Here is a 72,089-nt window from a genome sequence, read left to right on the forward strand (position 1 = left end):
ACTGTACACCAGGAGAACTATTTATTCAAAGAATCTTTTGAGACTACCTGGTTTCCCATTCCTTTTCTTACTTCAAAAACTACTGCTTATGCCAGACTTATAGTCCTACCCAGGGCATTTCTTCTTTTTTACTTGGCATATAAAACCAATAAGTTATTCATTCATTTCACAAATATTTATTAAGTACTTACTATGTGCTGGACTCTATACTAAATATTAGGTTATGGGCTCAGAGTATTTTATTTCTTTTCCAGTTTTATTGAGAAACAATTGATGTATATCACCACATACTTTAAGGCACACAGCATAATGGTTTCATTTACATATATTGTTAAATTATTATCACAATAGGTTCTGCTAACATTCATCATCTTATGTAGATACAATAAAAAGACAAAAAAGAAAAAAATTCTAGTGGTGAGAACTCTAGGATTTACTCCCTTAATGTTCCTTATACAATACAGCAGTTTTAACTATAGTCATCATGTTGTGCATTACACACCTGGTACTTATTTATGTTATAACTGGAGTTTATGCCTTCCTTCATGCTCTGCCTCTGGTAACCACAAGTATGATTTTTTTTTTCTATAAGTTTGTGTGTTATTTTAGATTCCCTGTATAAGTGAGATCATATAGTATTTGTCTTTCTCTGTCTGACTTATTTCACTTATATGCCCTCAAAGTCCACCCATTTGTCACAAATGGGAGGATTTCCTTGTTCTTTTTTATGGCTGAATAATATTCCATAATATTTATTATTCCATAAATACAGACAGTCCTTGGGTTATGTCAGAGTTGACATACATTGTTTCATGGTTATGTCGCCATCTCCCATTTATTTATATAAAAAAATGTTTGTCATTTCGATGTATGTACATATGTGCTTTATGTTTTTTATTATTTATTTACCACAAGTAAAGGTCAGGAATTGTTCTTTCTTTTATTTTTTTTTTTTTTACTGTTTCACTTCATTACTCCTGTGTATGTGCTCCATGTGAGTGACCTAGGTGCTTATGTAGGTGGGTTCAGACTTACGGTGAAAATCACGTTATGTTGCGCCATAGGAACGGATCTCTGAGGTAACCCGAGGACCTACTATAATTTCTTTATCCATTCATCCATTGATGAACACTTAGATTGTGTCAGTGCCTTGGCTATTATAAATCATGCTGCTGCCCTGGCCGTGTGGTTCAGTTGGTCAGAGCATTGTCCTGTACACAAAAGGTTTTGGATTAGATCCTTGTTTGGGGCACATGTGGGAGGCAACCGATCCATGTTTCTCTGTCTTTCTCTAAATGCAATAAAAACATCCTTGGGTGAAGATTTAAAAAATGCTGTTACCTTGGCTGGTGTGGTTCTGTTACATGAATGTTGTCCCATGCACCTGAAGGTCGCTGGTTCGATTCCCAGTCAGGGCATATGCTCAGGTTGCAGGTTCGGTCCCTGGTCAGAAGTGCATATGGGGGGTAACTGACCAATGTTTCTCTCCCTCTCCCTTCCTCTCTCTCTCAAATCAATTAAAACCTATTTTATTTTTTTAAAATGCTGCTATGAATACAGGGGTGCAGATATCCTTTCAGGGTAGTGTTTTTGTTTCCTTTGAATATATTCACAGAAATTAAATTGCTATATCCTATGGAAGTTCTATTTTTAATATTTTGAGGATATTTCATATTGTTTTTCACAGTGGCTGAACCAATTTGCAATCCCTGGAATAGTGCATAAGTCTTCTCTTTTCTTAACATCCATGCCAGCATTTGTTATCTCTTGTCTTTTTTATAATGGTCATTCTAGCAAATGTGAGGTGATATCTCATTGTGGTTTTAATTTGCTTTTTCCTAACATCTAATAATGTTGAGAATCTTTTCATGTACCTGTTGGCCTTTTAAAAATAACTTATTTGGATAAATGTCTGTTCAGATATTTTGCCCATTTTTAATTGGGTTATTTGTTTCTATGCTACCGATTTGTATAAAAATATTTGTGTACATTTCCCAGATTCATTGAGATATAATTGACATATTTTATTGTGTAAGTTTAAGGTGTATAATACATTGATTTGATAAGCTTATATGCACATGTTGACTTGCTATACTTACATATTGCATAATAATTACCACTGTGGTGTTAGCTAATACCTCTATCATGTTACATAATTACCATTTCTTTTTTTGTGTGGTGAGAATATTTAAGATTTACTCACTTAGCAAATTTCAAGTATATAATACAGCATTAGCTAATGTTCCATATCTTTATACAATGTTTTCCCAACAAGAAGGAACACCTTCTTCTTCTTCACATGTCAAATACCTTAGCCCTAGGGTTCTACTTGGTCAGTATGTTTTCCTAAAATGCCTCTTACCTACTCATTTTGACTTAAAAGTCCTTTGTTTATGCCTCCCATAGGCCACACTTCCCCAGTACTGATCTGCTATCTTTTTTAAAAAAAAAATTGTGCTTAAGAACATTTAACATGAGATTTACCCTCTTAACAAAATTTTCAGTGCAAAATACAGTATTGTTAACTACAGGCAAAATGTTGTACAGCAGATCTCCAGCTCATTCATCTAGCATAAGTGAAGTCTATAACTACTGAATAGGTCTGCCCCTGTCTCATCTCCAATACATGAGATCATTGTGGACAGGGATTGTGTTTTACTCACCATTGTGCTTTCAGTGCTCTGAAGAGTTTGGTACTAGGTAATTGCTATCTGTCAGGATTCAACCAGAGAAGCAGAAGCAATAGTAAGCTGTGTGTGTGTGTGTGTGTGTGTGTGTGTGTGTGTGTGTGTGTGTGTTGTATTAACTATATTATATACACTATTATTTACATTATACTTATGTCATATTTATGTAATTGCAAGGAATTGGCTTATACTATTGTGGGGGATGATTAGGCAAGTCCAGAGTCTGTAGAGCAGGCAGTCAGGAAGAGAAGATCACAAGCAAGTTATAACCATACAGACACTGGCTGAAGTTTGTTATTCACAGGTAGTAATCAGGGGAGAGGATCATGGGCTGACTGAAACTCTGTGAACAGGAACTGTTTGGTGGAATCTCTGCCTTAGGAAAGGCCCAACTCCTTCTTTAAGGAGCTTGTCTGATTAGGTCAGCCCACCTAAAATAAACTCACTGATTAAAGAATTTATTTTTATTTTATTTTTTTTATTGCTTAAAGTATTACAAAGGGTATTACATATGTGTCCTTTTTTTCCCCCCACCCTTGACAATCCCCTGGTCTCCCCTACCCCCCAGTGTCTTATGTCCATTGGTTATGCTTATATGCATGCATACAAGTCCTTCGGTTGATTAAAGAATTTAATTGCATCTGTAAAATTTCCTTTATTCTAGCATCTGTGTTAGTGTTTGATTGAATAATGGGGACTACAGTTGAGCCCAATCCAATAAAAAAAACTTGTCAGAGTGTTCAATAGATTATTACGGAAGGAAAAGAAGACAGGCTAACAGAGATAAATCCAGGTTATTGTAGACTGAGATCAGACTGAGTATGTAGAGTATTGAATTCAGGCAGGACAGGAAAACAGGAAGGCTTTGGAGTCATTGAAGCCAACAGAAGAAAATAAAAACATATGGATTCATTTTTAAGAAGCCCCATGGCTGCCTATAGCTTTGCACTAGGAACTGTCTTGGAAACACACCCACACCCACACTCACACCCACCCTCCCTCTGAGATTCAACAGCCTGTTCCATGCTTCTAGTTCTTAGCTTTGCACTAGATCAGGTTTCTTAATATGATCTTCCTAGTTTCATTTCATCAACTGGTATTTGAGTTGCATCTCCCATAACCAGGCCAGACTCTGGAGCTTTCTGAACTAGTCCCACATCCTCCCATCCTCCTGCCTATGCTACTTCGCTTCTGTCTGATGTTCTTCTTTTTGCCTCCTGTCTTTGCCAAGCCACATGTTCCTTTTCAGTTTTTCAAGCACTTATTTTTTGTTGTTGTTGTTGTGTGTGTGTGTGTGTGTGTGTTTTGCTTTTTTTTTTTTTTTAGGAGTATATAGACTTCTTTCTGATTGGATGAGGCTGCTGTCCTCAAGAGAACCCTGTCCTACAACATTAGTCCTGTAGCTATGTCAGCCCACAAGCACATTCTGTCTCTTGTTTATTCGTGGCTTGTCTTCTTATCATATTAGACGGTGAGCTCTGGGAAGGTGGGTACAGTGCCCTCTTCTCTGCATTTCCCTCAGCAGGCCTATACAGAGCAGCTACTTGACAAATCCTGAAAATTTTGAGTTAAAACAGAGTTTCAAATAAGTCATTTTTATTTCTTTCTTTTTTTTTTGTCTCCCCCCCCCCGCCCTTGACTATCCCCTGGCCTCCCCCACCCCCCAGCATCCCATGTCCATTGGTTATGCATATATGCATGCATATAAGTCCTTCGGTTGCTCTCTTATAACCCTCCCTCCTGCCCCCCAACCTTCCCAGGCCTTCCCGCTGCATTTTGACAATCTGTTCGAGGCAACTCTGCCTCTGTATCTATTACTGTTCAAAAGTTTATAATGGTCTCTATTATCCATGAATGAGTGAGATCATGTGCTATTTTTCCTTCATTGACTTGCTTATTTCACTTAGCATAATGCTCTCCGGTTCCATCCATGCCATTGCAAATGGTAAGAGTTCCTTCTTTTTTATAGCAGCATAGTATTCCATCCTGTAGATGTACCACAGTTTTCTAATCCATTCATCTACCGATGGGCACTTAGGCTGTTTCCAGATCTTAGCTATGGTGAATTGTGCTGCTATGAACATAGGGGTGCATATATCCTTTCTGATTGGTGTTTCTGGTTTCCTGCGATATATTCCTAGAAGTGGGATCACTGGGTCAAATGGGAGTTCCATTTTTAGTTTTTTGAGGAAACGCCATACTGTCTTCCATAGTGGCTGCACCAGTCTGCATTCCCACCAGCAGTGCACAAGTGTTCCTTTTTCTCCACATCCTCTCCAGCACTTGTTGTTTGTTGATTTGTTGATGATAGCCATTCTGACAGGTGTGAGATGGTACCTCATTGTTGTTTTGATTTGCATCTCTCGGATGATTAGTGACTTTGAGCATGTTTTCATATGTCTCTTGGCTTTCTGAATGTCCTCTTTTGAAAAGTGTCTATTTAGGTCCTTTGCCCATTTTATGATTGGATTGTTTATCTTCCTTTTGTTAAGTTGTATGAGTTCCCTATAAATTTTGGAGATTAGGCCCTTATCAGATATGACATTGGCAAATATGTTTTCCCACACAGTGGGTTTTCTTGTTGTTTTGTTGATGGTTTCTTTTGCTGTGCAGAAGCTTTTTATTTTGAAGTAGTCCCATTTGTTCATTTTCTCTTTAGTTTCAAGTGCCCTAGGAGAGGTATCAGTGAAGAAATTGCTTCGGCATATGTCTGAGATTTTGTTGCCTTTGGATTCTTCTAGAATTTTTATGGTTTCCTGTCGTACATTTAAGTCCTTTATCCATTTTGAATTTATTTTTGTGTATGGTGTAAGTTGGTGGTCTAGTTTCATTTTCTTGCATATATCTGTCCAATTTTCCCAACACCATTTATTGAAGAGACTATCCTGGTTCCATTTTATGTTCTTGCCTCCTTTGTCAAATATTAATTGAGCATATTGGTTCGGGCTGATTTCTGGGCTCTCTATTCTATTCCATTGATCTATATGTCTGTTCTTGTGCCAGTACCAGGCAGTTTTGAGAACAGTGGCTTTGTAATACAGCTTGATATCTGGTATTGAGATCCCACCTACTTTGTTCTTTCTCAGGATTGCTGCAGCTATTCGAGGTCTTTTTTTATTCCGGATGAATTTTTGGAGAGTTCGTTCTAGATCTGTGAAGTATGCCCTTGGTGTTTTAATGGTAAGTGCGTTGAATTTATAGATTGCTTTGGGTAGTATGGACATTTTAATGATGTTGATCCTACCTATCCATGAACACGGTATGTTCTTCCATCTGTTTATGTCTTCCTCTATCTCTTTTTTCAACGTCCTGTAGTTTTCTGAGTAGAGGTCTTTTACCTCTTTAGTTAAATTTATTCCTAGGTAGCTTAATTTTTTTGGTGTGATGGTAAATGGGATTGTTTTTGTAATCTCTCTTTCTGAAAGTTCACTATTGGTGTATGGAAATGCCTCAGATTTCTTGGGGTCAATTTTGTATCCTGTTACATTGCCAAATTCATGTATTAAGTCTAGTAGTTTTTTGATGGAGTCTCTAGGGTTTTGTATGTATAATATCATGTCGTCTGCAAATAAGGACAGTTTTACTTCCTCTTTTCCAATTTGGATGCCTTTTATTTCTTCTTCTTGCCTAATTGCAATGGCTAATACTTCCAGTACTATGTTGAACAGGCGTGGTGAGAGCGGGCATCCCTGTCTTGTTCCTGTTCTTAGGGGAAATGGTGTAATTTTTTGTCCATTGAGTATGATGTTGGCTGTGGGCCTGTCATATATGGCTTTTATTATGTTGAAGTATGATCCTTCTACTCCCACCTTGCTGAGAGTTTTTATCAAAAATGGGTGTTGGATTTTGTCAAATGCTTTTTCTGCATCAATTGATATGACCATGTGGTTTTTTTCTTTTAATTTGTTTATGTGATGTATCACATTTATTGATTTGCGGATATTGTACCATCCTTGCATCCCTGGGATAAATCCTACTTGGTCATGGTGTATGATCTTTCTGATGTACTGCTGGATCCGATTTGCTAAGATTTTGTTGAGGATTTTGGCATCTATGTTCATGAGGGATATTGGCCTGTAATTCTCTTTCATTGTGATGTCTTTACCTGGTTTTGGTATTAGGGTGATGCTGGCTTCATAGAATGAGCTTGGAAGTGTTCCTTCCTCCTGAATTTTTTGTAGTAGTCTGAGGAGGATAGGTTTTAGTTCTTCCTTGAATGTTTGGTAAAACTCCCCTGTGAAGCCGTCTGGTCCTGGGCTTTTGTTTGCTGGAAGCTTTTTGATGACTGCTTCAATTTCTTCCATAGTTATTGGCCTATTGAGATTTTTAGATTCTTCCTGATTGAGTTTTGGAATGTTGTATTTTTCTAGGAATATGTCCATTTCCTCCAGGTTGTCTAGTTTGTTGGAGTAGAGCTGTCCATAGTATTTTTTAACAATCATTTGTATTTCTGTGGGATCTGTTGTTATTTCGCCCCTATCATTTCTCATTTTGTTGATTTGGGTCCTCTCTCTTTGCTTCTTGGTGAGCCTGGCTAGAGGTTTGTTAATCTTGTTTATCCTTTCAAAGAACCAGCTCTTGGTTTCATTGATTTTCTGTATTGGTTTTTTGGTCTCTATGTCATTTATTTCTGCTCCAATCTTTATTATCTCCTTCCTTCTGCTCACTCTGGGCTTTTCTTGTTGCTGTCTTTCTAATTCTTTGAGTTGTAGAGTTAGATGATTTACTACCATTTTTTCTTGTTTTTTGAGATAGGCCTGTAGAGCTATAAACTTCCCTCTCAGGACTGCTTTCATTGCGTCCCATAGGTTTTGGATCGTTGTGTTTTCATTGTCATTAGTTTCCAGGATGTTTTTAATTTCTTCTTTGATCTCATTGTTAACCAAATCAATATTTAATAACATGCTATTCAGCTTCCAAGTGTTTGAGTATTTTGGGTTGTTTTTATTGTAGTTTATTTCTAATATTATGCCATCGTGGTCTGAGAAGATGCTTGGTATGATTTCAATCTTCTTGAATTTGGGAAGACTTTGTGACCCAATATGTGGTCTATTTTTGAATCTGTCCTATGATCACTTGAGTAGAATGTATATTCCATGGCTGTGGGGTGAAGTGTTCTGAAGATGTCAATTAAGTCCATCTGATCTAGTGTGTCATTTAGGATTGCTGTTTCTTTGCTGATTGTTTGTCTAGGGGATTTATCCAGTGCTGTCAGTGGTGTATTAAAGTCCCCTACTATGATTGTATTGTTGTCGATCTCTCCTTTGATATCTTCCAGGAGTTTTTTATGTATTTGGGTGCTCCTGCATTGGGTGCATATATGTTCATCAGGGTTGTATCTTCTTGTTGTATTGATCCCTTTAGTATTATGAAGTGGCCTTCCTTATCTCTTGTTATGGCCTTCACTTTGAGGTCTATTTTGTCTGATATAAGTATTGCTACCCCAGCTTTCTTTTCCTTTCCATTTGCCTGAAAGATATTTTTCCATCCCTTTACTTGCAGTATGTGTGAGTCCCTTCTAATGAGGTGGGTCTCTTGTAGACAGCAAATGTATGGGTCATGATTTTTTATCCATTCAGCCACTCGATGTCTTTTGGTTGGAGCATTTAGCCCGTTTACATTTAAAGTTATTATTGAAAGGTACTTGTTTGTAGCCATTTCTTTATTTGTGTGGCTGTTTTCTTCCTGAGCTTTTTATTTCTTCTTTTTACACCAGTCCCTTTAGCATTTCTTGCATTGCTGGCTTGGTGGTGATAAACTCCCTTAGCCTTTTTTTGTCTGTGAAGCTTCTTATTTCCCCTTCAAGTTTGAATGATAGCCTTGCTGGATAGAGTATTCTTGGATTCAGTCCTTTGCTTTGCATCACTTTGTAAATTTCTGTCCATTCTTTTCTGGCCTGATGTGTTTCTGTTGAGAAATCATTTGATAATCTAATGGGAGATTCCTTGTATGTAACTTTCCGTCTCTCTCATGCAGCCTGTAAGATTCTCTCTTTGTCCTGAACATTTGCCATGGTAATTATGATGTGTCTTGGTGTGGGTCTTTTCGGGTTCACCATGCTTGGGACTCTGTGGGCTTGTGTGAAATTTTTCTTCCCCACCTCAGGGAAGTTTTCTGATATTATTTCTTCGAATAGGTTTTCTAATCCTTGTTCCTCTTTCTGTTGTTCTGGCACCCTTATTATTTGTATGTTGTTTCGTTTCATGTTGTCCCAAAGCTCCCTTAGACTTCCTCCTGTCTTTTAATTTTTTTCTCCAATTGAAGTACAGTTTGGGTGTGTTTTGCTTCCTTGTCTTCTAATTCACTAATTCGGTCTTGCGCTTCTCCTATTCTACTCTTGATACTTTCAATGGTGTTTGTTATTGCAGCTTCATTTCTTCTTGCGTCTTATTTAACTTGTTTTTTTCATCTGTTTCTTCTTGCTTCTTGCATAAGTTGTCGATTTTTTCCTCCATCCGGTTTATGTACTCTAGGACCCTTATTCGGAATTCTTTTTCTGTCATGTTGCATGCCTCTGTATCACTTAGCTGCTTTTCTGATGAGTCCTCCTTTTCTTTCCTTTGGCGATTTCTTTGTCTACTCATGTTTGATCTCACTGACATATATAGATATTGAGTCGTTCAGTGGCTGCTCCCTAGGTGGCAGTGGCTCCTCGGACTGTGGTTGCTCCTTGGGCGGTTGTGGTAGCAGCTGCTCCTCTGTTGGTAGCAGGTCCTCTGATGGGCGCTGTTCACAGCTGTTGTGGCTCTTCTGGCTGGTGGAGGGAGGCTTCACACACAGCAGCTGTTCCTCAGACAGAGCGTGTGGTGATCAGGAGGCCACTGTTGCTTGGATATGCTGTGTTGATTTAAAGGCACAAAATACATCACAACAAGGCACAACGTACCAGGCACTGAACACAAATGTATTTACGGTATTAATAACCCCAAATAAAGGTGGCCACCCGAGCTAAGAGAGGTGGGGGATAAGGAAGAAAGAAGAGAAAAAGAGAAGAAAACAGAAAAAAAGAAAAAGGAAAAGAGAGAGAGAGAGAGAGAGAGAGAGAAAAGAGAATGAAGTAGAAGAGGGGAGGAGACTATTCATATGAGGAGAAAACTCCGATAGAACCGCCACTAATCCCAACAAATTCCAGCAACGGATCCCCAGAGTGAATACAAACTACAAACAACCAATAATATCAAGCGAGGCAAGGGAAAACAGAAGCACAAAAATAACCGGGCGGGGGGGTGGGGGGGTTGGGAAACAGAAAAATAAAAATAAAAAGCAGAACAACCTCACAAACAATCCTTAAAAACAAAAACTAAACAACAACAACAACAAAAAAACCAATATACTCAACAATCAAGCAAACAGCAACAAAACAATAGAGAAAAGAAGAGAAAAAAAATTTTGGATAGTGAAGAAAGATAAGGGAGAGGTGTATAAGGATTTAGAGCAGGTGATTGGAAAAGGGATATATAAGTAGGGTGAAATTTAGACGGGGTAAGAATAGGGAAAATCTAAAGCAGGAATAGGGTAAGAGAAACAGGACAGCAAAAGGGGAAAAGTGGGGAAGAGGGTTTTAGCACAGCGGCACAATTGAGGTAGAGGAAAATGATGCTAAAGGAACGATGAAAATAGAATGGCGAACCCTAGTCCCAAAATAAAATAAAGAGAAAATAAAATGACACTTTAAAAAAAATGGTAAAATGGTAGCAGTAATAATACTGGTTAAAAATAAAAATGTAGTAATTAAAAGGGTAAAATCAGGTGATGAAAAAAGAACAAAAAATGGTTTCTTAGTTAAAAGGTGAAACAATAATTAAAAAAAAAATAATTAAAAATGGGCTGTAATGAAGGTGCTTCAGATCTTCTGCTCCTCTTTTTGGCATGCCAGGTATTCATGCCAGGAGAATGTTGAATTTCCCTCTGATACACTGTTCCTCCTTGTTGTAAGCCACAGTCCTGATTTTCAGGCAGGCTGTATTGGTTTCCCAGACAGCCCTTATCTGTATTTACAGAAGAGTCAGTTCGTGGCTCTGCCTCTGGGTGGCAGTGCGTCGGGATTGACCTCTGAGGCTATAAGACCTCTCTGACCAGGTGTTCTCTATTGTACCTGAAGCTGGTTTGGGAAAGTCCTCCGCCCAGAGCTGGTTCCCCAGTAGTCACTCCCCGCTCTGTTTCCCAGGCTCCCCAAAAACAACCTTCCCTTACAAGCTCTGCAACTGACCCCAACTGTGTAATCTCATGCACTGGGTTCAACAATCAAACGCACAGATTTAAGAGCCTGGGAATTTGTGTGAACTCGCAAGGCTCCACCTTCCAGATCTGAGCGGAGTCTCTGCGCGCACTCTGGCTCCTGGCACCGAGTAGCGGGCAAACTGGCATAATCTGAGGCTGCCCGCTTGTGTCCAGTCCGACTGTGGGCTTATTTATAGCGTTCCCTTCTGCCAGCAGCCCTGGGGGAGCCCTTCCACACTCATGGGTCACGCTGGCTCCAAAGGCCGTGGTCTTTGTGGGGCGCAGAGTTCCCCCCACCCTGCGCGCGTTCCACTCTCCAACCTAAATTTCAAACCACACCTTTGGGGGAAGTCTAGCCTTTCTGTGGGGAGAAGCAGGGCTCCTCTGAGATCACGTAGTTGTGCTGCTTGAAAGCCGTTGTTGCTGGGTTAGTAGCTGGTCTCTGGATGCTGGTAACAGCCACTCAAGATGGCACGGTCTCTGCGGCTGAGCCGTGCACCTGGAGAGGTTTCAGCCTCAGCCTCTAACCGTTCCCTTTTTCTAGGAGTTCTCTGTCTTTCCTGGGTGCAGACTGTCTCTCAGCTGAATCTCCTCTGCTTATTCGGGCTGTATGTTACCCGTTTCAGCTGCTCGCCCTTATCTGCTCCAGGACAAGGCACCAACAGGTCCGTCTAAGCCTCCGCCATTTTCTTCCCTCCAGTCATTTTTATTTCTTAAGCTTCTGGATTCTGTATCATATGGTCAAATGGAAGACAGTTTGTCTTCTAATTAGGTTTTAATGAATTTCACTTGAACTTTGAGCTATTTTCAACCTTGAGACCAGGCAGTTAATTTGAAGGCTTGATTTAATAATAAAAAACACTTCCATTAGTCTAGAACTTTACAGTCTTTTCTTCTACCATACAAGTTTATGGGGTAGGTGAAGATCCAAACCACTTCACAGATGAAGAAACTGAGAATCAGAGACGTCAAGGCCTCTGCCCAAGATCACTCTACTTTTAGGAAGAAAACCAAGGACTGCAACCAGGATCTCAACTCCTGATCCAGTGTACTTTTTTCAAAGAGAATGGTGAGCACATCAGTTAGGAAGGCAAAACTGAGCACACATTATTAAAGGCAGTGGGAATTTTGGTTATGGGATTTCCTGTGGTGAGGAAGGGAGCTCCATTTCCCTGCTCTTTGCTCTACCCCCTCAACCTGTTGCTAACCCTGCTGCCCCTACTGTCAGCAGGGCCTCTTTGGAAGCATTTCCAGTGCCCACTGGGATGCTGAAAGACATTCCCCAATATTTTCCCAAACCAATCTACATGTGTTTTCTGACAATAGTGGCTCTAATGTGCCTATGGCAACTTTCCTTCCAGTTCTTGGCTCTTGTCATAAATTATTTGACATATTTTCTTAAAAGTAGTGAAATTGAATGTAGAGTAATTAGAGCAGTAAGAGACAAAAATGATGGCTTTGGTTACCATGTCATGGACAGCACTTCAAGATCCAGTAGCCCTGTTTGATTATTCATTTTATTTTTTTGTGTGACTTTGCTGTATTTCATTTTTAAAATCTTTATTGTTGAATGTATTATATATGTCCTCTTTCCTGCTCCCCCTTGACCTCTTCTAGTGAGTATCTGTTCCCGCCCCAGGCCTTCACTACCCTGTTGTCTATGTCCATAGGTTATGTATATATGCATACACATTCTTTGGTTGTTCTCTTCTAACCTACACACCCACACTCACACCCACCCTCCCTCTGAGATTCAACAGTCTGTTCCATGATTCTATGTCTCTGGATCTATTTTGTTAAACAGTTTATTTTGTTCATTAGAGTCCACAGATGAGTGAGATCATGTGATACTTATCTTTTTTTTTTTACTGGCTTATTTCACTTAGCATAATACTCTCCAGGTCCACCCAAGATGTTACAAATGGTAAGAGTTCTTTCTTTTTTACAGCTGTGTACTATTCCATTGTGTAAATGTACCACAGCTTTTTTATCCACTCATTTGCTGATGGGCACTTTTCCAAATTGTAGCGATTGTAAATTGCACTGCTATGAACATAGAGGTCAGGACAGAAATGGTAATTTGGTCTCTTCACTTGACTCCTCTTTTTTATTGATACTACCTGAGCCTTACATCACACCTTTCACTCAATTATTCTAAATATCACCAGAGAAAAAGGCATTGGTTGGCTGTTTAATAGAGTATAATCCACTTAATATATTGCTTGCATTTCTGCGTAATGCTCAGGTCATAGTTCTGTGAAATGTTTAACATATTTCAGCATTGATTCCTTTTAAATGAAAAAGTGAGCTTTACCAGAGAAGTGACCAAGAGTGACTCAATATTGCCCCTTCTTTTTAAAAATGTGTTTTTATTGATTTTAGAGATAGAGGAAGGGAGAAAGAGGGATAGAAACATCGATGAGTGAGAAACATCAACATTCATCAGCTGCCTCCTGCATGCCCCTTGCTGGGGATCAAACCTGCAATCCACAAACAGGAGCATGTACCCTAACTGGAAATGAAACCCGTGACTTCTTGGTTCATGGGTCGATGTTCAACCACTGAGCAACACCGGCCGTGTGATATTGCCCCTTCTTGAATCTGTTGCCCTGAGAACAATTAAACACAGTCCTTCCAACCAAACTTGTATCCATGCTGGCAGCACAGGAGGATTTACTGGAAGCTATCTAGTCCAATCAATTCATTTTGAGGTGTGTATATTGGATAGGGAGTTGGGTGGGCTACTGGAGGAAGAAAGTTGTGTGGATAATTCATAGAGGCCCCAGAGCCAGACTTAGGTCATCTTGTGTCTCTTGGCCCTTGGTAACACCAAGCAAGAGTGAGTATGGGAAGCAACCAAGGGTACTCAGGGCCAAGGTTTTCCTCGCTGGAAGGTAAGGAATGAATCTGTGTTTTCTTAAGTAATGAATAGTTGTTCCTCTTTCCTCTGCATCACTCCAACTCTTATACCACGCCAGAACATTCAGACATTAGAACTGTGAATAAGTAAATCTTCTGGGAGGAAAATCCCTCTGTAATCCCTCTGTCCAGATGAATTGGCTCTAATGTGACCTGGTCTTATGACGACTCTCACTCTAGAGAATGCCACTTTCTTAGATTTTTGTGGAAAAGCTTTGATGACTGATAGAAGGAAATCAGGAAATTTGGCACAGCAAATATTTGCATCTGCTGCATTTGTCACACACATTATGGGGCCTTTATGTCTAATGGAAGATCAGAACCATGTTTACAGAATGACTGTCAAGGAAAGGGATGATTTAACCAGACAACTGGTTAATTTTATGTTTAGTGTTTTTCTGTAAGATTTGTAGTCATTGGGAATGATCAGCATGCCAAAGCCCAGGAAAGGAAGAGAAAGTCTCCATATCTCCAGAGAATATGAAAAGGATGGCAAAAGGCAGCTGTCATAGGGTGTGCAGGCTCCATCTGGAGTTCATGGGGGTAATGATGATGCTAATCATCACTACCATCATGAGCACTTACTGTATGTTGGGTTCTGTGCTAAGCACTTCACATATATAATCTAATTTAGTCTTCAGCTCAGTGAAGTGGTCATGCCAACTTTCCCTTCTTACAGATAAGGAATCTGAGGTAGAGAGATGTTAAATAATTTTCCCCAGAATACCTAAGTGGTAAGAAACAGAGCTGGGCTTCAAAATCCTAAATATGAAAGTGGTTGGATACATCTGTATTCTTGTTCAGTTTCATTAACCTGACCCTCTTGGCAATGTGGAGTAGTGGGGATCTGAAACTTACTTCTGCTAAATAGAAGCTGTGTGGTGTTGGGCAGGTGGCTTAACTAACCTGTCTGAGTTCCAGGCTCTTCACCTATAAACTGGAAGTAAAAACTTCTGCCTGTCCCCTTTACAGAATGAGTGTAAGTCTATAATGAAGCAAATTAAAGGCATTTGGGATTAGGCATGTACCACCATAAGCATGTCAAGTAGAAGAGTTGATTATAGCCTTAGGGCTCTGTAAAATCCTGAGGAGGAGGTGCAAGACAGGAGTTCAGGAGCCTATGCCCTGTCCTGGGCAGCGTTAATGCATATCATGGTCTGTCAGATGTGGAAGGGATCCTGAGAGACTATGTTGTCTCATCCTTCATTGTACAGATGAGGCCAACAAGGTCCAGGAAGAGGAAGGGCTTTGCTTAAGATCATACAGCAGGAAATCTTTTATTTACTTCTCTCCAATACAAAGTCTTTCATTTCAGCCTGGCATTGTACAGTTCCCATCTCACTGAACTGCATGCTTGCATGATAATCAGTTTGGAAAATTATTACAGTACAAACTGAAAGATAAATGGTCATGGCATTTGTTATTACTGTAAACACCATTTGTTGGCAAATGATAAGCTTTATTGATACCTCTAATGTATGTATTAGTAAGAACAATGCACCACAAAATGTTAACATCTGCCAATGCAGTGCAAACAATTATAAGTAACTTTCATTTAATGCAAAAATTATGCAATAACAAAAGGTATGGCTGCAAATTAATGTGACATGGAAACAGGTTTATGCATTTGCAGACATAAACAATAATTTTATATAGAAAGCAAGCAAAAATTTTTTTAAGCGTCTCTTTGTCAAAAATGACTCTTTGACACCAAATGCAGGGGAAAGTTGGGGAATTGAGATGGTTATTAAATATGACCTTGATCAGATTTTTATTATGTTAGAAAAAAATGGTTCTTAAGAGAGAGAGTTGTCATGGGATTAGAGTCCATATACAGTGGGATGTTTCCATGGCAACAAATCAAACACCATTTCCTCTGACTTCAGTCTCCTGCTTCAGAAGTATGAACTTAGCATCGAATAATTAGAGTGAGACACAGTAATGTTGTGTAAAGGCAAAAAAAACCCAGAAGAATCAATCTGGAGGCAGTGAATTATTTTAAAATTGCAATTAACTCCATCAAAGTGACCGTCTGCAGCTCATACTGGCCTTGACAGGACTCATGTAGGTATTTGGTTTTACAAATTGAAAGCATAATTTTTTTTGTCATACACAACCTTTAAAAAATTGAAAGCCAAACCATAATTCTACCAAAATTAATGAAGTCTGAAAACTATAGATAAGGCTGTAATATAAATTCAGAGCTGTGTCCGAATCTGCAGTAGGTAGTAACATACGATACTCTACCTGAATTCGCCTCATGTTTGAGGAATCTAAAAACATACTTGATACTGATGCATGCTTAGTGTCCCACAACCAATAAGCTATCTAAATTCATAGGCTCCAATGTCACACTCCTAAAATCTTGGTGGAAAGTTAAACTGGTGCACACAAAGCCACTCAGTATTTAAGAAGATACCTAAGCCTTTTAGCTCCTGGCTTGCAGTATGAGATTTAATTGCATTAAGGGCATACTGTTCTTCCTCAGAAAATGTATCTCAGGAGCTAATCTGGTAGATGGCAACTGAGGTTCACTTCAGGGCTGTGTTTTTCTCCAGATGTTTTTCATTTCTTTTGGAAATGTTTCCAACCCACAGAGAGATAAAATTTAAGCTCTGCATTCAAGCTAGGAGAATATGTTATCTAGCCCATGTTCCCCAAGTTTTAATGAGTGAACTCATCAACACAGCAAGTCTATTCCAAATAAGTCTGTTTCTATAAAGGGACTAATGGCTGGGCGTGCTGGATGCTTCTGAAAACACACTTTGATTCGTTCCCCAAACTCTTTCATCCCATTTAGGTCTCATCCAGCTACTTGTCAGGGCTTCCTCCCCTGCAGCACTGCCTCCAACTCCCAAGGTGTTAATCCAGAGAAGGGTATGAGTCACATAGCCAGGATAGCCTGGCAAAGCTTTTTAGGTCTCCATTTGGATGGTGATGCAGATTAATTCTCATAAATTAATATTCCTACCCTACATGTCTCAGTGGATGTAAGTGTTGTGCTGGCTTGTCAATGAAACTAGATATAATTGGTATGGGAGGAAAATTTCACAATTTACATGGCTTAGAAGACTGGCCCCTCATCTACAGCAGAGCTAATGAAAAGAACCTTGGCCAAGTGATTCCTCTGAATGGTCTCTTTAAAGCCACATGGCTACTATTGGTTGATTATTGTACAAATATTAGCACAGATATCAATTCAAATCCTGCCTCTCTCTCACCCACCATGTGACCTGAAGCAAGTTACTTCACTTCCTTGAGCATCAGCTGCCACAGTTGTAAATTATTAATATCTGCTTCACTGGGTTGCCAAGAGCACAGGAGATAAAATATAAGGTGCCCAGTATGAGACCTGCCGTAGAGCTTAATACCTGTTAATAGAATGCCGGTGAATTGGTTGTCAGCTCCATTTCTGGTTAGACCTTAAAATAAAGATGACCCTGAGGTATTTCAGATGATGGATTTAGGAGAGGTATTATTTAAAAGCCCTAGTGTATAGCTCTAGCCAGTTTGGCTCACTGGATAGAGCGTGGGCCTGGGGACTGAAGAGTTCCAGGTTCGATTCCAGTCAAGGGCATGTACCTTGGTTGCAGGCACATCCCCAGTAGGGGCTGTGCAGGAGGCAGCTGATCGATGATTCTCATCGATGTTTCTAACTCTCTATCCCTTTCACTTCCTCTCTGTAAAAAATCAATAAAATATATTAAAAAAATAAAAATAAAAGCCATTGTATAAAATGGGTAGCTTACAAAAATGCATTGTGCAAGTATGACATTTCAGTTCTTTAGTACATTTTGTGGCTTAGAAAGGTAAGACAAACATTATTCCCACCTTCATTTTTCAATTACTTTTATTGCACGAAATCTCTTACATGCAAATTGTTAGATGCTTCAAAAAATGGAATAGCCACTCACTTAGGTGCTTGACCTCATACATTTAAATGGTCTTATGATTTCTTTTATCCCAGGACAACTTAAAAGCCATTTCTCTGTTAATGGTGAAATAGTTACTCTAGGTCTATTCTAATGCTTTTAATAATAGTTGACATTTAGAAAGGTGACAAATGCAAGTGTCCCCAGACAAATTGTGTGTTGCAGGTCTTGCCAAGGAAACATTTACAAAGGTTGCCTTTTAGTCAAATGGTTAACTGACATGCTTTTTGGCACAGGGGTCAGTGACTGCATCAGATAAGAGTACATACTTCTGGAGAACACACTATCCTTTAAGTCTTTTAGTGAGAGCCAAGTGTCTGACTACCCATTCTCCTGATAACAAGCAGTTGCTGTTACTTTGCTGTGCCCTGGCTCTCAGCATCTAAAGGGTTTGGACACTGTCCTGTATGGAACCTTTCTCCCTTACCTTATAGGGTCCCTAACTCAGCTATCCTGTTAAGTATCCAATCAAGAATGAGAAAATATAAACACCCCCTAACCACCCCCCTCCATTCCAGCAGCTGGAGTATTAGCTGGTACACATGGATTTCATTCAGAACTCTCTCCTACAATCTCCACAGTATACTCTTTACTTAATATCTATTTCTTTATCTACCTAGCAGCAGAGAAGAAACAGTCTTGTGATGTGTGGTAACTTGTTTCCAAGGGCAGGCTGCCAAAAAGTAGAAAGTGACAACTTTCAGGGAAGGTATAAAGTTCATACTTCAATACAACACTGGAAATGCCTCCCCATCCATACCACCATGAGTCCCTTTTTTAGAGCAAGGTAGCCCCCCTGTAGATAATACCTAGGGGCCACATAGGCTGAGAAAACCTTCTATTACCTTCCTAGCATGATCAGCAAGCTGACATGCTGGAAGGAAGGAAAAAGAAAGAACATTGAGCTTGGCCATCCCCATGATCAGGGAATTCTTATATGATGCTGGAAACTGAGGATTTAGCTCTGGATTTGTCTCTAACACTCTTTGTGACGTTGGGTAAATCCCTTTTCTCTGGGCCACAGGTTCTCCATGTAGACAATTGCATAAAACGCGCAACCAGATTTTAAAAGCATTCAATTGCTATTATTCTGTGGACAACCACGAACCTATAGAAGGTGAGAACTGCAAGTTCTGCTGGTCTATTGAAGGGAAACTGGACTCCTCTAGTGCAAAGAGTAAAGGCTTTATGAAGTTAATATCTTTGGCGTGGTTTCTAGTTTCATGTTCCTGGCCATGCAGTTGTGTCTGTTGATGGACATTTGGGGGAATGGGGTAGTGGGGCATTAAGAGTGAATGGCATATGCCACCACTGGTGCCTTAATAACTCTAGTCATGTGTTCTTTCCTATGAGGAAAAAAACATTCCCCTCCCCAACAACCCAGAAAGGCAGGGGCAAGGCAACCTTCTCTACCCTCTTTCCAGTATCCCATTCTTCAACCTCACTGCTCATTGTTGCCTTTGAGTATACTTGCTGTTATGGGTTGAATAATGTCCTCCTTAAATTTACATGTTGGAGCCCTAACCCTTTATATCTAAGTAGAGACTTTGCAGATATAGTCACATTTAAATAAGGTCATTAGGGTGGACCCCAACCCAATATGACTGGTGTCCTTATGAAAAGAGGAAATTTGGAAACATGGATAGGCTCACATATAAGAAGAATGCCATGTGAAAATGGAAGTAGAGATTGGAATAATCTCTGCTGACACCTTGATCTTAGACTTTTGGCCTCCAGAACTGAGACAATAAATTTCTGTCGTTTAAGCCCCCTGGTTTATGACACTTCATTACAGCAGCCCCAAGAAACAAATCCCACTTTACTTCTTATTTCTGCCACTCAAGAGGTCATATCTTTTAACAGAGCTCTCAAGGGATGGGTTAGGCTTTTGTCATTGTGCTTTGAAAGTGTGGTTCAGAAAGAACATGTTTTATTCTGGGCTTTGCTATGACCTAGCTGTGAGAGCAATGACCTTTCTTCTCTGAAAGTCAGTTGTTATTGTTTTTTAAAATATTTTTATTGAGAGAAAGAGGAACCCTCTTGCACTGCTGGTGGGAATTCAGACTGGTGCAGCCACTATGGAAGACAATATGGAGTTTCCTCAAAAAGTTAAAAATGGAACTCCCATTTGACCCAGTGATCCCACTTCTAGGAATATATCCCAAGAAACCAGAGACACCAATCAGAAAGGATATATGCACCCATATGTTCATAGCAGCACAATTTACCATAGCTAAGATTTGGAAACAGCCTAAGTGCCCATCAACAGATGAATGGATTAGAAAACTGTGGTACATCTACACAATAGAATACTACGCTGCTGTAAAAAGAAGGAATTCTTACCATTTGCTACAGCATGGATGGAACTGGAGAACATTATGATAAGTGAAATAAGCCAGTCAATGGAAGAAAAATACCACATGATCTCACTCATATATGGATAATAAAGAACATTATAAACTGATGAACAAAAATAGATATAGAGGCAGAGCAGCATCAAACAGACTGTCAAACTACAGCGGGAAGGCCAGGGAGGGTTGCGGGGGAGTGGTAAGAGATCAACCAAAGGACTTGTATGCATGCATATAAGCATAACCAATGGACACAAGACACTGGTGGGTAGGGGAAGCTAGGGGAAGGTCAAGGGGAAAAAAGGAGACATATGCACTACTCTTTGTAATGCTTTAAGAAATAAAACAAAATTATTATTATTTTTTTATTTCAGAGAGGAAGGGAGAGGGAAAGAGAGATAGAAACATCAATGATGAGAGCGAATCATTGATCAGCTGCCTCCTGCACATCCCACACCGGGGATCAAGCCCGCAACCCAGCATGTGCCCTGACCTGGAATCGAACCCTGACCTCCTGGTTCATAAGTCAACTCTCAACCACTGAGCCATGCCAGCTGGCGGTCAGTTATTTTGATTGGTAAAATATTTACCCTTATTATTTTCAGGGGGTGGAATTTTTCTTTTTTTTTCCCAAAGCTAACTTTTTGTGGAATCCTAAATAGATAAGGATCTAGGGCCAGAGATTCCAGTGCCTTATGATCTCAGCCATCCTCTTCCCTCTGGTTCAGCCCACCCCCCACTCTAGAACCTACAATACAGATAAGATGTTCTCCAATGTTTCTTCCATTTGTGAAAATCAGAGTACTCTTTGAGAGCATATGTTACTGCTATCTCCTCTGGAGGCGGGCATGGGGTTATGTTCATTGGTCTAGTGTATTGAATTAATTGACATTCCAGTCACTACCCAGGGTTCTCAGGGGTGGCAGGTGTATCAGCTGTGGTGATGCATAGTGATGTCACTCATACTGGAAGCAGAGGTGAGTCCATAGCCTCTCTGTCATGGAGCTGTCAGGAGATGGGCCTGGAATAAGATCCTCATATCAATGCAGTCACTGGGCTGTCTTGGGTGGTACTTAAGGAAAATCCCAGTCTGCTCTTCTTAGTAACTGGAGCCAGACTCTGCTTCTCTGGCTTGGTCAGAGTTGTGGGCCATACTGCGGGAAAGCTGACCCAGAGTTTTTCACTAGGTTTGGGGAGCAAAACTGAAGCAAATCTCAGAGCGTCACGTCCTTTGAGCAAATCTTCCATAGGCTGGTAAGAGAACAATGACAATGAGACCTGTCTGCAGGCCCAGCCCTCCATTCAGTGCCACTCCCTAAGGAGTCTGAGTCATGCTCCTCAGGAGGAAGGCCTTGGACTTTGGAATTGGACAACCCCAGGTATGTACATTTGTTGACTCAAGGGACTCTTTCCTGAGAGTCTGTACAAGGGCAGACTCTGTGCTGGGCTCTGGGGGTTCCAAGGAATGGAAAGTGATGCCTGATTTAAAAAAGTAGGTCCAGGGTATGGGCCCAATAAAATGCCCCAAGATGTTAGCTGTTCCCTAGTAGAGGTTTGTATATCTGTAAGTAGGGTGGAGGGTGTCATGTGCCAAGTACATAGAGAGATATGAAGTAGAGTGAGCACATTTCCTGGCACGCAAATGTTTAGTCTATGATGGCTGTTAACACCCCCCGCCCCCACTCCACCTGTCTTGAAAACTTTATCTCTTTAGGGAAGGTGTACCGGTTAATAATGCGGATTTTTTTCAATAGATGGAGTTACACGTATGTGGACATATATGTGATTTGATATGTATGCTATTTTGTTGTATTGACAACAAACTTCAAAACTTCATATGTCAAATTTTCTGAAGGTGTTAACATCATAGATATTTTTACACTTACAAATGTTGAATTTCGTGCCAAAAAAAGAGCATTTTTGGGAAGTTTTAATTCATTACTTTGTTTTGAAGAAAAAGTTATTGTATACTTCCGGAAGCTTATGGTGAACATGCTCCATCTCAAGATACTTGTGAATGCTGGTTTAAACGCTTTAAAAGTCATGATTTCTATGTGAAGGACAAAGAATGTCCAGGTCAACTGAAAAAATTTGAAGACCAACAATTACAAGTATTATTGGATGAAGATACATGTCAAACTCAAAAACAACTTGCAGAAAGATTAAACATTGCTCAGCAAACAATTTCCGATCGTTTTCAAGCAATGGGAAAGATTTTAAAAGAAGGAAAATGGGTGCCACGTCAACTGAATGAAAGACAAATGGAAAACCAAAAAGTCATCAGTAAAATGTTGCTTCAATGGCATGAAAGAAAGTCTTTTTTGCATCAAATTGTGACTAGCGATGAAAAGTGGACTTATTTTGAGAATCCCAAACACACAAAATCATGGGTTGATCCAAGTCAACCATGAACATTGACTGCAAGGCCAAATCGCTTTGGAATAAAGACAATGCTCTGCTTTTGGTGGGATCAGGAAGGTGTGGTGTACTATGAGCTTCTAAAATCAGGTGAAACCATTAATATTGATCGCTACCGACAACAAATAATCAACTTGAACCACGCTTTGATTGTAAAACGACCAGAATGGGCCAGACACAGAAAAGTAATTTTGCTTTATGATGATGCACCATCACACACTTCAAAACCAGTTAAAGGCACGTTAAAAGATCTTGCTTGGGAAATATTAACCCACCCGCTGTATTCACCAGACCTTGCTCCTTCAGATTACCACTTGTTTGGATCAATGGCACACGCACTTTCTGAGCAGCACTTCAAAACATATGAAGAAGTGGAAAATTGGATCTCTGAATGGTTTGCCTCCAAACAAGAAAAGTTCTATTGGGACGATATCCACAAATTACCTGAAAGATGGGGGAAATGTGTAGCTAGTGATGGACATTACTTTGAATAAAGCACTTTTGATGTTTCCCTTGAAATTATTGTGTTTTCTTTGATTACAAACTCTACATTATTAACCAACATGGTCCAGATACTGCCTCAGCATCCTTCTCAAAACAACACTCCAGACAGATACTCCCAATTATTCAGAATTGGAAGGTGAGATGAATCTCATTTGCTATTCCTGATATAGTTGAATAACTAGGCTGCCCACTAGCCTAAACAAGTTTTGACTCCTGGTTGGTGTTGTCCTAGGATGTCAGGCCACAGAGCCTCTGGCCCTTGCTAAGCCACCTGAGACCTCCATGGACCCCTTTTCCAACCTGCAGGGTGGGACCTGTGGGACATGTAGCTGATGAACAGGCTTATGAGAGAGTGTGATGTGACAGGCTGCTCCCACTACCCACCCCTCTTTTGAGAAGAGCCAACCAGAAAGATGATCTCATCAAATTAAAGAGAAAAATCCCTATATTATCCTTTAACTGGTGTTTATATAATTTTGGGTAATGAGAGCAATGATGGGTATATTGTTCAAATAATAAAAAAATTGAGGAGTGTTGTGCATTTGAGCTGACCATATGGGAAGCATCAGGCCTGGCAGCAGGGGCACTGAGCAGAGAAATGCTGCATGGCAAAGACTGTTATGGTAGATAAGTCTCCTTTTCTTTGGGGACCACTCTGGTTCTGCCTTTTTTGGGGGGCCCTTGCTACTTCACTATTTCTTCTTAGTGCAAAAAAACCAGGACAGGGGCTGTTGATTACCACATCCTAATGTGCATCTGAATTGGCACAACCCTGGGACTGCCTTCGGAGTCTGTGACACCACCACAGAAGAGAAAGCTAAGGGTACAGGATGCTACAATTACCAGCTGGCCCCATTGTTGGGTTGAGCCTCAAAGAAGACCTATTCTGGTCTGTTCCTTTTCCAATCATAGTGGGCTCCTACCAAAGAAGAGAGCCTACTGATGATGGGAGGTCCTTCTGTACATCCTGTGCTCTGTTAAAACTATATTATTCACAGCGAATTCCATGCTTTCCTGCCTCCAGACCTTTGCTGATACTGTGTTTTCTGATAGGCTCCCCATCCCAACGTCCTTATTGCTTTCTATCGAAATTTAACTTGGCTGCAAGACTCATCGCAAGTGACATTTTTTTCTGAGGAATCCATCCTGACACTATCTCTCTCCACCTCCCAGCCCTGTATAAATTAATCTCTCTCTGTATTTTTGAATTCTCTTTAAGAACCCAGTAATTCTATTTGGACATTCATAACTATGCTGTGGGCCCATTTCCTTTACTAGACTGTAGGCTCCTTGGGGACAAACACTCTACTTGCTTGTCTCTGGAGTTCTCCAGGGGCTGGCCTAGCCTGGTCTGGAGTGGGGCTTAGAAGGTGTGCTGAGTTGTATTTTGAATTCAGTAACCCAATCCCAGGCTTGCTGAAATGGGCTGAGCTGTAGCCCTTGATGGCATTGCACTTTCCACTCCTTTCTGGCACTCCTAGTGAGCATACAGCAAAGCCAAACGCTCTTTAGCTAAAGCAGCCCTCTGTGAGTTGCCTTCCTGCATATGATTACTGATGCTTCACCCTAGTTCCTGGGTTAGCAACAACCTGTCATGTAGTCTGTGCCATCCTCTCTCCTGCATAAATGATGACAGTGTGAGCCCATTCAGATGATCTCGAGTTGGACAGATCCTTCCATCTATTTCCCGATCACTCAGTCAGCCAGCTATAGCCAGGGACGGATGTACACTAAGGGTGGGTATGTCTAGTAAAGGGGCTTAGCAATTGCTGTGTTTCCCATATATAATTTTTAGAAAGAAATTTATCACGATTCATAATTGATTAATGATAATGCCCTTTAAAAATGTGAAGCAAAATTGCTGTAAAAATTCACTAGATTCCACATTTGATTGAATATGTAAATTGTTAAAGCAGTTGCAATCCAGAGATTCCAGAGCAGAATGTCAGAAACCTCTTGGTAGAAATTATCTGTATGATGATTGTCAATGTTGATGATAGTGTGGTAAGACTGACACACTGGAATGTTCTAGGGATTGTGCATATAGAAGCAACTGCATGTCATTCACTGACAATTGGCTCACTCATTAACTTTCATTTATTTATTCATCCACTATGCATTTGTCGAGCTCTGACTCCAGCCAGGCCACTGTATCCTTTCAAGTCTTGCTTCCTTTAAGTCAGGAGTGGGATTTGGTTGCCCCAGTTTTCCCTATATAGTCCCTGGAAAAGACACAGTTCTATAATCAAAAGTGGCCTCTGCAGCATTATTTGTAAAAGTAGTATATGGAAGCTATAAATAAGACTGCTGAAATCAGGGCCCATCGCTGGTATGTGATGTAGCAATTAAAAGATCTGGCTAAAGAGACAATGTGAAAGTTTATAAAATGCTTATGATCAGAAAAAAACAACAGCACACCTGCCTTCTACAAAGCACAATTGCCTAGAACACCATTATATCCATATAAAACTGTGTACAGACGCTAGAAAGGGGTTCCTCAAATGAAAGTAATGGCTTTGTTGTGGGGACATAGTGGTGAGTCCTTCTCCTGCTTTCCCAATTTTATATAATGTTGCTTGATTGATTTTATTCATTAACTTCAAGGGAAACAAAGCCCAATGTCCTCAGTCAAGGCAATGTGATGCAGTTTGGGTCTTCTGCCAGTAGATGGAGATTCCCTGCTTTCTGGCAATCATACTACCAGCTGAAAGCCTTGGTTTCAGCCTAAAGATCCTGCAGATTCTCTGCATTTTGATTTAAATGTATAACCATGACTGCTCTAGCCCTGATGAGCCTTGGAAGTTATTTCTGATCAAGCCACTTGGCTATTAAAGAGAAGATCCAGATTTTATAGGACTTGGAGCTTATACAATTTTGGGAACCTCTTTGAGAAAAATTATTCAAAATTACAAATACTAAATTAACTGCAGAGTCTTGAGAGTGGTTCTCTGAAAATAAGGACTATTTAGCTGAATCTTTATTCGCTTTCCAATAAATCCACCAGAGAATGCTGCTTTTCCATAGCCTGTCTGGCCTGGAGAGTAAGGGTTCTGCCAAGGGAAAACTATGGGCTCCTTGAGGGAGGGCTCATGTCTTCATTCTCACCAGGCATTGGTAAAAGGTCATTGTTTTTCCTGTTTTTATTAGTATGATGTTTAGTGTCTGGTAGATACTCAGTGACTGGGGGTTAAGTGAAAAGGAGGTGAAATAGGGGCTAGGAGGAAGTCTGAAACTCAAACCCATTTTGTGGGGAAGGAGAAGCTTGAAAATGATGCCTCTTTATTCCATTCTTCTGAGGATGTGAGCTGGCTGGTTGGCAATGGCCAGAATGGCTGCTCTTAGTTAAACAGCTAGAAGGCTCCTTCAGTATGAAATAAGTAAGGGACATTTTTCCTTTTAGTTCTTCTATGGGCAAATAGTTATAGCCATGATTCACCTTGATTGCCTGTCTTATTTCCATACCGTTTTTATATATAGGTAGGTTCCAGTCTTCTATAATACAAGGATTCCAAGGGTAGGCTACTTTACTCTTACCTTTCTTCCCATAACAATGATCAGTCCCCCACTTATAGCTATCACACCTCTATCCGGTATCCTATCGCTGCTTATTCTTGTTAATGTTGAGTCAACCGGCATTTGTTCTTAAAACTTTTATAACTTGTCCTTAAGGATAATGACACACTGAATGCGCTTCCAAATTGTCTTGCCTCCATCGCTATATTATTTTGGTTATGCTAGACTGCAGCAATAAATAAACACATCTAATGACTGAATACATAAGTTTATTTCTTGCTTGTGTAACAATCCAGGATGGTCCCAACTTGTCAGGAAGCTCTGTTTTATACAATCATTCAGTGGCCCAGACCTAAGGAGGCTCTTCTTTAGCATATGGCTTTCAGTGTCATGGTGGTTATCTTCAACTTAATCAGGCAAAAGGGGGGAAAGCATAGAAGAGTACATAATGGGGTGTTTTACTGAGTAAGGCTTAGAATTAGCATACCTTGCTTCTGCTTAAAGTCCATTGGCTAAATCTCAATCACATGGTCACATATACATGCAATAGAGGTTGAGAAATGTAGTCTTTTTGTGAATTCATAAAAAGGAGGAAATAGATTCTGGTATACAGCACACCAGACACAAGTGATCTGTCTACATTCTTCTGAGACATTAATTTTAAGATATTGCAGTAAATGTCTTTATTTCTCTCTGAAGCCAAATTATAAAAACAGAAAGCAAATGAGAAAAATAAAAATTTGATTTTTGTTGGAACTACAAAACACCTATAATCATGAACCATAAAAGTAAGATGAGATGTCACTTTCGAACATTGGACTGGAATGATAAGGATTCCAGTAGAGGACAAGTGCCTTTCCAGGTCTTAGAGAGAGCTGGCAGAAAACAAATTTCTACAAAGTAGGTGATCTATTCTGAGGCCAAATCCAACAGTCTTTAATTGGAACAATAAGATGTGGATGCATTTTTGACTGTAGGGGTGTCCTGAACCTCTTAGATACTTTATTATTTATTTATTTTTTATTGTCGAAAGTTTTGCATATGTCTCCTTTTTCCCCAATTGACTCCCTCCCCCATCCCTTCCCAGCCTAGGCAAGCCCCCACTGCCCCAGAGTCTGTGTACATTGGTTACGCTAATATGCATGCATATAAGTCCTTTCGTTGCTCTCTAACCCCCCTCCCCTACCATTTGTCTCTAGATCAATCTATTCTTGTTCATCAAATTATGTTGATCATTATATCCCACATATGAGTGAGATCATGTGATATTTATCTTTCTCTGACTGGCTTATTTCGCTTAGCATAATGCTCTCTAGTTCCATCCATGCTGTTACAAATGGTAAAGTTCCTTCTTTCTTACAGCGGCATAGTATTCCATTGTGTAGATGTACCACAGTTTTTTAATCCGCTCATCTGCTGATGGGCACTTAGGCTGTTTCGAAGTCCTAGCTATTGTAAATTGTGCTGCTATGAACATAGGGGTGCATATGTCCTTTCTGCTTGGCGTTTCTGTTTTCTTGCGATATAGTCCTAGAAGTGGGATCACTGGATCAAAGGGGAGTTCCATTTTTAACTTTTTCAGGAAACTCCATACTGTCTTCCACAGTGGCTGCACCAGTCTGCATTCCCACCAGAAGTTCATGAGGGTTCCTTTTTCTCCACATCCTTGCCAGCACTTGTCATTTGTTGATTTGTTGATGATAGCCATTCTGACAGGTGTGAGATGGTATCTCATTGTTTTGATTTGCACCTCTCAGGTGATTAGTGACTTTGAGCATGTTTTCATATGTCTCTGGGCCTTCTGTATGTCCTCTTTCAAAAAGTGTCTATTTAGATCCTTTGACCATTTTTTGATTGGATCGTTTATCTTCCTTTTGTTAATTTGTATGAGTTCTCTGTAAATTTTGGAAATTAAACCCTTATCGGAAATATCATTGGCAAATATGTTCTCCCATGCAGAGGGCTTTCTTCTTGTTTTGTTGATGATTTCTTTTGCTGTGCAGAAGCTTTTTATTTTGATGTAGTCCCACTTGTTTATTTTCTCCTTACTCTCTATGGCCCCAGGGGCTGTGTCTGCAAAGATATTGCTACGACATATGTCTGCTATTTTGCTACCTATGGAATCTTGTAGGATTTTTATGGTTTCCTGCCTAACATTCAAGTCCTTTAACCATTTTGTGTTTGTTTTTGTGTATGGTGTAAGTTGGTGGTCTAGTTTTATTTTTTTTTTTTTGCATGTATCTGTCCAAATTTCCTAGCACCATTTACTAAAGAGACTGTTTTGACTCCGTTGTAAGTTCTTGCCTCCTTTGTCAAATATTAATTGAGCATAATGGTTTGGGTTGATTTCTGGGTTCTCTGTTCTGTTCCATTGGTGTATATGTCTGTTCTTGTGCCAATACTAGGCAGTTTTGAGAACCGTGGCTTGGTAATATAGCTTTATATCTGGTAATGTGATCCCTCCAACTTTGTTCTTTCTCGGGATTGCTGTGGCTATTTGGGGTCTTTTTTTTTCCAGATGAATTTTTGGAGAGTTTGTTCTAGATCTTTGAAATGTGCAGTTGGTACATTAATGGGGATTGCATTGAATCTATAGATAGCTTTAGGTAGTATGGACATTTTAATGGTGTTGATTCTACCAATCCATGAACATGGTATATTCTTCCATTTGTTTATGTCTTCCTCTATCTCTTTTTTCAGTGTCCTGAAGTTTTCCGAGTACAGGTCTTTTATGTCCTTAGTTAAGTTTATTCCTAGGTTTACTAATGTTTTTGGTGCTATGGTAAATGGGATTTTTTTTTTCATTTCTCTTTCTGTGCATTCATTATTGGTTTATAAAAAGGCCATAGATTTCTGGGTATTAATTTTGTATCCTGCTACATTGTCAAATTCATTTATTAGGTCTAGTAGTTTTTTGATGGAGTCTTTGGGGTTTTCTATGTATAGTAGCATGTCATCTGTGAAAAAGGACAGTTTTACTTCTTCTTTTCCAATTTGGATGCCTTTTATATCTTCTTCTTGTGTGATTGCTACGGCTAGCGCTTCCAGTACTATATGGAACAGGGAGTGGTGAAAGTGGGCATTCTTGTCTTGTTCCTGTTCTTAGGGGAAATGAGTTTAGTTTTTGGCCATTGAGTATGATGTTGGCTGTAGGTTTGTCATATAAGGCTTTTATTATGTTGAGGTATGATCCTTCTATTCCCACTTTGCTAAGAGTTTTTATCAAGAAAGGGTGTTGGATTTTGTCAAATGCTTTTTCTGCATTGATTGATATGATTATGTGATTTTTGTCTCTTAGTTTGTTTATGTGATGTATCACATTAATTGATTTGCAAATATAGTACCATCCTTGCATCCCCGGAATAAATCCCACTTGGTCATGGTGTATGATCTTTCTAATATAATGCTGAATTCGATTTGCTATAATTTTGTTGAGAATTTTAATATCTATGTTCATCAAGGATATTGGCCTGTAGTTCTCTTTTTTTGTGTGGTGTTTTTATCTGGTTTTGGAATGAGGGTAATGCTGTCTTCCTAGAAAGAGCTTGGAAGTGTGCCTTCCTTCTGAATTTTTTGGAATAGTCTGAGGAGGATAGGTTTTATTTCTTCTTTGAACACGAGGTAGAACTCCCCTGTAAAGCTGTTGGGACCATGGCTTTTGTTTGCTGGAAGATTGTTGATTGCTGCTCCAATTTCTTTGGTATTTATTGGCCTATTCAGATTTTTTGATTCTTCTTGATTGAGTTTTGGGAGCTTGTATTTTTCTAAGAATATGTCCATTTCAACTAGGTCAGTGGTCGGCAAACTGTGGCTCACGAGCCACATGCGACTCTTTGGCCCCTTGAGTGTGGCTCTTCCTAAGCCTTAGGAGTACCCTAATTAAGTTAATAACAATGTAACTACCTATATAGCTTAAATTTAAAAAATTTGGTTCTCAAAAGAAATTTCAATCATTGTACTGTTGATATTTGGCTCTGTTGACTAATGAGTTTGCCGACCACTGATCTAGGTTGTCCATTTTGTTGGAATAGAGTTGCTTACACTATTTTTTCATAATCGTTCATATTTCTGTGGGATCGGTTGTTACTTCACCTCTTTCATTTCTGATTTTGTTTATTAGAGTCCTCTCTCTTTGCTTCTTGGTGAGCCTGGCTAGAGGTTCATCAATCTTGTTTATCCTTTCAAAAAACCAGCTCTTGGTTTTGTTGATCTTTTGTATTGTGTGTTATTTTTTTTTTGTCTCTATGTCATTTATTTCCACTCTTATCTTTATTATTTTCTTCCTTCTGCTTACACTGGGCTTTTCTTGGTGCTCTCTAACTCTGAGTTGTAGGGTTAGATAATTCATTACCATTGTTTCTTTTTTTTAAATATATCTTTATTGATTTCAGAGAGGAAGGGAGAGGGAAAGAGAGATAGAAACATCAATGATGAGAGAGAATCTTTGATTGGCTGCCTCCTGCAAATCCCCTATTCGGGATCAAGCCTGCAACCCAGGCATGTGTCCTTGACTGGAATCGAACCTGGGACTCTTCAGTCCACAGGCTGATGCTCTATCCACTGAGCCAAACCAGCAAGGGCTGTTTCTTGTTTTTTGAGATAGGCAGGTAGAGCTATGAACTTCCTTCTCAAGGCTGCTTTCACTATGTCTCATAAATTTTGGATTGTTGTGTTTGCATTGTAGTTTGTTGCCATGATGCTTTTTATTTCTTCTTTGATCTCTCCGTTAACCCAGTCATTGTTTAATAGCATGCTATTTAACCTCCAGTTGTTTGATTTTGTTATTGTTTTTATTGTAGTTGATTTCTAGTTTTATGCCATTGTGACCTGAGAAGATGCTTGATATGATTTCTATCTTCTTGAATTTGAAGAGACTTTGCCTGTCTCCCAATATTTAGTCTATCTTTGAGAATGACCCATGTGCACTTGAGAAGAATGTATATTCCGTGGCTTTGGGGTGAAATGTTCTGAAAATGTCAATTAATTCCATCTGATCTAGTGAGTCACTTAGAATTGCTGATTCTTTGCTGATTTTTTGTTTAGAGGATTTGTCCAGTGGTGTTAGTGGGGTATTAAAGTCCCCTACTATTACTGTATTGCTGTCAATCTCTCCCTTGATATCTCCCAGTAGTTTGCTTTATGTTTTTGGGTGCTCCTGTATTGGGTGCATATATGTTTACCAGAGTTATATCTTCTTGTTGAATTGCTTCCTTTAGTATTATGAAGTGGCCTTCCTTATCTCTTGTTATGCCCTTCACTTTGAGGTCTAATTTGTCAGATATAAGTATTGCTACCCCAGATTTTTTTTTCTTTCCATTCACCTGAAAAACCTTTTTCCATCCCTTCATAATCAGTCTGTGTGAGTCCTTTGTTCTGAGGTGGGTTTCCTGTAGACAACAGGTATATGGGTCATGTTTCCTTATCCATTAAGCTACCCTATGTCTTTTGCTAGGGGCATTTAATCCATTTACATTTAAAGTTGTTATTTATAGTACTTGGTTTTTTTTGCCATTTTTATTCTGTATGCCTGTGTTCCTTCTTCCCTTTCTATGTATTCTATTTACAGCAGACCTTTTATCATTTCTTGCATTGTTGGTTTTGAGGTAATAAACTCCCTTAGTCTGTTTTTATCTGTGAAGTTCCTGATTTCACCTTCAATTTTGATTGATATCCTTGCTGGATACAGTATTCTTGGATTCAGACCCTTCCTTTGCATGCCTTTGTATATTTCATTCCATTCTCTTCTAGCCTGATGTGTTTCTTTTGTGATATCAGTCGCTAGTCTGATGGGGGATCCTCTATAGGTAACTTTCTGTCTCTCTCAGGCATCCTTTAAGATTCTTGCTTTGTCATTGGTGTTTGCTAATTTAATTATAATGTGCCTTGGCATCGGTCTTTTGGGGTTCATCTTTTTTGGGGCTCTGTGAGCTTCTTGGACTTGTGTGAGTTTTTTCTTCCCTATATCAGGGAAGTTTTCTGTCATTTTTTTCTTCAAACAGGTTTTCTATCCTCCTGGAACCCCTATTATGTAGATGTTGTTTCATTTCATGTTGTCCCAAAGTTCCCTTAGGCTCTCCTCCTGTTTTTTAATTTTTTTTTTTTCTAGATGCTGCTCTGCTTGAGTGTTTTTTCCTGCCTTGTCTTCTAGCTCACTGATGTGGTCCTCTACTTCTTCTAGTCTACTGTTGATGCTTTCTATTGAGTTCTTTATTGTAGCCATGTAATTTTGTTAAAAAAAATTCTTCTTGGTTCTCCTTCATTTCCTCTTGGTTCTTACACATTTTATTGAATTTGTCTTCTAACTTTTTCAGCGACCTTATGACCATTTCTCTGAATTCTTTCTCTGACATTTTGCTTGCCTCCATTTCATTTACTTCCTTTTCTGGTGATGACTCCTTTCCTTTTGTATGTGGGCTGTTTCTTTCTCTCCATGATCTTTCCTCTCTGGATGTCTGGTTATGTAGCTCTCTCTCTTCTGCATTGACTCTCCCTAGGAATAGCTGACCTTTCTGTCCACGGATTTACTCACAGTCCATGGATTTCTCACCAGCTATGTTTAATTCACCAATTCTGGTTGAATATTAATTGATTCAGCTGTTCCTTTGCTCTGTGCGAAGGCACAGGGATCGTCCGCGTACTCACACCTCATTGTCTCCTCCTGGATAGACTTTCTAGGTGCCCACGGTCATAGAAGCTGGAGTCTTGGTATTCCTGGGTTTGTAGCTGAGTTAGCTAGTCCCTGGGGGTTGTGGTTGTAAGTTCCCAAGAGGTATCCGAAGGTCTTCCTGGTTGAAGTTAAAAATGGGCTTCAGATCACCACCACTCTCCACTTCAAGATGGCACAGTCTCTGCACAGAGCCGGCTGCTGTGGGAGAGATTTCAGCAGCAGTAGAGGCTGCACGGCCAGGGGAGCCTGGTCCAGCAGTCCCCAACAATTCCTTGGAATATAGCTATCTCTCACAAATAAATACACTCCCCACACATCCACTCACTCTCCTTTTGTTCTCTCACTCATACACTATCTTGCAGTCTGCTGTCATGTCAGCAGCCATCTTAGAATTCCTCTTAGATACTTTAAAATGGCAGGGAAGATAGAAATAAGTGAGAAAACTCACAGACTCTCCATATTTGTAAATGGTCAGCAGGTGGAAAAAAATTTGTGAATGTTAAGCAACTCTGTAGCAATCATTCTTTTTTTAAAAAAATAAATTATCTTTATTGTTGAAAGTGTTACAAATGTCCCTTTTTCTCCCCCCATTGACACCCTCCACCCCATACCTACCCTGCCCCAGGCCTTCACTGCACTATTTCTGTCTCCATGGACTATGCATATATGCATATAAGTTCTTTGGTTAATCTCTTTCCCCACTCCCTTTCCCCTAAATTACTTTCGTTTTTTCCATGTTTCTATGCCTCTTGTTCTATTGTATTTGTCAGTTTATTTTGTTCATTAGATTCTACATGTAAGTGAGATAATCCAATACTTGTCTTTCTCTGATTGACTTATTTCACTTAGTATGGTAATCTCCAGGTCCATACATGCTGTCATAAAGGGTAAGGAATCTTTATTTTTTGCAGCTTCATGATATTCCACTCCTCTGCTGATGGGCACTTGGGCTGTGTCCAGATCACAATTTTAAATAATGCTGCTATGAACATAGGTGTGCATATATTCTTTCTGATTGGTGTTTTAAGATCCTTAGGATGAATTCCTAGAAGTGGGATCATTGGGTCAAATGGAAGTTCAATTTTTAATTTTTTGAGGAAACTCCATACTGTTTTGCATAGTGGTTTTACCAGTTTGCATTCCCACCAGGATTCCTCTTTCTCCACACTGTAGCCAGCACTTGTTGTTTGTTGATTTACTGATGATGGCCATTCTGGCACTTCTCTGATGATTAGTGACATTGAGCACTTTTTCATATGTCTCTTGGCCATTTGTATGTCCTGTTTAGAGAAGTGTCTATTCAGGTCTTCTGCCCATTTTTAAATTGAGTTGTTTGCCTTCCTTTTGTTGAGTTGTATGAGTACTTTATATATTTTGGAAATTAATCCCTTATGAGATGTATCATTGGCAAGTATGTTCTCCCATACAGTGGGTTCCCTTTTCATTTTGATGCTGGTTTCTTTTGTTGTGCAGAAGCTTTTTATTTTGATGTAGTCCCATTTGTTTAATTTTTTCCCTTTGTTTCTCTTGCCCTTAGGCGATATATTCATAAAAATTCTGCTCCATGTGATGTCTTTTTTGTTTGTTTGTTTGTTTGTTAATCCTCACCGGAGGATATTTTCCCATTGATTTTTAGGGGCAGTGGAAGAGAAAGGGGAAGAAAGAGAGAAACATCGATATAAGAGAAACACATCTATTGGTTGCTTTCTACATGAGCCCCAACCAGGGCCTGGGTGAGGAGGAGCCTGAAACTGAGGTATGTGCCCTTGACCAGAATTGAACCCAGGACCCTTCGGTCCACAGGCTGACACTCTATCCACTGAGCCAAATTGGCCAGCATGAGATGTCTGATATTTTGATGCCCAAGTTTTCTTCTAGGATTTTTATGATTTCATGACTTACATTTATGTCTTTTATCTATTTTGAGCTTATTCTTGTGTATGATGTAAGTTGCTTGTCTAGCTTTATTTTTTAATAGTCTAAAGCAGCCGTGGGCAAACTACGGCCCGCGGGCCGGATCCAGCCTGTTTGAAATGAATAAAACTAAAAAAAAAAAAAAAAAAAAAAAAGTCCGTACCCTTTTATGTAATGACGTTTACTTTGAATTTATATTAGTTCACACAAACACTCCATCCATGCTTTTGTTCCGGCCCTCCGGTCCAGTTTAAGAACCCATTGTGGCCCTTGAGTCAAAAAGTTTGCCCACCCCTGGTAAAGTTTTGCATATGTCTCCTTTATCCCCAGTTGACCCCCTCACCCCAGCCATTCCCACCCTGGGCAAGCCCCCACCGCCCCAGTGTCGGTGTCCATTGGTTATGCTAATATGCATGCATACAGTTCCTTTGGTTGCTCTCTACCCCCCCCCCCCCGCCATTTGTTTCTGGATCTATTTTTGTTCATCAAATTATGTTGATCATTATATCTCACATATGAGTGAGATCATGTGATATTTATTTTTCTCCAACTGGCTTATTTCACTTAGCATAATGCTCTCCAGTTCCATTCATGCTATTGCAAATGGTAAAAGTTCCTTCTTTCTTACAGTGCCATAGTATTCCATTGTGTAGCTGTACCACAGTTTTTTAATCCACTCATCTGCTGATGGGCACTTAGGCTGTTTCGAATTCTTAGCTATTGTAAATTGTGCTGCTATGAACATAGAGGTGCATATATCCTTTCTGATTGGTGTTTCTGGTTTCTTGGGATATAGTCCTAGAAGTGAGATTATTGGATCAAATGGGAGTTCCATTTTTAACTTTTTCAGGAAACTCCATACTGTTCTCCACAGTGGCTGCACCAGTCTGCATTCCCACCAGCAGTTCACGAGGGTTCCTTTTTCTCCACATCCTCGCCAGCACTTTTTTGTTGATTTGTTGATGATAGCCATTCTGACAGGTGTGAGATGGTATCTCATTGTTGTTTTGATTTGCATATCTCAGATGATTAGTGACTTTGAGCATATTTTCATATGTCTCTGGGCTTCTGTATGTCCCCTTTCAAAAAGTGTCTATGCTATTTCAGATAAGGGTTTAATCTCTAAAATTTACAGAGAACTCATACAACTTAACAAAAGGAAGATAAATGATCCAATAAAAAAATGGGCAAAGGACATAAATAGACACTTTTGGAAGAGGACATACAGAAGGCTGAGAGACATATGAAAAGATGCTCAAAGTCACTAATCATCCGAAAGATGCAAATCTAACTTCATTTTTATTTATTTATTTATTTTTTATTATTAGTTAAGGTATTACAAATGTGTCCTCATCCCCCCCCACCCTGCACACTCATGCTCCCATCCCCCTGTTGTCCATGTCCATTGGTTTGGCTTATATACATGTATACAAGTCCTTCAGTTGATCTCTTCCCCTTACCCCCGCCCTCCCCTACTTTCCTTCTGGGGATTGATAGCCTGATCGCTGTTTCTCAGTCTTTGGATCTGTCCCTTTTCATCAGTCTATGTTGTTCTCTATAATCCACAAATGAGTGAGATCATGTGGTATTTATCTTTCTCTGACTGGCTTATTTCACTTAGCATAATGCTCTCCAGTTCCATAACTTCATTTTTTACATGTACCTGTCCAATCATCTCAACACCATTTATTGAAGAGACTGTCTTTGCTCCATTGTGTGCTCTTGCACCCAATGTCAAATATTAAATGAGCACAATAGCTTGGGTCAAATTCTGGGTTCTCTATTCTCTTCCACTGATCTGAATGCCTAGTCTTATGCCAGTAACAGGCTGTTTTGATTACAGTGCCTTTGTAGTATAGCTTGACACTCAGTATTGTGATCTTTCCAACTTTATTCTTCCTTCTCAAGATTGCTGAGGCTATTCGGGTTCCATATAAATTTTTGCTTTCATGTACATTTTTGGAAATTTGTTCTAGATCTGTGAAATATAACATTAGTATTTTGATAGGAATTGCATTGAATCTGTAAGTTGCTTTGGATGGTATGGACAGTTTGATGATATTAATTCTACCAATTAATGAACATGATATATTCTTCTACTTGTTTATATCTTCTTCCCTTTTTTTCAACATAGTTGAAACTTTTTTCTGTAGTTATCCGAGTACAGGTCTTTTTCCTCCTTGGTTAAGTTTATTCCTAAGTATCTTAATTTTGTTATAATGGTAAATGGGATTTTTTTAGTTTATCTTTATGAGAGTTCATAACTGGTGTATAAATATGCCATTGATTTCTGGGTATTAATTTTGTATACTGCTACATTGCTGAATTCATTTATTAAATTTGGTAGTTTTTTTGTGGAGTCTTTAAGGTTTTCTGTGTACAATATCATGTGTTCTGTGAATAATGACAGTTTTACATCCTCCTTTCCAATTTGAATGCCTTTTATTTTGTCTTCTTGTCTGATCTCTGTGACTAGGACTCCCAATACTATGTTGAATAAGAGTGGTGAAAGTGTGCAGCCCTGTTTTGTTCCTGTTCTTTGGGGAAATTGTTCCAGTTTTTGCCCATTGAGAATGATTTTGGCTGTAGGTTTGTCATAATTGGCTTTTATTATGTTGAGGTATGACCCCTTTATTACCACTTTGCTGAGAGTTTTTATCAAAAATTTGAGGCTTGCTGCACAAATTCGTGCATGGGTGGTGTCCAGCTGGCCCACCCCAATGGGGGCCGTCAGGCCAGGCCTGCTGGGGGGAGGGGATGTGGGAGTTTGACCTGCTGACCCCACCCCTGATCAGGGCCCAATCAAGGATGGGTTGGCCAGGGGGGCCTCAGGAGGTTGGCTGGCCCACCCCACCCCCATTCAGGGTGGGGTGGCTGGTCAGGGCTGGGGCCATCCAGAGGGAGGAACTATGGGCAGTTGGCTGGCAGCTCAGGCCCTCAATTGGGGTGGGGGGTGGTCAGGGGCTGGGCTGGCCAGGGGGAGGGGCCTTGAGTGGTTGGCTGGCTGGCCCCACTCCAGATTGGGGTGGGTTGGCTGATCAGGGGCCAGACTAGCTGGGGAGAGGGGCCGCGGGCAGTTGGGGGGACGATCAGGACCCCAATTGAGCTGGTTGGCCACCCCAGTGTGAATCATAGTGACCATTTGTTCCAGTAATTCTGGTCATTCTGTCATTCTGGTTGCTTGGCTTTTATATACATAGACTAGAGGCCCAGTGCATGAATTTTGTACACTGGACGGGAGGTGCCCCTCAGTCCAGCCTGCACCCTCTCCAATCTGGGACCCCTCAGGGGATGTCCGACTGTCAGGCCTATACCAGAAGTCAGACATCGTTCTCACAATCCCGGACTGCTGACTCCCAACCACTTGCCTGCCTGCCTGCCTGGTTATGCCTAACCGCTTCTGCCTGCCAGCCTGATCACACCCTATCCACTCCCCTGCCAGCCTGATGGACGCCTAACTGCTCTTCTGCCGGCCTGGTCACCCCCAACTGTCCTCCCCTGCTGCCCTGATCGCCCACAACTGCCCTCCCCTGACAGCCATCTTGTGGCTGTGGGTGCTGCCATCTTTGAGGGTGGGGCAGTCAATTAGCATATTCCCTCTTCATTAGATAGGATGGGTGTTAGATTTTGTAGAATGCTTTTTCTGCATCTATTTATGTGATCATGTGATTTTTGTCATTCAAATAGTTTATGTGATGTATCACATTTATTGATTTGTGAATATTGCAGCAGCTTTGCATCTTTGGAATAAATCACACTTGATTGTGGTGTATGATCTTTTGTATGTATTGCTGGGTCCCATTGCTAATATTTTGTTGAGGATTTTAGCATTTATGTTCATCAGGGATACTGGCCTGTAATTCTATTTATTTGTAGAGTCTTTATGTGGTTTTGGAATTAGGATAATGCTGGCCTCATGGAAAGAGCTTGGAAGTGTTCCTTCCTCTTGGATTTTTTGGAATAATTTGAGGAGTTTAGGTATTAGTTCTTCTTTGAATATTTGGTAATACTATTCTGTGAAGCCATCCAGACCAGGGATTTTGTTTGCTGGGAGTTTTTTATTTATTGATTGATTTTTTTATTATGGCTTCAATTTCATCAGTTGTTACTGGCATTTTCAGGTTTTCTGCTTTTTTCCTGATTCAGTTGTGGAATATTGTATTTTTTCAGGAATTTGTTAATTTCATCCAGCTTGTTCAGCTTGTTGGCATATAGTTGTTCATAGTATTTGCTTACAGTCCTTTGTATTTCTGCGGTGTCAGTTGTTACTTTACTTCTTTCATTTTTTGATTCTATTTATTGGGGTTCTCTCTTATTGTTTCTTGATGAGTCTGGCTAAAGGTTCATCAATCTTGTTTATCTTTTTAAAGAACCGTTTCTTGCTTTCAATGATCTTTTGTATTTCTTTTTTAGTCTGTGTGTCATTTATTCTTGTCTGATCTTAATTATTTCCTTCCTTCTATATACTCTGGACTTTTCTTATTGTTCTCTTTCTAATTATTTCAGTTGTGGTGTTAGATAGTTTATTATTAATTTTTTTTGTTTATGAAATCTTCAGGAAAAGACAACATGACCGAATAAGTTTTACCTAGCTAAACTTTCCTTCAAGCATACCAGCAACAGACAAATATTTCCAAATATACAAGAATATAACTCTCATGAAAATGTTTTGAAGAAGCTACTAGAAGATGAAGTTGAACCAAAACATAAATAAGAAAATCTGTGGCAAAATTAAATGTAAAACTGTGGTTAAAGGTTAAAACAATTATGGGAATTGCGATTAAAATGTTATGGGAATTATGGTATAAACTAGTGGCCCAGTGCACACAATTTGTGCATGGGGGAGGGGGTGTTCCTCAGCCCAGCCTGCACCCTCTCCAATCTGGGACCCCTTGAAGGATGTCCTACTGCTGGTTTACAGGGATCAGACCTAAACCGGCAGTCGGAAATCCCTCTCGCAATCTGGGACTTCTGGCTTTTACCTGCTCACCTGTCTGCCTGCCTGCCTGCCTGATTGCCCCTAGCCACTGCCTGCCAGTCTGCTTGCCCTCAACTGCCCTCGCCCACCTGCTTGCCCCCAAATGCCCCCTGCCAGCCTTATCACCTCCAACTGCCTCCTGTGCCAGTGTGCTTGCCCCCAACTGCCTCCCCTACCAGCCTGCTCACCCTCAACTGCCACCCCTGATGGCCTGCTTGCCCCCACCTTCCCTCCCCACTGGCCTGCTTGCCCCCAACTGCCCCCCTGCTGGTCTGCTTATCCCCAATGTCTCCACCCCCCACCAGCCTGATCACCCACAACTGCCCTCCCCTCTTGGCCCTGCCACCATGGCTTTGTCCAGAAGAATGTCGGGAAAGTATCCTGGAAGGTCTCCCAGTCTAATTAGCATATTACTCTTTTATTAGTATAGATAGAGGCCTGGTGCATGGGTGGGGCTGGCTGGTTTGCCCTGAAGGATGTCCCAGATCATGGTCAGGGTTCCCTTGGGGCATGAGGCAGCCTGGGAGAGGGGCCTGTGGTGGTTTGCAGGCCAGCCACACCCCCATGGGGTGAGGATCCCCACTGGGCGTGTGTGGCCAGCATGGGTGAGGGGCTAAGGGCTGCTTTCAAGCTGGCCACACCCCCTTCAGGGTGGGGGGTCCCCATTGGGGTGCCTGGCCTGCCTGGGTGAGGGACTGATGATTGTTTGCAGGATGGCTAAGCCCCCAGTGGGGACCCTCACCCCATGAGGGTGTGGCCAGCTTGAGTGAGGGGCTGATGGCTGTTTGCAGGCTGGCCACAGCCCCTGGCAACCCAAGCTCCCAGCCCCTCTTTTTTTCTTCTTTTTTCAGTGCCTCCTTAAGCGGAGGGAAGCAGGTATCTGGGATTTATTTATCTTCTATAATTGAAACTTTGTAGCCTTTAGTGGAGGCCAGGGCTGGCCAAGGCAGGAGGGAAGCTTGGCTTTCTCCATCGCTGGTGGCAACCCAAGCCTCCTGCTCACTCTAGCTCCGTGGCTGCCACCATCTTGTTTGGATTAATCTGCATACTTGCTCCTGGTTGGCTGGTGGGCGTGGCTTGTGGGTGTAGTGGATTAGTGTAGATATAGTCAACTCTACACGGATAAATACTAAAATGACCAACAAAAGTTAGGGCATAAAAGGGGAGAGAAAGATTGTGCATGCAATTTGGATCTATTATTTTTCATAGTAAGTAGGGGTTGTGAAAATATATTTTAATGGTGCCAGCTAAAATTTAAAAGGTATAAATACATTTAAATATATAAAGCTAACCACTGAAAGAACTAGAAGAACTAAGACTAACAGCATATTTCACAAAATTAAAAGGAGGAGGGAAGAGGAAGTTAGAAATAGGGTTATATTCATTTAGTTACTTATATTGAAGAGTCAATCAATACTAGCTAAATAGAGGATTTATACAATATATAAAATTATTATTACAAAGACATCTACTAGAATTAAAAAATAAGCCATTCACCTTTTAAAATAACAGAAGGGAACACCATAGAAAGAAATAGCATATCAACATTTTAAACATGTAACACTCATACTAAACAGATCTACTATATTAGTACATGGATAAAAGAGACTCTCATATTAAATCAATAAAGCAAAACTCAAATACTAACTATAAAGTTACTTATTTAGAATTGAATGACTCAGAAAAATTGACAGCAAAAGAATGAGCAAAGACGTATAAGGCAAATGAAAATAAAAAGGAAGCAGATATCTGAATATTATTATTAAAAAAGATTGGATTCAAGAAAAAATGAGCTCTAGTTAGTTTGACTCAGTGGATAGAACAACAGCCAGTGGACTGAAGGGTCCAGGGTTTGATTCTGGTCAAGGGCACATGCCTGGATTGCAGGCTCAATCCCCAGTAGAGGGCATGCAGAAAGCAGCTGATCAATGATTCTCTCTCATTATTGATGTTTCTATCTTTCTCTCCCTCTCCCTTCCTCTCTAAAATAAAAATATATTTTTTAAAAAAAGAAAGAGAAAATGGGCCCTAACCTGTTTGGCTCAATGGATAGAGCGTCGGCCTGAGGACTCAAGGGTCCCAGGTTCGATTCCGGTCAAGGGCATATACCTTGGTTGCGGGCACATACCCAGTAGGGAGTGTGCAGGAGACAGCTGATCGATGTTTCTCTCTCATCGATGTTTCTAACTCTCTATCTCTCTCCCTTCCTCTCTGTAAAAAATCAATAAAATATATTTAAAAAAAAAGAAAGAGAAAATGGGATGAAGAAGGGCAGGGTACAATACATAATGAAAGTCTAAAGCAGTGGTTCTCAACCTTCCTAATGCCGCGACCCTTTAATACAGTTCCTCATGTTGTGGTGACCCCCAACCATAAAATTATTTTCGTTGCTACTTCATAACTGTAATTTTGCTACTGTTATGAATCGTAATGTAAATAGCTGATATGCTATATGTGTTTTCTGATGGTCGCGACCCACAGGTTGAGAACCGCTGGTCTAAAGCAATGAGTATCTGTGCTTTAAGTAACATCATCAAAATTTATAAAACAATATATTAACGACTTAAATATATAAAACAATATTTATAAAAGAATATATTAAAGACACAAAACTATAACAATCTTAAAAGAAATCATAGGCAGTAAAATCTCAGACATTTCTCATAATAATTTTTTTTCTGAGATATCTCCTCGGGCAAGGGAAACAAGAGAAAAAATAAACAAATGGAATTACATCAACAAAAAAGTTTTTGCACAGCAAAGGAAACCATCAACAAAATAAAAATACGACCCACTGAACATATTTGCCAATGATACATCTGATAAGGGGTTAATATACAAAATTTATAAAAAAGTTAGAAAACTCAACACCAAAAACAAAACAAAACAAAAAAACAACAACCCAAACAATCAAATTAAAAAGCAGGCAAAGGATCTGAATAGACACTTCTTCAAATATTTCATACGATGGCCAACAGACAGATGAAACCAAGGTGTTCAACATCACTAATCATCAGAGAAATGCAAATTAAAACCACAATGAGATATTAGCTCACACCTGTCACAATGGCTATCATCAACAAATCAACAAGTGTTCGCACAAATGTGGAGAAAAGGGAACTCTCGTGCACTGTTGGTTGGAATTCATATTGGTGCAGCCACTGTGGGAAAAAAGTATGGAGTTTCCTTAAAAAACTGAAATGGATCTGCCTTATGACTCAGTGATTCCAGTTATGGGAATATATCCGCAGAAACCAGAAATGCTAATTCAAAAGAATATATACACCCCTATATTCATAGCAACGTTATTTAGGGTAGCCAATATTTGGAAGCAGCTCACGTTTTCATCAGTAGATGAGTGGATAAAAAACAGTGGTACATTTATACAATGGAATATTACTCAGCCATGGAAAAGAAGGAAGTCTTACCCTTTGTGCCAGCATGGATGAACCTCCAGAATATTATGCTAAATTAAATAAGCCAGTCAGAGAAAAACAAGTACCATATAATTTCATTTACATGTGGAATCTAATGAACAAAATAAACAAACAGACAAAGTAGAAACAGACTCATAGGTACAGAAAACAGAAAGACAGCTATCAGAGGGGAGGGGTGTTGTACGGCTGGGTGAAAAAAGTGAAGGGATTAAGAAAAAAAATGATCCCCATAAACACAGACAACAATACAGTGATTACAAGAGGGAAAGGGAGGTGGGGGAGGTAGAAGAGGGTAAAAGGGGATAAATGGTGATGGAAGGAAACTTGATCTTGCATGGTGAACACACAATACAATATATGGATGATGTATTATAGAATTGTACACTTGAAAACTATATAATTTTATTAACCAACTAAAGGCCTGGTGCATGAAATTCATGCACTCAGGGGGAGGGGGTGTCCCACAGCTAGCCTGTGCCTTCTCACAGTGCGGGAGCCCCGTGATAGATTGCCCCAAAGAGGTAGGCCCTGCCCACCCATCCGGGGCTCCTTGATGTATTGCCCCAAAGAGGTAGGCTGGAGCTGGGGGTCCTGCCTCTGCACTGTGCAGAGCTGTGGGACCCCCAGGCCTCTCTGTGCAGAGTCACTGGGACCCCCGGGGTTGCCACACAGAGCTGCTGGGACCGCCTGCATGCTGCGCATGCAGTGTCAAGTCCACGCTCACCCACGTGCACCTCACCAGGCACACAGACCTGCCCACCCATGCGTGCCTGCTGCGCATGCAGCCTCCTGGTGATGGATTGTGACAGCGTGAGGGTATGGTACTCATTTTCATATTAGCTCTTTATTATATAGGATGTCACTCCAATAAATTCAATAAAAATTATAAAATAAAATGTAGAATAGAAAGAGAATTGGAAATACAGAGTAGAAATTCTTAATTTAGCACCATTATTCCATGATAAAAAGGTAAGTAAGTAAGTAATTGTAGTGGACTTAAATAAACAAAGTTATTTAATATTTAATAAGGTATGTTATTAAACAATTTTTAAATCTACTTTATTAATACCTAGTCAATAAGTCATATTGGTTCTATATTCTGAAATTAGAGAATACATTTTCTTTTCAAGGGCCTATGGAATAACTAGAAAAACTGATTATATATTCAGAGTGCAAAAGAAACATCAGTGCCAAAGCTTTTAAAAGATGCTAGATTGTCAACTTAGCATCACCCCCAATCACTTAGAGAAAAAAGTGGACTACCTTTCCCAGAATCCTCTACCCTGTAAGTGTTCTGGTTTATAGCTGGCCAAGTGAGAAGATCTCTCATGATTTTTAAGAGGCAGAAGGGAAACAGAAATCATTTGTCTCTAGATGTATTGCAATCAAACATAGCGACAGATGAGAGATTCATGATGGCTTCTTCTTGATAGCCTGAGAACCACTGCTTTGTTGTTGCCGAATGGGAGCATTCTCAGAAGTTCTTCAGAATTTCAGACATTTCCAAATAGGAATTTGAGGACCCCTAATTCCATGCTTCATACTTGAATCTTCAGTAACTGCTTCTTGGCCCTTCCAATTGGCATCTCTCCTGGTATTATGCAGTGATTCTGCTGAGCTGCTCCACCAGCTTTCCCAGCCTGAATTTCTATATTAATTCAAATAGTTTAAATTAATTTTTAGTCAAATGTGTTAGTCTTTTGCATAATGGATAGTTGTTGTTGGCCTATCTAGAATTAATTTTTACTTCATACAGTAACAGGCTGTAATTTTTATTAGGAATCCACCCCTACTCACTTACAGTATTATTGCAGTAATAATTCAAATAATTCAAAATTAAAACAAGCCCATATTTCTATAGTAACACTCCTGGGATACTTAAGTGGTTCTGTTTTTCTGAGTGAACTGAGATTGATAAGCACAAAAGAAAATTAAAGTTAGTTTCTCATGGAAATATAGATATAAACATTTTCAATAAAACATTAGTAATAGAATTATTAATATTTCCAGATGCTGTACCTGGAAAACTAAAGAAAAACACTGCAAAACTATTAAAATAAAAACAGTAAGGTAGCTGATAAAATTAATATACTATTTCCATTATTCAAATAACCAGATTTAAAATATAGAGCAGAATTCAGCAGACTTTCTTATATACATGGCCAGACAGTTAATATTATTGGCTTTGAAAGCCATTTGGTCTCTGATATGACTATTCAATTCTGCCACTGTAGTGCAAAAGCAGCCATAGACAACATACCAATGAATAGGTATGGTCATTTACATTTTATTACAAAAATTTATTTGCAAAAACAGCCAGTTGGCTGGATTTACCCCATAGGCCATAACTTGCCTATCCCTGATGTAGAAGAAGGGAAGAAAAGGCCACATTCAAAATCATCAAGAAAAAGTATATCTAAAAAACAAGAATAAACTTAAGAAATATGTAATATTTATATGAAGAAAACTGATGAAGGACATAGCAGAAGATTAGAATATATGGAAAAACATATCCTGGTCTTGGATAAGATGACTAAACACGACAACAATTACCTTACATTAACATATAGATTCAATGCAATTTTTGATATGTAAAATAAATTTTAAAATACTTTTAATATTTTATAGTGTTTTAGAAGAAAGTAGAGACGACAAAATGTAACATGAAAAAACCCGGTCTCTGGCAAAAAGCAAATAAAATTACAAAGACATTGGGGGGAAAAAAAATCAGGTTGGCTAAACAACTTATCCCAGCAAGATAGAATAGAAAGGCAACATCTAACTTTTCATATAACCATATAAATGTAATGCATTTTCACACATTAGTTGGAAAAACAGTTATGTTAGGTTTACCATCAAAGAAAGACTACTCTGTGGCTTAAAATGTCACCCAAGACACTGACCCACTCTCCAAATTAAAATGGCATAATAAAAGAAACCAGAAACATCAACCTTATGTAGTCTTGGAAGAGGAAACACTGTAAGTTCATCCTAAGAGAGGTAATAATAAAGATAGCTCAATAGCATTTATTGAGAACTTGTTGATTTGGGTATAAATAATGTAGATGATGGATCACAAAGTTGCCAATCTCTATTGTTTATATATGAAGTAAGTATAGAATGGAGAAAGGCAGAATCTCAGTTCCCCAGATACCCTGTAGGCAGCTGGGCACAGGGTAATTTAGGCAGCTTGCTATGGAATTTGATCTGTTCAGAGGAGGACATGAAAATGGAAGAAGTTAAGAGCGAGGCCCAGGGAGCAGCTAAGGTCTCATGTCTGTCACAAGTTACTCACTGCTGTGGAAAAAGCAGGTGCTAGGGAATGTAATGTTTAGCATCTCCAGACCCAATTTTCCTGGAAGGTTTCAGTCTCCTAGCCATGCATACTGTGAGGGGTGGGGAAGGGGTGAATTCAAAATTAAAATTGTAGTCTATTACTGGATGAAGCAAAATTAATTCTGGGTAAGCCAACAATAATTATCCATTATGCAAAAGAATGATAAATTTGAGTAAGTAAATATTAACAAGTTTTATATAGAAAAATATAAAGTTGAAGCAAAAATGACAAATAGAGAATTATAAATTTCAAAATATATGGCTGATGAATAAGTAATCTCCTGAATACATAAAGAGCTCCTTCAAATCAATAAAATAAATCTGTCCCTCTTCTGCTGAAGCTCCCTAATCAGTCCCCATCTCAGAGTCAAAATCAAAGTCCTTACAATAAGTAAGCTACAAGAAAGCCCTACATGATCTGTCATCTGCCCCCATTCATTTCCTACTGTTCATCACCACTTACTCATTATGCTCCAGCCACACTGGTCTCTTCATCCTTTTCCAACAGCTCCTACCTCAGGTTCTTGCTGTTCCTGTACTATAATGCTTGTCTCCCAGATTTATGTGGTGGCTTACTCCTACACTTCTTTAAGTCTTTACTCAAATGTCACCTTTTTGGTAAATCCTTCCCTATCCACCCTATTTAAAATTATGTCCCTCCAATTCTACATTCACAACTTTTCTTACCTGCTCTATGTCTTTCTATGGCTCTTATAACTCATCAGACTTAATGTGTTGCTAATTCTTTGTTTATTGTTTCCTCCCACTAGATATTACTGCTGTGTCCTCAGTGCCTAGAACAGTGCTTGGTATGCAATAGAAACTCAAAAAATACTTATCAAATGGAAAGATATAAACAGGCAGTCCACAGAAAAGGAAAGACAAGTGAAATTTAAATTTAAATATGTATGTAAAACTATTTTGTTGTTTCTAATAGTGCCATGGATTTCCACGGGGTAGATGTGCTAGCATTTATTTAACTGGTTCCCTATTGATGAATATTTATGTTGTTTCCTATAGTATTCTATTACAAATACTGCTGCATTCACAGAGAAAAAATAATCATTTCGACAATGGTGTTGGAACAATTGGATATTCAAATGCCAAATAACTGAACCTTTACTACTAACTCACAGCAATGAGAAATTTGCTGAAAATGGATTACAGACATAAATATCAAACCTACAACTGTAAGACTTCTACAAGAATACATAGGGGGATATCTTTGTGACCTTGGCTTAGGCAAAGATTATTTTAGATATGACACCAAAAGTATAAGCCATGAAAGAACCAAATGATAAACTGGACTACATAAAAATTTCAGCTCTTCAAAGGACATCATTAAAAGAATGAAAAGACAGGCCACATTAAATATTTGTAAAGCACATATCTGACAAAAGACTTATATCTAGAATATATAAAGAACTCTCAAAAGTGTATAGTAAGAAAACAAACAGCCTTCCCCAGGCAACCTAGTATCTTAAGGGGCTGTGGCTTATGTTATCCCAGAGACCTGTTGCAAACAGTCATGCCATTCATTTATACAACAGATATTTGTTGAATATATATACTCTGGGACAGACTTTATTCAGGCACTAGGGACATAGCAGTAGGCAAAACAATTATGGAGCACTCATTCTTATAAGAGGAGATGGGCAAAAACAAATGAACAGATTAATATATCATTGTCATCTACATAGATTTAAGTTGCCCAGACTCATGTCTTTAACATTTTCCATGGCCACTGTAAAGAGATAGGAGCCTTTGAAGTTTGTAGATACCCATGGGTATATGAAGTAAATCTTTTTTCCATCCTCACTTATCAGAGGTATTGGATAATACCCAACCTTCGCCCTCGAGTCTTGTTCTCAGAACCACTGACTGTTAAGCAAAGAAAAATATTAAGCACCTTGAATTTAGGGTACAACATGTGAGTCTACTTTAGCACATTCAAAAATCATATGTGTAAAGTGGTCTACAGACATCCATATTTTGCCAGATTTCTTCCACATAGCACAATCAAGGATGAATAGCAGGTCACAGCAGTTGGGGTTTAAATCCTTAATTTGGAACTCTTTAATGTAGCCTCACATGTTTTTGATATTGGTCAGTATCATCTTCTACTAGACCACTGTTAAAGAGATCAAGGTCCATTCAGTTCAGTACTCTTTTACTCACTTTGAGCCCAACCTATGTGTCATTCATGGAAGCATAAACATCTCTCTATTATTTGTCCTACCAGTTATCAGAAGCCAGGAGATCCTCAAGGGAAATCTGTTACCCCAAAGGAAAATAAATAATAATGGCCTCTGTTTTTCTGTAGGCATTGGCACATGTTACTTGGATAGGAAAACCACTTGGGTATTTAAAGTCTATGGTTCAAACAGCACCCAGCTAGCACTTTTTATTTTTTAAAAATTTCTTTATTGATTAAGGTATTACATATGTGTCCTTATCCCACCATTGCTTCTCACCCCCCACTCATGCCCTTACCACCCTGTTGTCTGTGTCCATTGGTTAGGCTTATATGCATGCATACAAGTCCTTTGGTTGATCTCTCCCCTTTACCCCCAACCTCCCCTACCTTCCCTCTGAGGTTTGACGGTCTGATCAATGCTTCTCTGTCTCTGGATCTATTTTTGTTCATCAGTTTATGTTGTTCATTATATTTCATAAATGAGTGAGACCATGCGATATTTATCTTTCTCTGACTGGCTTATTTCACTTAGCATAATGCTCTCCAATTCCATCCATGATGTTGCAAATGGTAAGAATTCCTTCTTTCTTACTGCAGCATAGTGTTCCATTGTGTAGATGTACCACAGTTTTTTAATCCACTCATCTGCTGATGGGCACTTAGGCTGTTTCCAAATCTTAGCTATGGTGACTTCTGCCAATATGAACATAGGGGTGTACATATCCTTTCTGACTGGTGTTTCTAGTTTCTTGGGATATATTCCTAGAAGTGTGACCACTGGGTCAAATGGAAGTTCCATTTTCAGTTTTTTGAGGAAACTCCATACTGTTCTCCACAGTGGCTGCACCAGTCTGCATTTCCACCAGCAGTGCATGAGGGTTTCTTTTTATCTGCATCCTCTCCAGCACTTGTTGTTAGTTGATTTGCTGATGATAGCCATTCTGACAGGTGTGAGATGGTACCGCATTGTCGTTTTGATTTGCATCTCTCAGATAATTAGTGACTGAACATGTTTTAATATATCTCTTGGCTTTCCTTCTGTCTTCTTTTGAAAAGTATTTATTTAGGTCCATTGCCTATTTTTTGATTGGGTTGTTTATCTTCCTTTTGTTAAGTTGTATGAGTTCCCTGTAAATGATGGAGATTTAACACTTATCGGTGATAACATTGGCAAATATGTTCTCACATGCAGTGGGCTTTCTTGTTGTTTTGTTGATGGTTTCTTTTGCTGTGCAGAAGCTTTTTATTTTGATGTAGTCCCATTTGTTTATTTTCTCTTTAGTTCCCATTGCCTAGAGACCGTGGTCGGCAAACTGTGGCTCTTTGAACCCTTGAGTGTGGCTCTTCCTAAGCCTTAGGAGTACCCTAATTAAGTTAATAACAATGTACCTACCTATATAAAGTTTTAAAAATTTGGCTCTTAAAAGAAATTTCAATCGTTGTACTGTTGATATTTGGCTCTGTTGACTAATGAGTTTGCCGACCACTGCCGACCACTCAGCAGTATCAGTGAAGAAATTGCTTTGGCGTATGTCTGAGATTTTGCTGCCAGCTAGCACTTTTAAAAAGTTAGCATAAGCTCTCCTTGGGGCTTGTGCATGCCTCCCGAATCTGGGTATCCAATAACGGGGTATCCTCTTTCCTGTTGACTTCCACTGCCTCCTTGGGAAATACCAATCTAATGGACACACAGAAGTTATATGAGAAGATTCCACACTTAAAATAAGCCACATGGGTCCAACCCATATAATCTCTGCAAGGACGTTTTGTTATCCCAGAGAAGACTGGGAGTGGAGATGCAATCAGAAGATAGTGGAGGTCCTTGGTAGTCAACGAATACTTACCCTTCCATATGGTCTGGAAATCTGTATGATATATAGGGCCACTTCATTGGGCTTGTGCAACTGTCTGTGTATGTCACTCTCTCATTGGATTGGTATATCTCTGTGTTTCAAGGGAGCTACCTAGTGTTTAAATAGCATCTTCTCTTAGCACTTTCATCCCCTTATTCTTTCTTTTTATTTATAGTATGTCTTACCACCTGACATATTGTTTATTCATTTATGTATAAATATCTCTCCTCACTAGGAGTTCAACTCCTTAGAAGCAGGGACTTTTATTTGCTCACTGATGTCCTTCTACTACTTAGTATAGTGCCTGGCATATAGTAAGTGTGCAGTAAATATCCTAGAAGGAAGAAAGGAGAGAGAGAGAGAGAGAGAGAGAGAGAGAGAGAGAGAGAGAGAGAGAGAGAATGATGAAGGGAAAGAGAGAAGGATGGAGGGATTCTTTTGACTAAGACATATTGCTGCTGTACTATGCAGATGAGGAAAACTATGTGTCATATCCTAAAAGAGAACATCACTATTTCTTGACATTATTGTAAATGACTCCCCAGTTGCTATAAAGGCAAGAATTCCCAACTTTCTAGAAAACTATGTCTTTCCCATGCTGCATTTCTTCCCTATTAAATCTCTAATTTTGTGAGTTGGGACTACCACCACTGAGAGCTTTCAAAAGATGTTGACTGACTAGCTAAATTATGCTATTAATGTGGCTTAATTAATACTAATGACTTATCATGAGAATTACAGATATGTACCCATGTCTAGGAACTGTCAGTGACAATAGAATGAAGGTATCAGTTTTCACAGAACATGAGCAAATAAACTCCTAAGGGTAATTGGAAATAGTTACCTTCTCCCCATCAAAAAATGCCCCTTGAAATATATTGGCACATGCTTGCGCTTCTTGAATTTATAGTATTATCAGGTTTGAACTGTACATGGTAATATTAAAATCCCACATTCCACACTACCACACAGTTCTCAGAAAGAGGATAACAAGAAGGATGTGGATGGCTGGTCTCCTGGAAGGTCTTACACACAATTAACACAGGTGGCAAAAGTGCCTGTGTTCAGGAATGTTTTGAGCAGTGCTGTGAAACAGTTGGTGGTGTGACAAGGCGTCCATGGTTAACATATATCCAGGCAGATGAATGTATAAATTAGCATCTTGGGTTTAATTTCATCCTGCAAATAATTAACATGTCCTTATTTTGGACACAAATGCGTCTTCAGTTAAAATAAATGTATTTTATCAGTAGAGACATTTAGTTCTGAAGTGGGAAGTGATTGTGCTAATGGAATAAATGATTGTATAAACATTTTATATTCCAAACCTGAGTTAAATGCATCTCCTTCAAGTCATACATACAGGAGGTGGATCTTAAGTTGGGAGAACTCATTACTATCAGGCTTCATGGCACATGCCTTGTGTCATGTTGCAGTCCAGGATTGCCCAATTGTTTCAGCTTGTGTGTTCTGGGCCAGTGAAGTTGGCCTGGCCTGGCTTGAGTGTTGAGTCATTTCATGAGGTCAAATGTCACATTTCTTCCTCCAAAGCTGACCTCTCTTTCCAACTACCTGCTAGGTATTTGTCTCAGCTGGTTGCTGAAACCTCCAGTTCAAACTGGTCAAAGACAGGCCTCTGACTCCTATTGTCCAAGCTCTTCAAACCACACAAATACCCTTTTGCAGCTCTCCTGTTCATCATTTCTGCTTCTTGACTGTTTATAAAGCTTGAGTCATTTCTGACAGGACTCTCGCCTCCCACAGTCAAGTCTTCCTTCAAATCAAGCCCATCTTGGGGAATAGGGGAGGGAGTAGGTTGGGAGGAAAAAAAAATCAAGCCCATCTTCCACAATTCCCCATCATCTCCTTGACATAAATATAAATTCTCTTATATCATACAATATGCCAAACACATGCATACAGAGGTACCTATACAGGGATCGACAAAAGTAAGTATACAATTGTGAATATGTGAAACAGTTCATTCTTGAATTTTTTAATTATTGTATTATTTATTTGTATTAGAACTGTAAATATACTTTTGCTCACCTCTGTATAGCTATTCACAATACACTCACAAACACATTGCTACACTAATTTGCATAAATTTATAAATATAGGGACCCCCTGGACAACATATTCACTCATGCACAAATGTAAATATACAAAATATCCAAGCATTCACATAAACACTTATATATACCTTCTTCAAGCATATGTTTACACAAATGTACATATACATTCTCCTTACCTATATAAATACCTCTATGTAAACCCTTGAGGCATATATTCACTTGCATTCATCCATACACACAAACACATTTATATATACATACCCTTCATTAATATACTCACACACATACTTCAAGCACTCATGTTCATATACATTTATTGTCACTTACATTCATAACACACATACACTGTACATGTTCCTTGAAATACACTAAAAGAAATAAAGAGTCCACCTCACAAACACACACTCATGCATATAGATCCTCTCACCCATGCCCATACACAGACATACATGTACATGTATTCCCATCAACCATGCATTCATATTAATAACTTCACATATATGCTCACATATACACACACATATATAACATATTCACCCATATACCACACAAATGTAAATATACATTTTTGCTCATAAACATACTCACACATTTGCACTCTATAAACACCACTTACTTATGGAGTTACAGGAAAACATACATACACATCTGCCATACAAGCATGCACATGTACTTATACAAAGCTTTCACTCTATATACTCATATATACACATAATTACACACATATTCATTCCTCAATCCTCTCTCTCTCTCTCTCTCTCTCTCTCTCAGACATATACCTATACACATCCTCACCCATACACTCATATACATATCTATACTGATAAAAGGGTAAGATGCTAATTAGACCGGGAGACCTTCCGGGAGACCAGCCAGAGAGGGCAGTTGGGGGCCATGAGGCCAGCAGGGGAGGGCAGTTGGGGGCCATGAGGCTGACATGGGAAGGCAGTTTGGGACCATGAGGGAAGCAGGGGAGGGCAGTTGGGGGCCATGAGGCCAGCCGGGGAGGGCAGTTGGGGGCCATGAAGCTAGCCGGAGAGGGCTGTTGGGGGCAATCAGGCCAGCAGGGGGGCAGTTGGGGGAAAGAAGGCCATTGGGGAGGGAAAGTTGGGGATAGAAGGCCAGAATGCAGAGTGGTTAGGGGCAATCGGGCAGGCAGGCAAGTGAGTGGTTAAGAGCCAGCGGTTCTGGATTGTGAGAGGGATGCCTGACTGCTGGTTGTGGGATTGGACCTAAACCAGCAGTCAGACATCCCCCGAGGGGTCCCAGATTGGAAAGGGTGCAGGTCGGGCTGAGGGATAACCCCCCCCCCACCGTGCATGAATTTTGTGCACCAGGCCACTAGTCTACACTAATAAAAGACAAAGATGCTAATTGACCATACCTTCGCTACACCCTAAGACACACCCACCAGCCAATCAGAGCGACTATATGCAAATTAACCCAACCAAGATAGAGGCCGGCAGCCATGGAGCTGGAGCAAGCACAAGGCTTGGTTGCCCGGATGATGGAGGAAGCCAAGCTTCCCCCCTGCCCTGAGCCAGCTGTGGCCTCTGCTCATGGCAATAAAGTTTCAATTTATAGAAGACAAATAAATCCCAGATACCTGATTCCAGCCAGCCTCCACTGGGAGCTTGGGTGGCTGGGGGTTGTGGCCAGACTGCAAACAGCCATCAGCCCCTCACCCAGGCTGGCCACACCCTCATGGGGTGAGGGTCCCTGCTGGGGGCCTTGGCCAGCCTGAAAACGGCCCTCATCCCCTCACCCAGACTGGCCAGGCACCCCAGCAGGACCCCCACACTGAAGGGGCTGTGGCCAGCCTGAAAACAGCCATCAGCCCCTCACCCAGGATGGCCAGACACCCCAGTGGGGACCCCACCCTGAAGGGGCTGTGGCCAGCCTGCAAACAGCGATCAGCCACTCACCCAGGCTGGCCACACACTCATGGGGTGAGAGTCCCTGCTGGGGGGCTGTGGCCAGCCTGCAAACAGCCATCAACCACTCACCCAGTCTGGACAGGCACCCCAGTGGGGACCCCACCCTGAAGGGGCTGTGGCCAGCCTGCAAACAGCCATCAGCACCTCACCCATGCTTGCCCGGCACCCCAGCAGGACCTGCCACCCTGAAGGGGGTTAGCCAGCCTGAAAATTGCCATCAGCCCCTCACCCAGGCTGGCCAGGCACCCCAGTGGGGGCCCCTACCCTGAAGGGGCTATGGCCAGCCAGCAAACAGCCATCAGCCCCTCAGCCAAGCTGGCCAGGCACCCCAGGGGGGAACCCCACCCTGAAGGGCTGTGGCCAGCCTGCAAACAGCCATCAGCCCCTCACCCAGGCTGGCCAGGCACTCCTATATAATAAAAGGGTAATATGCAAATTGACCCAAACAGCAGAACGACTGGGAATGACTGGTCACTATGACACACACTGACCACCAGGGGGCAGATGCTCAATACAGGAGCTGCCCCACAGGGGGAGCTCTGCTCAGCCACAAGCCAGGCTGACTGCTGCCAGTACAGCAGTTTTGGTGGTGGGAGCCTCTCCAGCCTCCTCAGCAGTGCTAAGGATGTCCGACTGCCACTTAGGCCCAATACCCCTGGGAGCGGGCCTAAGCCAGCAGGTGGTCATACCCTGACAGGTCCCAGACTGGGAGAGGGCACAGGCCAGGTTGAGGGACCCCCATCCCCCCGCTGAGTGTACAAATTTTTGTGACCTGGCCTCTAGTCCTATATAATAAAAGCCTAATATGCTAACTGTCCAGTCATCTGGTTGGCCGCTCAACCAATCAAAGCATAATATGCTAATGATATGTTAAAGCAGCTCAATCGCTCACTATGACGTGTAATGACCACCAGGGGGCAGACAGTTGACTGGTTGACCAGTTGCTATGACATGCACTGGTCACCAGGGGGCAGATGCTCTCACCAATAGGTTAGCTTGCTGCTGGGGTCTGGCCGATTGGGACTGAGTGAGATAACCTCACCAGCTGGCCAAACTCCTGTGTCCATCCCTGGCCCTGATCATGCACCAGTGGGGTCCCTTGACCTGGTCTGCACCCTCTCACAATCCAGGACCTCTTGGGGGATATTGGAGAGCTGGCCCGTTCTCACAGGCCAATACAAATTTGTGCACCGGTCCTCTAGTATATCCATAAACAAGCATTCACCTATAAACTCACATAAATGTACATATACAGTTCTCCACTCATATATTTATAAGCAATGTGCTTATACTACTTCCACCACATAATCACCTCAAGCACAAATACATTATTCCTCCCCAAAACTCTCAAACACACAATGCATATATACTATCTTAGTCATGAACTCAAACACACACATACAATTTAATATCTTAGCCATATATACTCAAATGCTCATATAAATCTTACAACCATACACTCAAACACAAAAGATTCACATATATATGAATATATGAAATATATATGTGCCTCAGTCATACATTAACACACCCATACATAAATGCTTCCCTTCCTTATACACTCAAGCACACACACAAGCACACACACACCCATCTCTAACTCATACTCTTGTATACACACAAACTTCTCTGTTATATGTGCATACATATGCCACCATCCATGCACTCAAGTGTGTGCACACACACGTATATATGGAAGAGTGTATTTTCTTCATCTTACACTCACACACATATTCATATATACCTCATGTATTCATGCATTCATATATACATTATTTATATACACACACATAGAGACACATATTGCCTCATACCTACACTGACAGAGAGGTACATATATCCTAATTTCATATATATATATATACTAGAGGCCTGGTGCACAAAAATTTGTGCACTCGGGGGGAAGGGGGGGCCCCTCAGCCCAGCCTGTGCCGTCTCGCAGTCTGGGACCCCTCGGGAGATAATGCCCTGCTGGCTTGGCCTGCTCCCGGGTGGCAGAGGGCAGGCCCAATCCCTAGGTGCAGCCCCTGGTCTGGCTCAGAGCAGGGCCGATTGGGGAGTTGGGGCGTCACTCCCTGTCATGCACAGAGCAGGGTGGATTAGGAGGTTGCAATGCCACCCTCAGTCACGCTCAGGGTAGGGCCGATTGGGGGGTTGGGGCACCGCCCCTTGTCACACTCAAGGCAGGGTCGATGGGGAGGTTGCGGCGCCATCCCCTGTCATGCACAGAGCAGGGCCAATCCAGGGGTTGGGGTGCTGCCCCCTGTCATGCACAGAGCAGGGCCCATCAGGGGGGTTGGGGCTCCTTACCCTGTCATGCACAGAGCAGGGTCGATCAGGGGGTTGGGGAATTCCCCCCTGTCATGCACAGAGCAGGGCCCATAAGGGGGGCTGGGGAGCTCCCCCCTGTCATGCACAGAGCAGGGCCCATAAGGGGGGCTGGGGAGCTCCTCCCTTTCATGCACAGAGCAGGGCCCATCAGGGGGTTGAGGAGCTCCCCCAGTCACTCACAGAGTAGGGCCGATAGGGGAGTTGGGGCACCGCCCCCTGTCACACACAGAGCAGGCCAGATCAGGGGGTTGGGGCGCTGCCACTGTCACACTCAGGGCAGGGCCGATGGGGTGGTTATGGCTCTACCCCATCACACACTGAGCAGGGCCCGTGGGGGGGGAAGTTGGGGCGCCGCCCTCTATCACCCTCAGAGCAGGGCCGATCAGGGGTTTGGGGCACCGCCACTTTCATACTCAGGGCAGGGCCAATGGGGAGGTTATGGCTCTACCCTGTCACACACAGAGCAGGGCCCGTGGGGGGGGGGTTGGGGGGGCACACCCTGTCACACACAGAGCAGGGCCAATCAGGGGGTTGGGGCGCCGCACCCTGTCACACACAGAGCCGCAGGCCGATCAGGGGGTTGGGGAGCTCCCCCGTATCAGGCACAGAGCAGGGCTGATCAGGAGGTTGGGGCTCCTTCCCCTGTCAGGAACAGAGCAGGGCGGATAGGGAAGTTGTGGGCCCGACCCCTGTCACACACAGAGCCGCAGGGCGATCAGGGGTTTTGGGCGCTGCCCCCTGTCACGCTGATCCTGGTGCCGGGAGGCCTCGAGGCTCCGCTGATCCCCGTGCTGGGAGGCACATTACCCTTTTACTATATAGGATAGAGGCCTGGTGCATGGGTGGGGCTGGCTGGTTTACCCTGAAGGGTGTCCTGGATCAGGATAGGGGTCCCCACTGGGTTGCCTGGCCAGCCTGGGTGAGGGGATGATAGCTGTTTGCAGCTGTTCACACACCCTTCAGGGTGGGGGTCCCCACTGGGCTGCCTGGGCAGTCTGGGTGAGGGCTGAGGGCTGAAGCTCCCAACCACTCTTTTTTTCCTTTTTTTTTTTTATTCTGGGCCAGCTTTAGCTCTGGCTCCAGCTCTGAGGCCACTGCTGCTGAAACCAGGTATCTGGTTTGTTTCGGTTCTATATTTCGAAACAATGTATAACTCCAGCTCTGAGATCCTGGCTCGCTGAAAGCAGGTTTCTGGGGTTTTGTTTAGCTTCTATATTTGTTACAATGTTTCAAACTGTAGGCTCAGAGGCCGGCAAGGCAGGCGGGGAACGTTGGTTTCTTCGGTCACTGAAGCAAGCAAGCCTCATGTTAGTTTCAAGCTGCCTGGCTGCCGGCCGCCATCTTGGCTGGCAGTTAATTTGCATATTGCCCTGATTAGCCAATGGGAAGGGTAGCGGTCGTATGCTAATTACCATGTTTCTCTTTTATTAGATAGGATATATATATATATATATATATATATCCCACATTCAAAGGCTGTTAAATCGTGTTGTTTACCCATATCTTCAGAAAAAATAAATCATTTCTACTGTCTTGGTAAACAACCTGCTTCCCTATTTATAATGGTCTGGCCCCCTAGCAACTTCAGCGTGAAATTATAGCTAATTTGTCTACAAACGTTAGGTGGTCAAAATAATCTGGCTACTCAGTATATATATTTAAATTCTTTATTGTTTAAAGTATTACATAAGTCTTCCTTTCCCCCATTGACCTCTCTCCAGCTGTACCCACCCCCGAACACATGCCCTCACCCCTCTACTGTCTGTATCCATTGGTTATGATCATATGCATGCATACAAGTCCTTTGGTTTATCTCTTGCCCCATCCTCCCCTGCATTCCCTCTTAGGTTGGACAGTCTGTTTGATGCTTCTATGACTCTAGCTCTATTTTTGTTAATCAGTTTATGTTGTCCATTATATTCCACAATGAGTGAGATCATGTGATATTTATCTTTCTCTGACCAGCTTATTTCACTTAGCATAATGCTCTTCATGTCCATCCATGCTGTTGCAAATGGTAAGAGTTCCTTCTTTTTTATAGCAACATAGTATTCCATTGTGTAAATGTACCACATTTTTTTTATTCACTTATCTGCTGATGGGCACTTGATCTGTTTTCAAATCTTAGCTATTGTAAATTGTGCTGCTATGAAAATCGGGGTGCATACATTCTTTCTGATTGGTGTTTCTGATTTCTTGGAATATATTCCTAGAAGTGGGATTACTAAGTCAAATGGGAGTTCCATTTTTAATTTTTGAGGACACTCCATACTGTTTTTTCCACAGTGGCTGCACCAGTCTGCATTCCCACCAGCAGTTCAAGAGGGTTCCTTTTTCTCTGCACCTTTTCCAGCACTTGTAATTTGTTGATTTGTTGATGATAGCCATTCTAACACGTGTGAGATGGTACCTCATTGTCGTTTTGATTTGGATCTCTCAGATGATTAGTGACTTTGAGCATGTTTTCACATGTCTCTCAGCCTTCTGTATGTCCTCTTTGGTAAAGTGTCCATTTAGGACCTTTGCCCATTTTTTTTATTGGATTGTTTATCTTCCTTTTGATAAGTTGTATGAGTTCCCTGTAAGTTTTGAAGATTAAATCTTTATTGGAGGTAACATTGGAAAATATGTTCTCCATGCAGGGGGATTTCTTGTTGTCTGGTTGATTTTTTTACTATGCAGAAGCTTTTTTTATTTTGATGTAGTCCCATTTGTTTATTTTGTCCTTAGTTTCCATTGTCCTAAGAGCAGTATTCGTATAGATATTGCTACAATATGTCTGATATTTTGCTGTCTATGGATTCTTCTAAAATTTTTATAGTTTCCCATCTTAAGTTTAAGTCCTTTATCCATTTTTAGTTTATTTTTGTGTATAGTGTAAGTTTGTGGTCTAGTTTCATTTTTTGCATGTATCTGTCCAATTTTCCCAACACCATTTATTGAAGAGACTATCTTGACTCCATTTTATGCTCCTGCCTCCTTTGTTAAATATTAATTGAGCATAATGCCTTGGGTCGATTTCTGGGTTCTCTGTTCTGTTCCATTGGTCTGTATGTATGTTCTTATGCCAGTACCAGGCAGTTTTGAGAATAGTGGATTTGTAATATAGCTTGATATCTGGTATTGTGATACCTCCAACTTTGTTATTTCTTCTCAAGATTGCTTCAACTATTCATGCACTATTTTTATTCCATATAAATTTTTGGAGAATTTGTTCTAGGTCTGTGAAATATGCTGTTGGTATTTTAATGGGGATTGCCTTGAATCTATTGATAGCTTTAGGTAGTATGGACATTTTGATGATGTTGATTCTACCAATCCATGAACATGGTATATTCTTCCATTTGTTTGTGTCTTCCTCTATCTCTTTTTTCAATGTCCTATAGTTTTCCAAGTACAGGTCTTTTACCCCCTTAGTTAAGTTTATTCCTAGGTACCTTAATTTTTTGGTGAAATGGTAAATGGGATTATTTTTGTTGTTTTTCTTTCTCTGAGTTCATTATGGGTGTCTAAAAAAGCCATATATTTCTGGGTGTTAATTTTGTATCCTGCTACATTGCCAAATTCATTTATTAAGTCTATTAATTTTTGATGGAGTCTTTAGGGTTTTCTATGTACAATATCATGTCATCTGCGAATAATGGCAGTTCTTTTTTTGCTATTTGGGTGCCTTTTATTTCTTCTTCTTGTCTGATCGCTATGGCTAGCACTTCCAGTACTATGTCAAACAGGAGTGGTGAGAATGGGCATCCCTGTCTTGTTCCTGTTCTTAAGGGAAATGGTTTTAGTTTTGCCCATTGAGTATGATGTTGGCAGTAGTTTTGCCATATAAGGCTTTTATTATGTTGAGGTATGATCCCTCTACTCCCACTTTGCTGAGAATTTTTATCAGGAAAGGGTGTTAGATTTTTTCAATGTTTTTTATGCATTTATTTATATGATTATGTAATTTTTGTCTCTCAATTTGGTTATGTGATGTATAACATTTATTGATTTGTGGATATTGTACCAGCCTTGCATCCCTGGAATAAATCCCATTGGACATGGTGTATGATCTTTCTAATGTAATGCTGGATCTGATTTGCTAGAATTTTGTTGAGGATTTTGGCATCTCTGTTCATCAGGGATATTGGCCTGTAATTCTGTTTCTTTGTAGGGTCTTTATCTGGTTTTGGGATTAGGGTAATGCTACCTTCATAGAAAGAGCTTGGAAGTATGCCTTCCTCTTTAATTTTTTGCAATAATCTGAGAAGAATAGGTTTTAATTTTTCTTTTAATGCTTGGTAAAACTCCCCTGTGAAGATGTCCAGTCCAGGGCTTTTATTTGCTGGAAGTTCTTTGATTACTGTTTCTATTTCAGTAGTTATCAGACTACTCAGTTTTTTTATTATTCATGATTGAATTTTAGAAACTTGTAATTTTGTAGGAATATGTCCATTTCGTCTAGGTTGTCCAGGTTGTTGGAATAGAGTTGTTCATAGCATTTTTTCATAATCCTTTGTATTTCCATGGGGTCGGTTGTTACTTCACCTCTTGGTTTTTTTTGGGTCCTCTTTAATTCTTGATGAGCCTGCCTAGAGGTTCATCAATCTTGTTTATTCTTTCAAAGAACCAGCTCTTGGTTTTATTGATTTTTTGTATTGCTTTTTGGTCTCTACATCATTTATTTCTGCTCTTATTTTTATTATTTCCTTCCTTCTACTTACTCTGGAGTTTTCTTGTTGTTATCTTTCTAATTCTTTAAGTTGCAAGGATAGATAATTTATTACCATATTTTCTTGTTTTTTGAGGTCAGCCTGCAGAGCTATGAAAATCCCTCTCAGAACTGCTTTCACTGTGTCCCATAGATTTTGGATTGTTGTGTGTTTCATTGTCGTTTGTTGCCCTGATGCTTTTTATTTCTTCTTTGATCTCTCTGGTAACCCAATCATTATTTAGTAGCGTGGTTTTTAGCCCCCATGTGTTTGAATTTTTTTATTTTTATTTTTGTAGTTGATTTCTAATTTTATGCCATTTTGATCTGAGAAAATTATTGATATGATTTCAATCTTCTTGAATTTGAAGACTTTGCCTGTGTTCTAATTTTTGGTCTATCTTTGAAAATGTCCCATGTACACTTGAGAAGAATGTATATTCTGTAGCTTTGGGGTACAATGTTCTGAAGATGTCAATTAGTTCTATCTGATCTAGTGAGTAATTTAAGATTGCTGTGTCTTTGCTGATTTTTTGTCTAGAGGATTTATCCAGTGATGTCATTGGGGTGTTAAAGTCCCCTACTATGATTTTATTGCTGTAAATCTCTCCCTTTTATCTTCTAGAAGTTTTTTTTATGTATTTGGGTTCTCTTGTATTGGGTGCATGTATGTTTACAAGGGTTACATCCTCTTGTTGAATTGCTCCCTTTAGTATTCTGAAGTGGCCTTTCATATCTCTTGTTATGGCCATCACATTGAGGTCTATTTTGTCAAGTATAAGTATTGCTAACTCAGCTTTTTTTCTCATTTCCATTTGCCTGAAAATGTTTTTTACATCCCTTCACTATGTCTGTGTGAGTCCTTTGTTCTGAGGTGGGTCTCTTTTAGACAGGAAATATATGGGTTATGTTTTCTTATCCATTCAGCTACCCTATGTCTTTTGATTGGAGCATTTAACCCATTTACCTTTAAAGTTATTATTGATACGTACTTGTTTGTTGTCATTTTTATTCTTTATGCCCGTGTTCCTTCTTCCCTTTCTATTTCTTTTTTTTTTACAGTAGTCCCTTTAGCATTTCTTTCATTGCTGGCTTGGTGGTAATAAACTACCTTAGTCCATTTTTGTCTCTGAAGCTCCTGATTTCACCTTCAATTTTGAATGATAACCTTGCTGGGCATAGTATTTTTGGATTCAGTCACTTATTTTGTATCATTTTGTATATTCCATTCCATTCCCTTATCACCTGATGTGTTTCTGTTGATAAATCAGTTGATAGTCTAATGGGAGTTCCCTTGTAGGTAACTTTCTGTCTCTCTCTGGCAGCCTTTAAGATTCTTACTTTGTCTTTGATTTTTGCCAATTTAATTATGATATGTCTTGGTGTCAGTAATTTTGGGTTCATCTTGTTTGGGACTCTGTGCCCTTCTTGGACTTGTGTGGCTTTTTCTTCCCCGTGCCAGGGAAGTTTTCTGTCATTATTTCTTCAAATAGTTTTTCTATTCCTCGTTCTGCTTCCTCTCCTTCTGGTACCCCCATTATGTGGATGTTGCTTTGCTTTGTGTTGTCCCATGCTCCCTTAGGTTCTCCTTCTGCTTTTAAAGTTTTCTTTCCAGTTGCTGCTGTGCTTGGGTAGTTTTTTCTAACTTGTCTTCTAACTCACTGATGTAATCCTAAGCTTCTAGGCTACAGTTGAAACTTTCCATTGATTTCTTTATTGCAGCTATGTAATTCTTCATTTCATCTTGATTCTTCTTCATTTCCTCTTGATTCTTACACATGTTAAATTTGTCTTCCATCCTTTTTAGTGTCCTTATAACGATTGCTCTGAATTCTTTCTCTGACAAATTGCTCGCCTCCATTTCATTTATTTCATTTTCTGGTGATTCCTCTTTTTCTTTCAAATGAGAGTTGTTTCCTTGTCTCCCCACTTTTGCTTTTCCTTTGTGATTGTTTCTATGTATTAGATCAAACTGCTATGCCACCTATATTTTTTGAGTTTGTCTTATATAGTAGATGGTTTTTGGGACCCAGTGGTGCAGTCTCTCAGGTCTTCTGGGCTCGGTAATCTAGGGATGCCACCTACAAGGGATATTTGTGTTCTCTTGGTGTAGTTGAGTCTTGAGTGTGATTGTACCATTCATGGATGGAGTCTCTTCTCAGGATGTCTTGTTAAGGGGCTTGCTCTCTACCATTTTAATTGAACAGCACATAATGCAATTCAACAAGACATGACACAAAGGGAACAAAACATGAATGTACTCATGACAGCAATAACCCCAATATAAATGACCACCAGAGAAAAGAAAATTAGGAGAGAGAAAAGAAAGTAAAAATTATATCTAGAAAAGAAAAAATAAAGGTAATAGAGGGAAGAAAAAGAAGAAAAAGGAAGAAAAAATGTATGGGGAGAAATCACCACAGAACAAATAGATAAACGAAAAAATGAAAATAACAAACAAATGCAAGTAAAATGCAAATAACAAATGCAAATGCAAATAAAAAAATGGGGGGAGAATCTATAGAGGCAGAGCTTATATACAGATAGTACAGTTAAGGAATTGAATGAATAGAGGTAGGACCTTTATTTAGTATAGAGGAGGTAGGAAGAAAATGAGTCCATTAAAAAAAATAAAAATAAATAAATACTAAGATTAAATAAAATAACAATAAAAAGTAAAAATAGAATGAAGGAAAAAGAATGCAAAACAATTCAAAAACAAAGAACATAAAGAAAAAAATAAATAAAAGATAAAATAAAATAAAGTAAAATGAAATAAAAAAGTGAAGTGTTGCTTGTTTCAGCAAATTTTTAATGCCCCGTGGGTGCCAGTTTAAGATCCCACTTTTCTGTTCTGTCTGCCACTTTTCAGCTTCATGTTAGCTAGTCAGCACTGTGTTGATGTCCCCAATGATCCGCCACTCCTCTGTTTGTGTCTATCTCTACAGCCTTGACTGCAAGCAGGTGGGATCAATCTACCTACTTAGGCTGTCTACCTGCTGTAAATCTTAATTTCACAAGAGGCTGTTTCTGACAAGGGTATAGGTAGGGAGGATGCTGTATTGCTTTCTGGGACTGATCAGCCTCTCTTCAACCCAGTCACTGGGGGCTCTCAGGAGCTATTCAGATTTTTTGTGTCCTTTGTACCACTTAGGGGCTCAGGGTGTAGTCTGGGTGTGGCTGTATTAGCTGCCTTGAGGCTGCTGGGAGGCACCAACTCTTAAGGATAAAAATGGCTGCTTAGATCTGGAGAGTCAGGAATGTCCCAGTGCCGGACTCCTGGTCACCTCTCCTTGACCAACTCTCCTTCACAATCTCTCCCCCAACTCCAAAAGTCTGCACCTCCACCTGCACCTCAGCCACAGGTGAGTGTTTGTATTTGAAAGGTCCTATGAACTGGGTTTATTGAATAAAAGCAGTGACCAAACAGAGGCAAAACAACCATGTGACTGCTAGTTTCTCTCCCCCTGGCACCACGTGGCTCAGGTAGTTCTTCAGACCTCCTCTCTGGGCTCAGACTCTTGTGGCTGTGGACTTATATCTAGAATCCCCTACCATTAGCAGCCTGTTTACTTCCTTTCCACATTCGTATGTTATGCCTGTCCCAAACGGACACAGACTTGGTGCCATGCAGCTTCCTTCTGACCTTCTTGGCTCAGTGGTTTTGTGATTCTCTCCAGCCCAGATCCCCAATCCTACCATTCTATAGACATCCTCTGCCCTTCCCAGCTGCAAATTGTCTCACCAGCTGTGTCTACTTCACCAATTCTGGGTAGATGTTATTTGATTTAGATACTACTTCTATCTACTTCAAGATAAGGTTCAGGACACATCTGCCTATTTGGTTGCCATTTTTTCATCAGGCTCACCCATATTCTTTCTTTCTTTCTTTCTTTCTTTCTTTCTTTCTTTCTTTCTTTCTTTCTTTCTTTTTCTTTCTTTTTTTCTTTCTCTCTCTCTCTCTCTCTCTCTCTCTCTCTCTCTCTCTCTCATTCTTTTACCCATATATTCTTTTAAAAATATATATATATTATTGATTTTTTACAGAGAAGAAGGGAGAGGGAATAGAGAGTTAGAAACATCGATGAGAGAGAAACATCGATGATCTGCCTCCTCAACACCCCCTACTGGGAATGTGCCCGCAACCAATGTACATGCCCTTGAACAGAATAAGACCTGGGACCCTTCAGTCCACAGGCCAACACTCTATCCACTGAGCAAAACTGGTTAGGGTTACCCATATATTGTTGAACACACAGACAGACATACTCTCACCCTTATCAACACACATACTATTACCCTAAACATACTATACATTTTCCTAAACTTTATGCTCACATAAACATGTATGTATAAACTCCTCATCCATATAGTCACACATAGATACATAAAAATTAGTGACTCATATACTTACACTTATATATGCACCCTTCATCCATGTACTCTCACATATGAATATACAACCCATCACACATATATGCACAAATATATTTACTCTACTTGCCTCACATACCCTTAAACACATATCTACACTAATAAAAGAGAAACATGCAAATTGGTGTCACTCTGCTACACCCGCAAGCCACGCCCACCAGCCAATCAGGAGCAAGTATGCAATTTAACTAAACCAAGATGGCGGCAGCCAGGGAACTGGAGCCAGCAGGAGGCTTGGGTTACCCCTGGCAATGGAGGAAGACAAGCTTCCTGACCGCCCTGGCCAGCCCTGGCCTCCACTCAAGGCTACAAAGTCTCAATTATAGAAGATAAATAAACCCCAGATACCTGCTTCCCTCTGCACAAGGAGGCGCTGAAAAACAAAAATAGGAGGGGCTGGGAACTTGGGTTGCCGGGGGGGCCATGGCCATCCTGCAAACAGCCATCAGCCCCTCACCCAGGCTGACCAGGCACCCCAGTGGGGACCCCCACCATGAAGGGGGTGTGGCCAGCCTGAAAAGAGCCCTCAGCCCCTCACCTAGGCTGGCCACACCCTCATGGGGTGAGGGTCACCGCTGGGAGGCTTAGTCAGCCTTCAAACAGCCATCAGGCCCTCACCCAGGCTGGTCAGGCACCCCCAGCAGGGACCCTCACCCCATGGGGGCATGGATGGCCTGCAAACCACTACAGGCCCCTATCCCAGGCTGCCCCACACCCCAAGGGACCCCCCACCCTGATCTGGGACACAACTCAGGGCCTCTACCCATGCACCAGGCCTCTATCTATACTAATAAAAGGGTAATATGCTAATTAGACTGGGAAACCTTCCAGGAGACCTTCCAGACATTCTTCTGGACAAAGCCATGGTGGCGGGGCTAAGGTAGAGGCAGTTAGAGGCCAAGAGGGGAGGGCAGTTGTGGGTGATCAGGCTGGTGGGGGTGGGGCCATTGGGTGTAAGCAGACCAGCAGGGGGGCCAGTTGGGGGCAAGCAGGCCATCAGAGGAGGTCAGTTGGAGGTGATCAGGACAGCAGGGGGGCGGTTTGGTGTGAGCAGGCCAGCAGGGGACAGTTGGGGGCAAGCAGGCCACTGGGGAGGGAAGGCAGGGGCGAGCAGACCAGCGGGGGGGGGGCAGTTGGGGTCAAGCACACTGGCACGGGGGGCAGTTTGGGGTGATCAGGCTGGCAGGGGGTCATTTGGGGCAAGCAGGCCGGTGGCAGGGGGCAGTTGGGAGTGAGCAGGCCGGCAGGCAGAGTGGTTAGGGGCAATCAGGCAGGCAGGCAGGCAGGCAGGTGAACAGTTAGGAGCCAGCAGTCCCAGATTGCGAGAGGGATGTCCGACTGTCCATGTAAACCAGCAGTAGGACATCCTTTGAGGGGTCCCAGATTGGAGAGGGTGCAGACCCGGCCGAGGAACACCGCCACCTCCGTGCACGAATTTTGTGCACCGGGCCACTAGCATGTATATATAATCACTCATTTATATGCTGAAAAACATTCACACATACAGATACACCCCTTATACATCCAGACAGACACATGTACAAATATGTATAAAATCCCTCTCCCTATCACAAAAGCATACATAGACATATACACCACTTCAAATATATACTCAAACATACACACATAGACACTTTTGCAACTATAAGCTCATTATCCACATACTTACTTCTACTCCACCCATAAATATGTGTATGGGTATATGTATACATATACATATACATATACACATACACATACACATACACATACATATACATATACATATACATATACATATACATATACATATACATATACACTAGTATTGGTTAATAATGTGGATTTTGTAATCAAAGAAAACACAATAATTTCAAGGGAAACATCAAAAGTGCTTTATTCAAAGTAATGTCCATCACTAGCTACACATTTCCCCCATCTTTCAGGAAGTTTGTGGACAAAATCCCAATAAAACTTTTCCTGTTTGGATGCAAACCATTTAGAGACCCAATTTTCCACTTCTTCATACGTTTTGAAGTGCTGCTCAGAAAGTGTGTGTGTGTTATCAATTGAAACAAGTGGTAATTTGAAGGAGCAAGGTCTGGTGAATACAGCGGGTTGGTTAATACTTCCCAGGCAAGGTTTTTTAACTTGTCTTTAACTGGCTTTGAAGTGTGTGATGGTGCATCATCGTGAAGCAAAATTACTTTGCCATGGCTTCTGACCCATTCTGGTCATTTCACAATCAAAGCGTGGTTCAAATTGCTTATTTGTTGTCAGTAGCGATCAGTATTAATGGTTTCACATGATTTTAGGAGCTCATCATACACCACACCTTCCTGATCCCACCAAACTAGAGCATTGTCTTCTTTCTGAAGGGATTTGGCCTTGCAGTCGATGTTGATGGTTGACCTGGATCAACCTATGATTTTGTGCATTTGGGATTCTCAAAATAAATCCACTTTTCATTGCCAGTCACAATTTGATGCCTAAAAGACTTTCTTTCATGCCGTTGAGGCAACATTTTACTGGTGACTTTTCGGTTTTCCATTTGTCTTTCGTTCAGTTGATGTAGCACCCATTTCCTTCCTTTAAAATCTTTCCCATAGCTTGTAGATGATTGGAAATTGTTTGCTGAGCAATGTTTAATCTTTATGCAAGTTGTTTTTGAGTTTGACAAGCATCTTCATCCAATAATACTTGTAATTGTTGGTCTTCAAATTTTTTCGGTTGACCTGGACATTCTTTGTCTTTCACATAGAAATCATCACTTTTAAAGCATTTAAACCAGCATTCACAAGTATCTTGAGATGGAGCATGTTCACCATAAGCTTCCTGAAGTATTCAGCAGCAATTTTCTTCAAAATAAAGTAATGAATTAAAACTTCCTGCAGATGCTCTTTTTTTTTGGCACAAAATTCGACATATTTATGTGTAAAAATATCTATGATGTTAACACCTTCAGAAAATTTTACATATGAAGTTTTGAAGCGTGTTATCAATAAAACAAAATAGCATACACATCAAATCACATAATTATCAACATATGTGTAACTCCATCTATTGAAAAAATCTGCATTATTAACTGATACACCTAGTACATATACATATACATATACATACATGCATACATACCAACCATACACTCACATACATTAATAAGTACTATAAAATTCCCTCATTCATACATATACACATTGTATGTAATCATTTATCACCTAATCCATAACTCACACACACACTGAAATGTACATTCCCTCACCCATATCTTCATAAAAACATACATATCCTTTCACATATACTCACACAGTGACAAATACACATTATCCACAGCCATATATATATATATATATATATATATATATATATATATATATATATATATATATATATATATATATATATATATTTATATATACACCAGAGGCCCGGTGCACAAAAGTTTGTGCACTCAGGGGGGGTCCCTCAGCCCGGCCTGTGCCTTCTTGCAGTCTAGGACCTCTCAGGGGATGACCACCTGTTGGCTTAGGCCCACTCCCCGGGGGATTGGGCCTAAGCTGGCAGTCAGACATCTCTCTGGCAGCCTGGGAGACCTCGAGGGATGTCAACTTGACAGCGGGGAGCCAGCCTAAACTGCAGTCGGACATCCTTAGCTCTGCTGAGGAGGCAGTAGAGGCTCCCATCACAACCACTGTGTTGGCAACCATCAACCAGGCTTGTGGCTGAGCAGAGCTCCCCCTGTGGGAGCGCACTGACCACCAGGGGGAAGCTCCTGCATTGGGCGTCTGCCCCCTGGTGGTCAGTGTGTGTTATAGTGACCATTCATTCCCAGTTGTTCTGCTGCTGGAGTCAGTTTGCATATTACCCCTTTATTATATAGGATAGAGGCCAGGTGCATGGGTGGGGGCTGGCTGGTTTGCCCTGTAGGATGTCCCAGATCAGGGTGGGGGTCCTGCTGGGGTGCCAGGCCAGCCTGGGTGAGGGCCTGAGGACCATTTTCAGGCTGGCCACACCCCTTCAAGTAGGGGGTTCCTACTGGAGTACTTGGCCAGCCTGGGTGAGGGGCTGATGGCTGTTTGCTGGTTGGCCACAGCCCCTTCAGGGTAAGGGTCCCCACTGGGGTGCCTGGCCAGCCTCGGTGAGGAGCTGATGGCTGTTTGCACGCTGGCCAAGGCCCCGAGTGGGAACCCTCACCCCATGAGGATGTGGCCAGAATGAGTGAGTGGCTGATGGCTCTTTTCAGGCTGGCCAAGCCCCCCAGCAAAAACCCTCACCCCATGAGGCTGTGGCCAGCCTGGGTGAGTGGCTAATGGCTGTTTAAAGGCTGGCCACAGCCCCTTCAGGGTGGGGGTCCCCACTGGGGTGCCTGGCCAGCCTGGTGAGGGGATGATGGCTGTTTGCAGGCTGGCCACAGCCCCTTCAGGGTAGGTGGTCCCCGTTGGGGTGCCTGGTCAGCCTGGGTGAGGGGCTGATGGCTATTTTCAGGCTGGCCAACCACCTTCAGGGTTGGAGGTCCTGCTGGGGTGCCTGGCCAGTCTGGGTGAGGGACTGATGGCTGTTTGCAGGCTGGCCAAGCCCCCAGCGGGGACCCTCACCCCATGAGAGTGTGGCCATCTTGGGTGAGGGGTGATGGCTGTTTGCAGGCTGGCCATCGCCTCCTGCCACCCAAGCTCCCAGTGGAGGCTGGCTGGAAGCAGGAATCTGGGATTTATTTATCTTCTATAATTGAAACTTTGCCTTGAGCGGAGCACACAGCCCCTGGTGGGAAGCTTGGCTTCCTCCATTGCTGGAGCAACAAAGTCTCCTGCTTGCTCCAGCTCTGTAGCTGCCGGCTGCCATCTTGGTTGGGTTAATTTGCATATAGTCACTCTGATTGGCTGGTGGGTGTGGCTTGGGGCATAGCAAAGGTACAGTCAATTAGCATCTCTGTCACAACATTTGTGCACTCGGTTGCGGGGTCACTCAGCCCAGCCTGTGGGAGTGGGCCTAAAACGTAAGTCAGACATTCTTAGCACTGCCACAGAGGCAGGAAAGGCTCCCTCCACTGCCGCTGCGCTTCCCAGCCATGAGCCCGGCTTCTGGCTGAGCGGCACTCCCCCTGTGGGAGCACACTGACCACCAGGGGGCAGCTCCTTCATTGAGCATCTGCCTCCTAGTGGTCAGTTCGCATCATAGAGACCGGTCGTTCCACTGTTGGGCTGAAACTGGCTCTCCAACATCTCCCAAGGGGTCCCAGATTGTGAGAGCGTGCAGGCTCGGCCGAGGGACCCCACCGGTGCACGATAGGGGCTGGGGAGGGACGTGGAAGATTGGGCAGCTGGGGAGGGACTGTGGGAGGGCTCCAGGGTGTGTCTGGCTCATCTCACTCAGTCCCGATTGGCCGGATCCCATCAGCAAGCTAACCTACTGGTTGGAGCGTCTGCCCTCTGATGGTCAGTGCATGTCATAGCAACAGATCGACCAGCCAACTGTCTGCCCCCTGGTGGTCAGTGGACATCATAACGAGCATTTGAGCGGCCTTAGCATATCATTAGCATATTACACTTTGATTGGTTGAATGGACAACTGGACAACTGGACACTTAGTGTATTAGGCTTTTATTATATAGGAGATTATATATATATATATATATATTTTTTTTTTTTTTTCATCTGAAAAACATACACACATCCACACACACACACATCTCTTACCCACACAGGTATCTATATAAT

This window comes from Myotis myotis, unplaced genomic scaffold, assembly GCF_014108235.1.
Source record: "Myotis myotis isolate mMyoMyo1 unplaced genomic scaffold, mMyoMyo1.p scaffold_m19_p_4, whole genome shotgun sequence".
Lineage (NCBI taxonomy): Eukaryota > Metazoa > Chordata > Mammalia > Chiroptera > Vespertilionidae > Myotis > Myotis myotis.